Source organism: Anolis carolinensis, chromosome 2, assembly GCF_035594765.1.
Source record: "Anolis carolinensis isolate JA03-04 chromosome 2, rAnoCar3.1.pri, whole genome shotgun sequence".
Taxonomy (NCBI): domain Eukaryota; kingdom Metazoa; phylum Chordata; class Lepidosauria; order Squamata; family Dactyloidae; genus Anolis; species Anolis carolinensis.
This window is the reverse complement of record NC_085842.1, coordinates 147,811,660-147,883,748: the sequence shown is the minus strand read 5'-3', so window position 1 is coordinate 147,883,748 and position 72,089 is coordinate 147,811,660.

Genomic DNA, 72,089 nt, shown 5'->3' with positions numbered 1-72,089 from the left:
ATTCTGGAAAACACTTTCCACTAATCCTAATGAAAAAGAATTTTGCCCTCATGACAAGTAGGCCTCTCACAAAGTGCAGGAGATAACTAGAGTCTTGCCATGATGTGTCTGTCTGTGGTTGTTGTGTGTCCTCAAGCCATTTCTGTCTTATTGTAACCCAAAGGTGTACCTATTATGAATTTTCTTGCCAAGATTTGTTCACAAGGGGATTACTCTTTGCCTTCCTTTGAAATTGAGACAGTATGGCTTACCAAGGTCACTAGTGGGTTTCCATGCCTGAGTGCGGATTCAAGCCATGGCCCTAAGAGTTAAAGTCCAACATTCACACCATGCTGGTGCTCGTGTCTGTCTGACTGGAATGCAATTCCAGGGCAGTGTCACTACATTTTCAAAATGGTGCAGTCTTGGTAGCATAGAAAGAGTATTTATTATCTATTGCAGCCAAAGAAGTTGGAAACATTCTGCCATTGTGGGTTAAATCAAAGCTGGTTGTTCCCTCCTAGGATATGACTACACTTTTAATGGTGTGTCTTTGTGTCTTTCAGCTGCAAAGCAATATTTCCTCCATCATGCCTTTATCCAGCTTATTACCAGGCATGACCCCCCAAGCATCTTCTTTTTAGGGTGCAGGCAGGTAGCACAGCCTAATATCACAGCAGATACAAACTGTTATGATCTTCTTTAAAGACTTTCTTTTCTTTTGGTTATCTGACCCTGGTGTCTGATTAGATCATTCTTGTGTCTCAGTGGTAACATGAGCTTTGACTGCTTAAAAGCTGCAGTTCACTCTAATTACTATTGAGCTGACACACAGCTCCTTCCCTCCAGTTGAAAGGCAAAGAAAAAATGGGGTGGGGGAGGCAGAGGAAAGAATCGCTGGTGTAATCCTTTGGGGGTTCTTAAAGGTTTGCACCATCCAGGAACCTTACCTTAGGTTCCTGATCGTTGGTTAAGACTCTGGTGCTGGAGCTGAGGAAAGGGATTTGTCTGATCATTGATTAGCTTAACTTCCAGGGAGCCAATGTTGTATATTTAATAAATTATATAATAATTTCTGCAATAAAGGAGAAGGTGGACTACTATTGCATCGATTCATAGATTTAATTTTATCAGTGGGATCCAAGACAGCATATACACGTACAGAATGAGGAATGGATTTAAAGCCACCTCTGTATTATGAAAATAGTATGTTCTAGTCTATGTGGAATAAAAGCAGGCAGATTTAATAAGGGGTTACAACCATTAGCCTTTAACAGCCTATTCCATCCTATCTGGGTCTAAAGCAAGTGTCTTCTAGGAATGGGTTTCTAATTGTTTCCACATAGGAGTGTGGAGCTCCCGGTAGTGTAGCGGGTTAAACTGCTGAACTGCTGAACTTGCTGATGAAAAGGTTGGCGGTTCAAATCCAGGGAGTGGAGTGAGCTCCTGCTGTTAGCCCCAGCTTCTGCAAACCTAGCAGTTCGAAAACATGCAAATACGAGTAGATCAATAGGTACCGCTCCGGTCGGAAATTAATGGCACTACATGTAGTCATGCCAGCCACATGAGCTTGGAGGTGTCTACGGACAATGGCAGGTGTTAGAAATGAAGATGAGCACCACCCCGAGATTCGGACACAACTAGACTTAATGTTAGGGGATAATCTGTACCTTCACCAGGGGTGTGTAGTGCTAGCCATAAACACAGGCCTTGCTCTTAGCTTCTTGCTGTGACTTCATTTTTAACGAGGCACTAGAAATGACCTGATACGGCTGGTGAATTGAGGCTCAGAGCCAAGACTATACAATGAAAACCTGATGGATAATTTACCCTTGTCACATTTGCTGAGGTGATTCTGATTAAAACAGCTATAACTGCATTTTCATCTTGATTTTTGTAGTCTTCTTTTCCCCCGTCGACTTCTTTAGCTCATGACAGCTCCTTATTCCCTGCTTACCAGATTAGCAGAGTGGCAACACAACTTTCAACTTTAATGGAAGTACCTAGTTAGAACAAACACGGGTATCTTGATATGCACAGAAGTTTGGTTACAGGACCTTTTGTGGATATCAAAATCCATGAATTCCCAAATCCCATTATATACAAAGGTGAGCGTTAAAACTGTATCAGCTGTTACCAATGGTGCAACAACTTCTTTATAGAACTCCCAATATGTTGACGATAATGTAGTCTGTGTTCATTCAAAGTAAGACATAGAAGCCTACTTAAATTCTGAGTGTTTTAACTGGAGGTCAGCTGTTACCAACATTACGATGGATTTTGAAGATTCATGAAGATTCATGAATAGAGGGCGAAAGGAAGAAATGTGCCAAGAGGAACACATGTCAACCTTTGTTGTTGCCACCTTCCACCTGGAAATCAGTGTACTCATTGTGAAAGGCCATGTGGATCCAGAATAGGTTTCTACAGTTACTTATGGACCACTGCCAAGAATTTGCCTTTGGAAGAATTTGCCATAGACAAGAATGATTACCCATGATGAAGATTAGTAAAATGGTGTCTCTTATACAAAATGGCAAAATCAGGATTTCCTTTTGGATTTGTTTTTCCTTGATTGAATCAGAATTCATGGATATAGATGGTCGATTATTAAAAAGCTTGTACAAAAAAAAATATCGTTCCTGAGTTTTTTGTTCCTTGGCATGTTAGTCTATGTGCCAGAAGCATTAGTTTTATATATTTTTGAAAAATGGTTTGTGCATATGCAGGCCAAAATGGTATAGCCAACAAAAGTTTAAATTGTATGGCTTGGGCTCCTAGTCTTAGTTCTATATTCAGAAAAAGCTGGATGTGAAGTGTACAGAGCATTATTCTAAGTGTGAAGTACAATGCAGGTCCTTTGTAATCTTTACTCCCTGTTAAAACAACCGCTAGAGCTTAGGGATCACTTTAGGATGAGAATTTAAAATGTATATTTTTAGCATTTCAAAGTCTAGTGTGGTCCTCAATCAATCCCTGTTTTGAAAAATTGGCACTTGATCCATTTGACACTGCTGACCCCGATGCAAGCTACTTAAGCAGTTCTGTCTTCTCTTTACCAGCAACCATTATCAAAACAGTGAGGGCACCTGGTCTCCTGTAGCCAGTCGTTACTTGCCATAAGTGATCAGTCAAGTGCTAAATTACAATGCTGTTTTTATTTCTCCTGAGGCCATTTGGTAATTTTTCATCTTTAAACAGGAAGTTCCTTCAGGCTGTGGATCTTGCAACCTGGTTTGCAAAGTATATGCATCAGATTTGGATACATTTCTCTCTCTGGTAAAATGTATTCTTTCATCATATTTATCTTAAGGTAAAAAGAGGCAGAAGCAAACATCTGTTTAGTATCTTTGGTGCTGTCACACCATGACTTTTTGCAATTAAAGGGATAGAACATTATTCTTTCATTTCTCTCTCCTATCAACCTCCACCCACTCATCTACATTGAGCTCTAGATCTTTTTTTGGCTTTGCCAAAAAAAAAATTGGAGTGAAACCAACTGTTCTATTCATTCTTAGTTCAAACATAGGGAATTGCTTTTTGTATCCCTTTAACTTTGCACCAGTTGAAGTCTCTGCTGCAGAATTAGGGATCCTGAATCATTTTGAGTCTTGGTGAGTTATGCCAGGCTAGCTGTCAATACATCAAGACATCTGGCAAACTCACAACACTGCCTCTCTAGAATAGAATCTGTTGCAGGTGGGATATTAATTCACCTGTTGCAGAATTGGGGCCTGTGTACAGTGACACTATAATACAATTTGAAGTCAAATGAAAGCCACAGTGGTCACAAAATGCACACCTCCAATGCACACTGCAATGCCTATCGAGAGTGATATGGTGCTTTAAAAAAAACTCAAAGAAAGTCCAAGTTCTGTTCAAAAAAAGCACTGCAGCAGATGCCACTGTGAATAGATCCTGTGTGAAGTCGGTACCACAAAATGTGGAGTGTGTTGTAGGCACTCGCCTCTGCTGAAGCACAGTAAATGATCCAGAAGAAGGGCTACTATAAAGCATCCCAAGGGCATGACTAGGCAGCAGACGGCTAATCTAGGAGGGGTAATTGATTCCCTCTGCTCCTGCCTATCAATTTCCCTTTCCTCCCACCCCATATGTGCCTAGTGTACTGATATGCATCTCTCTGGAAATGGCCTGTGGAGAGCCCTGCAAAATGGTTTAAGGCCAAGTTCCATGGTAAATGTAATCACCTTCTTGACCTCAAATCGGTTCCATGTATGGTAATCTGATCAACTTGTAACAAAACTAGTTCATTTTGAACTGGTTCCAAGATGGATTATAGCAGGGGTCCCCAAACTAAGGCCCGGGGGCCGAATGTGGCCCTCCAAGGTCATTTACCTGCCCCCCACCCTCAGTTTTATACTTAGGCTTGCCCAAAGTCTGAAATGACTTAAAGGCACACAACAACAACAATCCTAATTAACCTGACTATCTCATTGGCTAGAAGCAGGCCCACACTTTCCATTGAAATCCTGATAGGTTTATGTTGGTTGAAATTGTTTTTATTTTTAAATGTTGTATTGTTCTTTCATTGTTGTTGTTTTGCACTACAAATAAGACATGTGCAGTATGCATAGGAATTTGCTCGTATTTATTTTCAAATGATAATTCAGCCCCTCAACAGTCTCAAGGACCATGAATCAACCCTCCCCTAAAAAAGTTTGAGGACCCCTGGATTATAGTGTTGGTGTAGAAGTGCCCTTAGTGTACAGTGTAGAAGTCCCCTAAGTGTACATTTGCCACAGCTATGCACAGGTTTTTTTTCTGGCATGAATGCAGCAGAGATAAGAAACTGGCTATTTGTGGCCAATGGGATATACAAACTATAGACAGTCTCTGGTTTACAAACAAGATAAATTCTGTAGGTTTGTTCTTAAGTCGAATTTATATGTAAGTCAGAACATGTACATTTTTATTTATGTAAGCACTGCTGGCTGATGTGCAAGGGGAGCTCTGCCACCCACCCACCCCCCAGGGTGTAGATAGACATTCAAGGTGAACAGTTTGAACAGTGAGCACCATTAAATTATCTAAACATAAATTTGTCATAAGGTATTTAATAGCTTTAAGATATCTATTCCATGTGTGGTTCAATGTTTCAATATTGTGTGTTTTGCTAGCTCAAGGATTTGGAATAGTATACATTTTCTCAATAGCAGGCTGCATGGTTCATGCTCTGACCCTTTTTATGCACCAAAATACCTTCTTCCATCACCACTCAGACAAATTTCCAGTGTTTCAGATAGGAAACAAGGCATGTAAGTAGCTCATACCTTATTTCTCCACAGACCTGTGGTCATAGAAGGCTGTCAGGGGCAGGTTTTCTTTGGGATGTAAGGTGTGTACATAAAAACAATCACCACAATTGTGGACTTTGTTTCCAAAAGATACCAAATCCATCCTTGATGTCTGAACAGATGTATGGCAGAAGATGATCAGTTTTTTGTTATTCACTCCCAGATTTCCTTGATTTTCTAACATTTTTTTTTAAACTGAAGTGGCATGCTTTGATTGCTTTGCTTAATAATGGAATACCTATATATACCTATATATATATCTCCCCAATGACTTCTGGACATCTCTCAGATAGCAAGTGAGTGACCTGCCTGGCATCTCTTCCTACCCTACTTGTGGAAAGAGCAACAATAACACTTTTTTGTCTGCAGAAATGGCACAACTGACTAGCAGCAATGCCAATCACTTGATGTACAGACTCTACCTGGCCATAGGGCTGGACAGGCAGAAAAAGGGATACAGCCTGGAAAGCACACAACACTCCAAAAGGGACAGCATTCACGATCTTCTATTTTCAGCAGGCTTAACACAACCCTGGAAGTAGTGGCAATAGCAATTCTTCTAAAATGTTTAACAGTAACAATAAATAGGGCCACATGGGGACAGGAAAATCAAAATCGCTGTTTGCCCTTCAAATAGCCTACCCAAGGTTAAGTCACTATTTTAATCCATGCTTGCAAGAGTAGGTTTGGATGTTCACGCAGGCATATACACAGCAATCACGGCAATTCAGAGAGCTTAGTAAGGTGAGGAGGCACGCTAAAGTATCAAACAAGGCAGAAGTGGCTGGGAAAAGTAACATGAAACAGCCAAACCGTGGTTTCAACTAGCAAGCGAATTGGATAATGGGAGGGTTGATTAAACAGCTTCTCTTAGAGGGAGGAATTAAGAATTTCCCTCAGGGGTTGGTGAAATTGGTTGGAAGGGAGAGGGAATAGGAGACAGCAAGCGAGGAGTCAGCCAGGCGGAAGAAAGGGAACTTTGATGTGTCAGTCAGGAGGGCCGGTGCCGTTTGATTCTGCTGACCTCCCTTGCTATGGTTTGTGACAGCTTAGTGGCTGCTATGCAGCAAATCCCTGTCACTGAACATAGCCCTGTAAGCATGGGCCATGAATTCCCACTGAGAGAAAGAGAGAAAGAAGGGGAGGGTGAGAAGGAGATGGCTCCAAAGAGGTTGTTTTGATTCACCTTCACTGTTTCTGTATGAACCCTTATAAAACTGTGGTACAGCCTGCTCCTTTTGATTAGTAGCAGTCCTGAAGATGTAGAATAGTCAGAAGTTTCCAACCAGGAATTAATCGTTATCCAAATTGTAAGGAGAAGTCCAATGATATGGAGTAGGAAAATCCTACATATTTAGAATACCAGACATGCAAGAATGTCTTGGTCCAGTTGTATGGACCTGACATACAAGAATGTTCTAGTCCAGTCCAACGACTGTGTGGCTTTGGAGATATTTTTGTGAGTAGATAACTGTTAATAATAGTAGACCACTCTATGATTGGTATCTAGGCAATCCCCAAGTTACAAACAAGATAGGTTCTCAGGGTTGTTGTGTGTTTTCCGGGCTGTATGGGCATGTTCCAAAAGTATTCTCTCCTGATGTTTTGCCCATATCTATGGCCAGGATGCCTACCATAGATTGGGTGAAATGTCAGGAGATAATACTTCTGGAACATGGCCATACAGCCCAGAAAACACACAACAACCCTGTGATCCCGGTCATGAAAGCCTTTGACAACAAAAGATAGGTTCTGTAGGTTTGTTCTTAACTTGAATTTGTTTGTAAGCCAGAATAGTGTATGAGTGGAGTTAAGTATAACTCCAGCCGTGTGTGTGTTTGTGTGTGTGTATATGGCTGAAGTTACACTTAGAAATGTACCTGTTATGGCTTACAAACAAATTCATGTTAAGAACAAATTTACAGAACCTATCTTGTTTGTAACTTGAGGGCTTTGGATAGCATAGGGAAGGGTGAACATCCCAGTGGTGTTTGTTTTGCTGTCTGTGCCCCTGTTCAGAAGATTTCAGCTCACTTTCTGTCCCTGTGATAATTGCATTTTGAAAAATTTGGCTTGTCGTGGAAACAAGGATTGGAGATAAAGCTTAAGTGGAGATACCTTTTCCCCATGATAACTGTTTCAGGAGTGAATTTCCCTTCCCGTGAATAGATTTCTCTCATTTCCTGTTGTCTCACCCTCATTCTTAACTATGAGTTGTTTGTAAGTTGAATGTTTGTAACTTGGGAATTATCTGTATTTTTATTTCATATAGGCTTTTAGCAAGGTCTTCTATCCTTTTTTTTTTTTTTTGCAGACAAGAGGGTGAACTGTGGCTAGCTAGTACATACTACAGTTAGGTGGATTAAAAATTGGGTGACTAGCCAAATCCAGAGAGTTCCCACCAATGGCTTCTGTACATCTAGAAGAGAAATGACTGGCTCTGTTGTTATCTTTGTAAAAGACTTACATGATGGAATAGAAGGTATCAAATCTGCAGATGGCACCATATGGGGATGGGGTAGTAAATACATAAGAAGAAGGCTCAAAATCCAAAAAGATCAAAGCTTAATGTCAATAGGGATAAATGTAAGATACTGCATTAAAGCAGGAAAAGTGAAATGCACAAATATAGGATGGCTGGCACTTGGCTTGAAAGAAATACATGTGAAAAAGATACAAGGCTATCGGTAGATCGTAAGCTAAACATGAGTCAACAATGTGCTGCAGTAGCCAAAAAAGCAAATGTAATTCTTTACTGCATCAAAAGGAGCATATTGGCCAGATGAAGTAGTAGTGCAACTCTTCTGTTTTGATCAGATTTCAATGAAATCTTTTCAGAAAATAATGACCAAGATCAGTGTGGTCCAACCTTTAGTTCTTGAGGGCCAATGAAACTTTAGTATAGGAATGTGAGGGCCAGAGACATTCCAAAAAGAAAACAAATTACATATTGTATTCAAAATCTTAAAGCAGTAAGAAGGGTAAACTATTTTTTCCCCAAATGTTAAATTAAAGTATTTTTCCAGTAAGAAGGGCAAGGGCCAACAAAAATGAATTGGCCCGCAGGTTGGACCAAACTGACCAAGATGATCAATGGTCTGAAAACCAAACCTTAGAAGAAGTCGGGAATGTTTAGCCTGGAGAAGAGAAGACTTGCAACATGGCATTAGAGCTATAAAGCACACACAGGCTGATCCACATCAACCCAGAGAAAACTGTGTAATGTGTCTATACCCCAGGTTAATATAGCTGAGGTTCTCCCCTGAGTTTTAGCAGTTCGGATGGCCACCGCTGATTCTTAAGCAGAACCAGCTGTGGCTGTCCTGGCAGCCATCCTGTGCTCTCTAGCCTCAGGAAGGGTATTTCATCACAGAATGAAATGATAGAATGAGAGAATTGTCTCAGACTGCATTTCTTTTTCTACGTAAAACAAAACAATCCCAACCCAAAACTTCAACTGAATATGAAAATTAGCACAATGGGATGGTTTGGTTCCTCTCTGAATATTCTGACTTGCTATAAGAAGTGACCATGAAGTATTAAATATGCCTTTCATCCGTTGGCAGTCTGCTATGGTGTTTTACACCTACTGTTGCACACTTGCACCTCTTCTGGAGAATCTGTAAAATAGCTCATAGTTCAGGACCAACGGGGTAGGGGGACTTGATTTTGAAGTAACACTGAGTGAGAGACAGAACAAGTAGACTTCTTCCAAAGACATCACATGAAATTGAGATGAATTCAGATGTGTGTATTTTAATATGTGCAAAAGAAGAAAGAGTTGTTTTTAGGATCAAAAAATAGTAGGAGACATTCATTCCAGTTGCAAGCAAGTCTTCCATTACATATCCTTCTGTTTCATTGAAACAGGAAAATTTGTAGAAATTTAGGTTGGGTTCCTCTCGACAGATGAATGAAAAATATAAATGTCTTTAAAAGAAAAAGGCAAATCATTTTGTGTAATTTCAAGCAGAGAGAATATTGTGTTCTTATTCTTCACTTTCACTGGGAAGCTATTTAATTTTAACTGGGCAGTGGCCAAAACTCACATTGTGCCCTTGAATTCAATCCCATCACTGAGCTGGCAAATTAATGGGCTTTGTACCTAAGACTCCAAAATTGGACAGTGTTCAAAGTAGTTAATCTTTGGTGATCTTTATTATCCTTGCTCTTTTTTCTCTCCCTTTTTAAAAAGACTGCTCTTAAGGAAAGGGTGAAAATTATTGAGCTGTTGGCGGAGGGTTCTCTTTGTGCCAGTGTTGGCACTGCTCTTCAGGACAACTTGTATGTTTCTGGAGTACTGAAAAGTAGCTGGCACACAGTATTTTAGCTTAGAAAGTTCCTATTAATAAAATAAGGCTTCAAATCCAGAAAAAAAACCCATCACAAATATATCCTAACTTTTCTCTCTACTCAACCTTAAAATGTTCTGTGACGTGTAAGCATGCACAGCATTATGTAGTCATACTCCAGCAGGGCCGGCCGGAGATATTTTTTGATGTAAAGCGGGGGCGCTGAAAAGCGCCCCCGCCACCGGCGCCCTGGCCCCGCCCAGCGTGCCCTGGCCCCGCCTCCCACGCTGCGTGGGAGGCGGGGCCAGGGCGAATAGTGAGGGGGCGGGGCCAGAGTTGGCCCCGCCCCCGTGCCCTGGCCCCGCCTCCCACGCAGCGTGGGAGGCGGGGCCAGGGCACGCTGGGCGGGGGGTGGCGTCAGAGCTGGCCCCGCCTCCCACGTTACCCCCGCTCGCCCGTCTGGCCTTGTGTAGCAGGCCAGACGGGCGAGCGGGGGTAACGTGGGAGGCGGGGCCAGCTCTGACGCCGCTCCCCCCCCCCGCCCAGCGTGCCTTGGCCCTGCCCCACGCAACGTGGGAGGCGGGGCCAGGGCACGCTGGGCGGGGGGGGCGGCGTCAGAGCTGGCCCCGCCTCCCACGTTACCCCCGCTCGCCCGTCTGGCCTTTTCTAGCAGGCCAGACGGGCCAGGGCGCACTGGGCGGGAGGCGGGGCACCGTCAGAGCGGTGCCCCGCCTCCCGCCCAGCCTGACGGCGCCCCCCCGGGCCTGCGCCCGAGGCGGCGGCGTCAGCTGCCGCATGAGTGGGGCCGGCCCTGTACTCCAGTGAAATACTATGTGCAGATATGTGAGGTGTAGGAGCTAGATTCATTATGCTTTGAAACTAATAGTAGTCCTTTCTAGATTCAATAAAATTACAAGCCAGCTGGTGGACGCTCAACATTTACCTGTTGTGGAGAATAAATTCCCAAAAGACTAGTGGTCTCTTTAAAAAAAAGTCCACTAAATAGACTGGCAAATAAACTGGAGGGAAAACCAAGATTAAAATTACTGGTATTATTACAATAATCTTTAGGGGGAGGTATTTTTTTTTGGGGGGGGGGAATAATTTTTATTAGAATTACATTTAAATTACATAAAACTATATTATGGGAATGCGAAAAGGGGGAAATGGTCATGAAAAAAACACGGCAAATACCACAATTAAAAATGCATAGATATAATATTCAGAAACTAACATACCTTCATTTTTAAAATGGCAATAGAAGCCATTTTAAATATTTGGTTGGATGGTTTTCTGAGCTGGCGGAGAATAAGGAGGTTGAAGGGATGTTGCTATATCAGGCCAGGTATGGTTTGCAAGCCATGTAGAATTGGAAGCTAAAAGGGATTGTGTACTGTCAACCCTTTTTCAGAGTTTTCACCCAATTGATTATTTCCAGGGATGCCCTTGCTTTTTCCTTCTGTTAGGGGTTTTTAGAGGCAGCAATTTTGTTATCAGCACTACTAGAAATGATATCCAGCTGCACTCTGTGATAGTGCAGTGGCACCATTCAAAAAGTCAAAGCCTTTAAGTGTCTCTCCCTTTGTGTACATATGCACGTGTGTGTATGTTTGTGTGTATAACCTCCCTCCCCCTGTTTTTGACATTGTTCCTTGGCCCCTATTTCCATGCCGCTTGTTAAGCTGTTAACTCACTCCATTTATTTAGTGTACGTGTTGCCGAGAGCTCAATTTTTATCTTGGTGAAAACCAGGCTTGCTCATGGGCACATAATGAAATTGCATAAATATACCCTTAGCCAGGGAATCTAATTTATTTTCCCTGTTCATTATGGGGGAGAAGGCCATTATGAAATGTATAACTTTTTCCCCTCCTCCTCCTTTCCCCAGTGCTGGAATTGAAAGGCAGGCGTGCGGGCTCTTTTTGTACTGATGATTTCGCCCTGATTCAATTTAAAGCTGGTTAGAGCTCAAATACTGTAGCGTAATTGACAAAGATCAGTGTGGGTTGTAATGCTAATGTCTTAGCTGTGGCTTCGGAGGCTCTACAAGAGAGCAGGTTAGAAAACGCTTTCCGGGGAGGATTGGATCTGTTGCAGTCTGGATGAGTGATGAGAATTTCGAAGGTAAGTTGTTGTGATTCGATCCTCTTAGGTTTGTGCACGCCTGTGTGTTTGTGCATGTGTATATGAATGCCAGGTTGCGCAAGACAAGGCAGTGTGTGTAGCAACATATATCCTCTGTGCTTAAATAATGTGCGATGAAAAGGGGAAAGGCTGAAGATAATCTGTGACAACCATGATCCAAATAGAAGGAGCTGACAGGCTATAGAAATATTTTGCCAGTGGTCTGCTCTGATGACAAACAGTAACAGAAGTACAATGTTGATTGTATAATGTGGTCAACACATTTAGAGTGTAACTAAATTATCTTGCTTAATCTCAGGTTCCAATTCGAAGTGTATTAAAATATGGGGCTGCCACCAGACTTAGAAACATCATGTTTCTTTTTCTCCTGTCTGTTTTGCTCCTGTGTATCATGATGTGGTGACAGAGTGCAGTGGGTTTTCCTACTTCTTCTTTACTTCCATGAGTTTCCACATCCTTCCCCAACCCCTTCACATCACTTCATTGGCTGCTGCCACAAGCGGGTAGGGAGCTTGCATCATGATGACATTACATCATTCTTTTTGTCTTGGTAGACATTATCAGAGAGCAAGGAAGGATGTGTGTGTTGCTTTCAGTGGCAACTAGTCATACATCTCCAGTAATATCAGAGTAGAGCTATGTACTGTATATATATTGCTAACAGTAGCCTGGTTTCTTTAAAATGTAGCATGTATTGCCTTAACTGTGTCTTATGCTTTTAACCCCATAAATACCTACAATGATGTAGTGGAATCTGGGCCATAGTGTCATTTCCTATTTCTATAGGCATGTAATTGAATGTAGCCGCAATCTCACAGTCAATTGTGGGAGGTAAGCCTAGTGGGAATACTGTTTTGAGCTATAAAAAGGTAAAGGTTTCCCCTGACGTTAAGTCCAGTCGTGGCCGATTCTGGGGGTTGGTGCTCATCTCCATTTCTAAGCCGAAGCCGTCCATAGACACCTCCAAGGTCAGGTGGCTGGCATGACTGCATGGAGCGCTGTTACCTTCCCGCCGGAGCGGTACCTATTGATCTACTCACATTTGCATGTTTTCGAACTGCTAGGTTGGCAGGAGCTGGGTCTAACAGTGGGCGCTCATTCCGCTCCCGGGATTTGAACCTGGGACCTTTTGGTCTGCAAGTTCAGCAGCTCAGCGCTTTAACACACTGTGCCACCAGGGGCCCCTGTTGTGAGCTATATTTGCAATCTAATACAAGGTTAATATTTTCATATAAAGCAGTGGTTCCCAACTTGTGGGTCCCCAGATGTTTTGGCCTTCAACTCCCAGAAATCCTAACAGCTGGTAAACTGGCTGGGATTTCTGGGAGTTGTAGGCCAAAACACCTGGGGACCCACAGGTTGAGAACCACTGCTATAAAGGAAGAAAAGAACTCCCTGTTTTCCATTTATCTCTCTTTTCTGATTGCCCACTGCTAGGCAATTGGTAGATCTCAGTGACATCATTAAACATGAAGCATTAACTATCAAGCACAATTGTTCACCGAGACAGCCTTGGTCGCCTTAGTCGATGATCTTCGCTGGGAACTGGACAGGGGGAGTGTGTCCCTGCTGGTTCTGCTGGACCTCTCAGCGGCCTTTGATACCGTCGATCACGGTATCCTTCTGGGACGCCTCGCGGGAATGGGACTTGGAGGTACTGTTTTGCAGTGGCTCCACTCATTCCTGGAGGGTCGGTCCCAGATGGTGTCATTGGGGGATGCCTGCTCGGCCCCACAACCGTTGACTTGTGGGGTCCCGCAGGGCTCTGTATTGTCCCCCATGTTGTTTAACACCTACATGAAGCCGCTGGGAGAGATCATCAGGAGTTTCGGGGTCCAGTGTCATCTGTACGCAGATGATGTACAGCTCTGTCACTCCTTCCCACCTGTCACTAAGGAGGCTGTTCAGGTCCTGAACCAGTGCTCGGCCACTGTGTCGGACTGGATGAGGGCCAACAAATTGAAATTGAATCCAGACAAGACAGAGGTCCTCCTGGTCAGTCGGAAGGCCAAACAGGGTATAGGGTTACAGCCTGTGCTGAACGGGGTGCAGGTGCAGGTTCGCAGTCTGGGGGTGAGATCCTGGATTCATCACTGAGCCTGGAGCCCCAGGTCTCAGCGGTGGCTAGGGGAGCCTTCGCACAATTAAAACTTGTGCGCCAGCTGCGACCATACCTTGGGAAGCCAGACTTGGCCATGATTACTGCAATGCACTCTACGTGGGGCTGCCTTTGAAGACTGTTCGGAAGCTCCAACTAGTCCAACGGGAGGCAGCCAGGCTGTTAACTGGAGCAACGTACAGGGAGCGTACTCCCCCTCTGTTATGTCAGCTCCACTGGCTGCTGATCAGCTACTGAGGACAATTCAAAGTGCTGGCTTTAGCCTATAAAGCGCTATACGGTTCCGGCCCAACTTACCTGTCCGAACATGTTTCCTGCTATGACCCATCATGGAATCTAAGATCTTCCGTGGAGGCCCTGCTCTCAGTCCCGCCAGCCTCACAGGTGCGGCTGGCGGGGATGAGGGATATGGCCTTCTCAGTGGTGGCCCCCCGCCTATGGAATGCCCTCCTAAAGAGAACATAAACATTGTTATGGTACCAGGCATTTGAGCATGAGTAGCAGCTGAAATGAGATATGAATATATGACCTACTGACAGACCCCACCTGGACATGAAAAGCGCCTTAAATGTGTATTTAAATGTATAGTTATGTATATTTAAATGTATATTCTTAATTTTTATTGCAATTTTTAATCTCAATGGATTTTTAAATCTGATTTAAACTATTTTTTGATGTGTATGTTTATATTGTAAGCTGCCCTGAGTCCCCTGATGGGTGAGAAGGGCGGGGTAGAAGTGATGTAATAAATAAATAAATAAATAAATAAATAAATAAATAAATAAATAAATAAAATAAAGTGCATTTAAAGTGGATTTAAAGTGGATCCAAGCTCTAGTGTGATGAGGTTCCATGTTCTAAAACTAAAATGGAGGAGAGATACATAAACCACTTTGGATTCATTAGTGGAATCCAGAACATAAACATGACATTTTTTTTAAAATTACTAAATCTGATATATTGTATAATTTCTGTAACTGGATGGATGATGACCCTAGTAATTCAATCTTGACTGTTTTACAGCAATTTTATAAATAACATACCAGCAGACATAAAGCAGTTCCTAAGCTGCATTTCATATATTGTACTTGGAACATTACATTTTAAAAATTAGTTCAATAATGTTAAATGTTTGACATTGAAAAAAAAATCACTAGGATAAACACAAACACAAAATATAATTGAATGTTTATTTTTCTAAATTATCCCTGATAAACGTAGAATCATAGAGTTAGAAGAGTTCTCAATGTTCATCCAGTTCAAGTCCATTCTTCTGTGCAGGAACACATAATCAAAGCACTCAAAATACATGGCTATTATTCAGCCTCTGTTTAAAAACCTCCAGAGAAGGAAACTCTTCAAGGCAGCATATTCCCCTGTCGGAGAGCTCTTACTGTCGGAAGTCTGTTTAGGTACATTATTGTTTGGGTCCTGCTTTTTCTTTTTTGAAGATGGGGAGCAATGCTTCCCTTCCTCCAGTCTGCTGGGACCACTCCTGTTCGCAGATTTTTTATTTTTATTTTAAATGGCAGTGGTTTTGTGATTATGTCTGCCAGTTTTTAAATACTCTCGGATGTAGTTAATCTGGCTCTTGAGACATGAGTTCATTTAGAGTAGCCAGGTATTCCTGTACTACCCCGTTAGCTATTCTGTACTGCATTTCCCCTACAGCATCATCTGTTTCATTTCCCTTGAGTTGATGAGCACTGTTTCACTTTTAAGAGAAGACTGAGACAAAGTTCTGGCTTTTCACTGTTTGTTGTTATCATTTCATTATTTTTTTCACTCAGTGGTCCTGCCATTTCTTGTCGTTCCTTTTGCTATGAACATAACAGAAAAGCCATTCTAGCAATCCCGAGTTCATTCATAAAATCATAGAATAACAGAGTTGGAAGAGACCTCATGGGCCATCCAGTCCAACCCCCTGCCAAGAAGCAGGAAATCGCATTCAAAGCACATTCTGTGCTTTGGCTTTTTTTCCCCTCCCGACATATTCTGCCTGTTTATTTGAATGCCTATTTAATGATTTCTCCCTTTTTCCATTTCTTGTATATATGGTATGTCTTCCAAATCTTAGTACAGTTGAAAGTTCTTTAGTGATTTAGTCAGTCTTGTTAATTAACATATTAGTGTCAAGCCAAGTTGTGGAATTTATAGAAAAGTCTTTGTTGTTGTTTTTAGTTTATTTTGTTGTTTTGTTTGGTCTTTTAAAAGGTACCTTTCCCCAACCTGGAAAGGCCATGATATGGTTATTAAGTGGAAATGCGAGGACTCTGGTACATCTGGAAACCATCAATATGGGAAAGTCTATTCCAAAGTATGGGATTTACTTTATTTATTTGTATCCAACCTTTCTTCTCAATATATGAGCCAAGGCGGATCTTATTTTACAGCATTTTTTATTTACTGGTAGTTACTGACTCATCTACAGTCCTCTTTTCTTTCTGCTCCCTCTGGCACATTCACTTTCCTCACTCTTGTCTTCAAATGTTTAACATTTTATAAGGAGTGATGTATTTCAGTGAGAGGGCACTCATCCAGCACAAATATAGTAATAAGTGGATAGCTAGCTACTAATATTGGACAGTGAATTAAAAATGGAGAAATTGTAATCTAAAATTTTTGAAAGTCTTGAATCATATAAAGAGTATTTTTCTGCACAACTTAGATCACTGCATTATTTCTGCTTCCCCACTCTCAATTAAGAAGTGTAGCTTGCAAAAAGCGGTAAAGGACGGAGGAGCAAGGGATCTCAAATTCTATCTGTGACATCTGCAATTTTAATGATCTTTGAACACATACTATCTTAGCAGTATAATTAAAAAGGGGTGGATAAAGAGGATCAGGAGGAAGGGTGGTGAAAATCAGAATGTTAAGGGTGAAGGAAGAGAAAAGGAAAAGCTAAGAGAAAGAGAAATGAGGGATGGGTTCAATGAAAACTTTTAAATTTATTATGTAAGAGCTTAGTGTTATGCAAATAATACACTAAGAATTGCAAAGAAATTGATCCACACAGTTCTGAGGATTGCTTTTGTCTATGTAGGCCTAAATACCCAAAGGCAGGAGATTCCATCTGATCTTGGAAGCTAAGCAAAGTCATCTCTCGTTAGTACTTGCATGGAAGACTGCCAACAAATATCAGCTTCTTTTGGCTACATTTTTGAGGTAGAAAGTTGCAAGATCACATTTGCAGTTTGTCAAGTCGTTCCTGACACAAAAAACACTTTTGAGTATTCCTTGCATAAGTAAACACTATGAAATTCATAGGGTTATTGTAAGTGGACAGGTGACTTGAAACCATGTACATACACAGAGGCTTCTAAATGGCATTGAGTAGGACTTTAAACAGGAACACACATATACACTAGAACTTAGAAAAGTTAAATTTTTTTGGTCAAGAACACCCAGACATCTTTAGTAGTCTACGCTGTACCACAGGAATTATAGTCTAATCCCTCTCCCTTTTCTGAACATTGGTATTTGCTGGTGAAGAAAATGCATTGTAGTGGTGCATAGTTGACAGGTTACACTGACCACTGGTCAGCTCTAAATTTTCTTTTTAATAAGGCCTGTGTCTTGATATGGACCAACACAGCTGTGGATTTTCCTTGTGGGTCTGGCTGTGGTGGTTGTTGTGATGAGTACTGGCATTTTAAGATTTACAGCTAAACCACTAGATAAGCATGTTGTAGAGATGTAATAATATATGTGGGTCATAGATGTAGATTTTTAGATATTCCAATTTAAAGTGAAAATATATGTATCATAGATCTTTCAAAATGCTGTATTTCTGATTCTAATCAATTTTTTTTCATGAAATTTGAATGCAATTATAGATTTTATTATGTAGTTTTATTTGTTTTTCTACCTCATGTAATTATCTTTAATAATTTTTGAAATATTATAGAAAAATCATGAGAAAGTAGTCACATCACTCTTGTTCTTCCCCCTTTCAGAGCTCTCTCTCTTACATCCACCTTCTTGCTCCTCCCACTGGGGTATAAAAGGAAGGCATAAAAGCAGGGGTGGATCATTCCAAACACAGCTATCCTAGGATGCTTCCAGACAGTAGTAAAGTATGCTTCGACCCGGGTTAAAAAAACTTGGGACGGGGCGGACTGTAGTCCATACACCGCCAAAAAAGTCCATGCTTTTTGTGGGCGCTGTCTACATGTCCCCCAGGTACCTACCAGGATAACAGGGAGACGGCCACCACCCCCAAACTTCCCAACCCTCCTTTTAAAAATAAAAGAACTGATTCAGCCCAGAAAACGCGAGATGGCTGTGTGGATGGCCCCTTCAGAAGTCCCAGGACTTTTGATTGGCCAGTCCAGACAGCAGCCATAGTGGGTTTGGCTTGCGCCTTCCAAGGAGGCATGGAACAAATCCACTAACAAACTAATTCACTACAAAGCAGGGTTTTCCTGCTATGTGGCAAAAGCAATTTTGTGGGGCGTCATCTGGACTCCCTCCACAAATATCTGGGAGGGCATGCATTTTGGACCTACCTTGCCAGGCCAGTGTGTAGGAAAAGTTCTAGGTCCTGGGAGAAAAGGCCCGATCCAAGCTAAAGGAAGAGGGAACAGCCCGCTCCTTATATGGTAGTGGTGCCTGATTGGTGGGGGAGTTAGACCGTGTTGTCTAGCTACAGAAGGTAGAGGGCGCCAGGAAGAGAGAGAGATTCAGGGAGAGGAGTCTGAGGAGAATGAAGGAAGTGTTTGGAGCTTGGAGAAAAAGAACCTCTGTGAGGGGGAAATTAAAAATAGCCTTCGGGGGAGACATGCTATATTTTTAGAAAGGGACAGAGGGCTGATTTTAGGAGCCTCTGGAAGGGAGGACTGAAGGGTTTTGAAAGGCCTGATTAGTTCTCCTTTGAGTGAACATAGTTCTGTGGAAGACAAGTTAAGGAACCATTTTCTTTTAAGGAAACAGCTTGAGACTGAAACCATTATGTGTCTGAACCTCTCAAACAACCTGTTGCCGCTTTGTGAAACCTATTGGGTTGAGTGACATGATGCAGTTTTTACACAGCAAGATCAATGGTGGAGTCTATGAATGGAGATGTTTGGATTTCTCGCATCTGTTCAAGGCAGACTTGTAATAGCAACATCCAGGCAACTTCACTAACACCAATGGAATATTATAGGCTAAATGTGTGCATCCAATTTCTGGATTATTTTTTTTGCAGCCAGCTTCAAGAAAGGTTTACAAGGCACAGGGAAGTAGTTCAGGAGCTGCATGTATTCCTATTAATTGTGGCCATTTAAAATCCAACTTGAACAAGTGCACAGAACTTTATGATGAATGCCTTCAAGATACTAACACACTGATAGAAGAGTTTGGCCTGTGGTGTAGAAAACTGAAAAAGATTATACCTTCAGAAAAACCATCAAATGCACTGGAAACATATCTTGTCTGTGATAGACAATTTTTTTCTGAATGGGAAGAAACTTCTTCAGATTTCTGCGACATTGCCATTATCAACAGCTACAAATGAAAGTCATTTTAACTCTTAAATATTTAAAAACATACATAAAAAACACAATGGGGCAAGAAAGGATGACTGAACTTGCACTCTTTTAAGTGTCTACTGAAGTTTATCGATGGAGTCTGATTTCTGTCAGAGTGAATTGACATAGTTTTCAAGTGTTTCCAACAGGTGTTGTGGTATTATTTTGTAACCACTAAATTACTAATTGAGAGTCATTTTCATGGGATTTTTTTGGAATTAAAATGTTGTAGCTAAAATAGAAATTTGATTTAATTAAGTCTATATAAAAATATAGAATAGATAGATAGATAGATAGATAGATAGATAGATAGATAGATAGATAAAGATATGAAAGTTGTTCACTTGGTTTTCAGTCCCTGCCACATATTGAGTTATGAGAATAAACAATGTGAATTGAGCCAAACATTAATACAGCCTATTCTGGCCACGACTCTGATGGTGAAAAATATGCCATTGTAATGGCTGACATGGTCTCTGGTTACTGCAGCCTAGTGCAAACTGAAGCTGCTTATTGTTTGAGTTTAGAAAAGCTGCCCATTTTGGATTACAACCCCCAAAATTCCCTACGCTGTCTAAGACGTTTTGGGGCTTGCAGTCCACAAAATAAGGCTGCTAAACTCTGCTGTGTGATGCCAGAAATAGGAAGGATAGCAGAGAGAAATGGTCTTGTTTGTAAGTATCAACATGCCGTAGGCTTTTCTCACCAGCCTTTTAGTGTGCAAAAGATATATGGTTGCTTTCGTTCACTGAGCTGAAAATAATGTAGCCACTATAAGAACTTCCCATAGAAGAGATGGAAAAGTTGTGGACATCAACTTGCCAGCCTTTTACAGCTATAAAATTCCTATTTACAGAGATACAATAAAATGGGAGCTATTTAGGTGACAATACTGAGTGGACTTATGGGTTGCATGTTCAGTTTTGTAGAAACCTATACTTCCAGCATTTTGTTATTGCATTTAGAGTATTTTCAACAATTGTATTTGTCTGACAGTCATTAGCAAAATGTAGGTTTCCAAGGTTCTGTTGCCAAGCTAAGGAAATTGCAATTTATGTTCCAGTCATTGAATCAACTTAATTGCTGCCTCTATGAGAACAACGGGGAAAGCTTGTACACAGCAAAGGTACTATGGAGAGGGGGGAGGAAACTTTTGGCAGTCTGGAGCAAATCCACCAATGTGATGAGTGACACAACCCAATCCTTCATGCTGGATTAGGTTAAATGAAGCTCTGTGCTCTAGAAATGGGTTCCTTGCAGAAATATTCTCTAGAAGTGGGTTTTTAAACTATGTGCTTATGCTATTAAACCTTGAGAAAGGAGTTGTTTCTCTCCTCCTTTCCCCCTACCACTTGCAGCCTTCAGAAGAGCTAGCACTAGCACTGGAAAGTGGAAAGCAATACTTGGGATCACACATGTGCTCTGCATGTCTGCTCCAACCAAACACACTCCATCCCACACCCACACTTTCACCTCACTTTGATACTTGGTGCTCAGGGAGATGAGGTTAATATTTGCTTCACTTAGCTGGCCTGGGTGTTTGTGGGGATTAATTATTGAATGCCCGCAAAGTGCTTTTTTGAATGTAAGTGCAAAGCTTTATGATTATTTTATCATGCCCCACACTTGAGAGGTAAAGCAGGCCTTCCTTGTACAATTAAGGTGCATGGAAGTTTCAATTGGATATATTCAGAGTAGAATGAAATCTTGATGTTAAAGGAAGCCCAAGCTCTTCTGTATCAATATGCAAGCAGGGCTTGCAGAGACAGCCACCTCCACTTTGACATTGGTTTTGGCTCATCTGAGCTGGGTCTCAAATGTAACGATATGGATTGTGTTGCTAGGTGTCCATGGTTTGGGAACAATGTAATGTTGCTAAGCCAGAGTAGGCATTGTGCCTTATTCTAGTAATGTTATGATTAGCTCTACATCATGCAAATGTGGGATGTTGATTCTGTTGACTAGAGTCCTAGAGACAGGAGGAGTCTTCTTTAGAAGCACATATGCAATGATGTAAGAATCACCTTCCCTGATACCAAACAAAAGAGCAATAAGAAAAAAAGCATGAACTTTGAATGGAAAACTCTCAGGACATATTAGCTAAATAGGAAGAGGGTCACTGCTACACATGTAGGGCTAGATCTTTATTTAGTTTTTATTTTTATTTTACCAAGACTCAAAAAGGGACCACTGCTAAACACTAGGATCATAAAGGGAGTGCAGAGAACAACTTATGGCACATCTACACTGACACCACCCTCTTCCAGTCTTTATGACAAGTACATTTGAAGGTGTGTAGGCAAAAACATTTCTAGTAGCCAGGGGCAAGATCTTGATTGCACTGTATTTCTTCTCTCATGATATTCTACTACGCGTTTGTGGTGACTATGGCCAAAATGGTAGTAATCATTGGGAATTTACTCCGCCCCCACATACAACATATCTTAGATGTTTGCTCCCAAGAGATATGATGTATAACCATTTGCCAGCTCCCTAACATGTCCCTGGCAGTTTTATTTCTGCAGCATTTAGAAGTGATGTGTTTCCATGTGTATATAAAATGTGCTGCCAAAACCATCCCTAATCTAGTTATCGTTTAAAATCTTGGCCTGGGGGAAAGGGCAGCCCCCAGCTGCTGCATTTTCTGTCTATCTTTTTCTTCATCCTCTTTGGGCCACAGAGGATCAGTATCTATGTATCTTGTAATGACATCTTTTCATTCCCTTGTATGAAAGCAAAAGTATCGCCTGTGAACTTTTCCCCACAGAGGGTGAGAGACAGATGTACAAACAACATAGGCAGTCCATGGAGAGATACCCATATGTTACACTATCTCTACTAATATACTTATTCCATGGATACTGAACTCACACAGTTATTAAAAGCTCAACTGTTTTCTGAGCCTTCTGTTCCCAGACTTTGCCATTTGCCACAATTGTTGTCTAAAACAGCAGAATTTATTTAGCCCCCTTCCTCCTCTGATACCTCTGTGCCCTGTATTTTATACCAGCAGGATTTATAGATCTAAAAGTTACGTTGCTTGTTGTTTTTCTTCTGTGAATCTGAAATACTCTCAACTGTAAATGGAATATTGGGTGTGGCATATTTTGTCTTTAAGAGCTGAAGGACTTTCTCTTGGGCAGGTTGCATTTTTAATGTGTTCTGCTTTTAAAACCAGAATCTAACATTAGTATACATGTTTCTGTGAAACCTTGGTCTGTATCTCTTTGGTGTTTTAGTGCATATGTATACTTATTTTGTTTACAGGATTTATATCCTATCTTTTACCAAAAACAGACTGAATCCAGCTCAGAATTATACATTGAATATTACAATAAAATACCATATTAAATGTTAATTAATCAGAAAGATAAATGTAACAGAAAAATAATAATGAAAGAACCTCGCATACCAATAGATGAGATGCTGGCATAGATTTGGGCACCTAAATAGTAGAAAAGAAGAAACCAAGCTAATACACCAAGAGAGGAAGTTTTATGTGCCATCATTGAGAAGGCACTTTCTCAAGTTTGCTACCAGTTTGCCTTATAAAGAAAAATGACTTTCATTTCATCTGACTTCTCTATCATATTTTTCATTTTTCAACCCCAAAAGGAAAGGATACTCCTAATGAAATAATTTAACAAATGTATACAAGGTCAGGTCAGGGCTTTATACAGGTCAGAAATCTATTTTGTGCATGGTTAATACCAGGTATTGTATAAAAGAAGTGTGAAAGGCATAGGAAATATATTCAGGAATAGTTGTGTTGGCCATACAACGTCTGCCTGCATGGAGATTCCTTCATCCAACTGGACACAACATCTGATACAAAACGTAGGCCTGTGATTCTAACACTCACTTTTCTTTTCTTTTCCTACTAGTTTGGGAAACATGGCTTTGCTCAAGTTATTTGAAAAAGTCAATTTTTAATTGTACAAAATTCATAAGGTTGTGAGTGAACTACAACTCACATCGTGCCAGGTTAACCCTGAGACACTTCACCAGTACTTAAAGTTTGTTATGTTGGGCAGGTTTGCTCTAGATGCATCATTGGTGGGATTCAGTGTGCTCTCTGGCTGTAGAATAAACTACAACTCCCACTATGGTGAACATGTTATTTACAATTTATGTCTTATATGTTTGTTACACATGGACATATTTACGTTTTCTAGCCACCTTTGTTTATTCCCTTTACGTCCACTTTATTTGTAATTTTATACTTTTCCACCTGAGGAAGACTTAATATAAGTCAAAACTGGTCTGGAAATTCTCTACGTAGAAATCCTCCACAAGGAAGCGGAACCTCCACATGAAGTATTATTAGAGGAATATCTTTTCACAGACATTTGGGTTTAAAACTTCTATTTACAAGAGAGTGAGGAATCTACTGTCGTTAAGCAGAAATTAGCTCCAAAGAATTTGGGCTTTATACCTTTATTCCAAGCAAGAAAGAATATCAATACAGTATGTTATAAACTTTTGATATAATTTGAAGATTTTTACAAGCTCCCCAGAAGAAAATTATTGTTATAAAATTCTTTGATAAAACTCTCTTGGCTACAATGATAAAACTCTCTTGGCTACAATCATTTACTGTGAACATAACAGACTTATGTTCCTTGTATACAATTCCCCTCAAAACCCACCAGTATTCAAATTTGGGCATATTAGATATACATGCCAAGTTTGGTCCAGATCCGTCATTGTTTGGGTTCATAGTGTACTCTGGATGTAGGTGAACTACAACTTCTATAAATCCCTCCAAAGACCTCCAGTATTTTTTGTTGGTCATGGGGGTTCTGTGTGCCAAGTTATTTCCAGGTCCATCATTGGTGGAGTTTGGAGTGCTCTTAGATTTCAGGTTCGCTATATATCCCAGTACCTACAACTCCTATAAATCATGGTGAATTCTCCCTAAACCTCTCTAGTATGTTTAGTTGCTGATGAATTCCTCTGTTTACTGTGTGCCATAGCAAAAAAAGGAAAAGGTTAAGGGAGAGGCAGTGGGCGGGATCATGCAAATTCCACACCAATGGAGAGAGTAAGAAACACTGAGATGTCTGTGGTGGAGGAAACACATACATTCTTGGATGAAATTGTCCCCATATGAAAGCCTTCATTTGGGTGGTGGGTAGTATGGTGCTGGTGGAGGACATTAGCAGGGCTTTTGTACATGTTCATGGTGCTCACTATAACCTGCAAGGTCATTGGAGGGAGGGCCATTGGTGTCTCCTGAGTAGTGGGAGTTATAGCTGGTTGTGGAGGTAAGAGCTTGTTTGTATAAGTGGACACCCCAGCCACACACACATTTTCACTTTTATTATGTGTATAAATATGATTTTTTGCATCTTTTGCCTGATGAAGTCACCAGTGAAACTTCAAAAGCTTGCGTGAGTGTTATGTGCACTTTAGTTTGCCAGTGAAGTATCACTCTTGTGGATTTCGTTTTGTTGTGCAATATTTAGATAAATATATAATGATCTAAGCATTTACTGTTGCCACCCCCAGCTTCTAGGACCTAAAATTTCTGCAAATGTAATGTTTCATAATGTTTCATATGCTTAGCTACTCCAGACTAGCTGAGCTGTATATGAACTAATTGACCTCACATCATTGAAGTCTGAGTCAATTAAAAAAAAAAGATTAGCCTCCTGTATCTATACTCTGTCCCAGACTATTTGTAAGTATCCAAGGACACTAGAGGACTTGAGGTTTTTATATTCTTTTTCATAGACATATTATTTCAAATCACAGGATTGTGTTTTGAGCACACAAAAATCACCTCAAGTGTAAAAATTTCATCTTGCTTATCCCACTGCTTGCTTGTTCATTTACGCTGGCAGGTTGGTTGGGTTGCTTATGCTTAAAACACGATTTTGCTTCTTTTCAGGCTCTGCTTTGCATTTGCATTTGCAAGGTCTGCGTATTCACATCCATTTATTCTTCTGCTTTGCATCTAGAAGCTATGTGTACTTTGCTTCTTTTCAACAAACTAGCTTCATTGAATTTTTCCTTGCTTGTACTGTTTTGGATATATTGAAATCTGATGGTAGAGACAGGTTTGATATGCATTTCATGAAGCAACAGCCACCATCTTGCTCACTGCTTCATGTTGCCACTAAAGACAAAACCAGCAAAATTTCACACAATTATCTTTTTAAATTCATACCTAAATTGTCCTTTTTTAAATTGGAAGAATCCAATGTATTTCAACCCACCTCTCTGCTTTTCTTCAGTGAATACCGAAATCTCCATAGTAAATTGAAATGTTCACTGTAATATGTGTGCTTCCTGACAAGGTTTTTACAGTTTAATAAACTTGCCTAATTCATGGAATTTTTTAGGGGTCCAGATATCTTTCTGTTGATTTATAACCTTCCTGTTCATTCCCACCATTTTCCCTGCCTTTTTCATCACTACAGAAAATCAGTGACGGTGAGAAAGATGGACTAGATCACAGATCTCTTAACATGGTAGCACTATCCTCTCCCCATGTCTGGAAGCCTTTTCTAACTCCAGGTTGTGCCACCCTGTGAACTTCAAATGAGGATTTTTTTCCTATAAAACAAATGGGACCATGATAATTGTGTATATGTGTGCGCGCATGCACATTCAAGCCACCTGTCTACTTATGGTGACTCCATTAATTTCATAGGGTTTTCTTAGGCAAAGAATACTACAAAATGGTTTTACCAGTTCCTTCCTCTCACATAAAGCATAGACTGGCCATCTGTCATGCTTGACCGTGCTTTTCCTCCATGGCAGGGAGTTGGACTTGATGGTCTGTGTGGTCTTTTCTAACTCTATGATTCTACTTAGCTTTAAATATCAGATAGGGTCTGGTGCCTTATGGTATTTAAGCCAGAATGCTCTGATTTTATGCTCACTAACCAGGAATTCTGTCATGTCTTTGCTGCAAATGTACACACTGAACTTTAAAACTTGAAGGAAATTTGCCCTCAGAATAGATTAAGTAATCTATAAGTATCATATCAAAATTTGCCCAGCTTCTTATCTAATGTCTGACTATTATTTGCTAGTATGCCTTGTATTTTATTTTTCATTTATACATGATATTTTTTATTTTTCCAAATCAGTAATTTCCTTGTTTTTAAGGTAGTTTCCCTCACAAGTAGAAAGCATTTATCAATTTCTACTGTTTCATTTTCAACTAATTGATTGTAGCCTTTATTAAGAATGTATGATGTAAGGGAGAAACTTCCTTAGTTCTGAAAAAAGCTTGAAAAGGTTATTTCTTTAACTGCAATCCACACAATCCTCTATGCAGCCTATTTGGTGGCTGTTCTGGACTCTGGAGTTGCTGCCTAAAAGTTTTTCTTCCAAGATCATTCTAGGCATGATCTGAATGGATATTGTAGCAGGCATGATCTGAATATATATTATTATATAAATCTGCCTGAGTTGACTCAGTACTTACATAGGAAACCACCTGAGAACAATACAGTCCATTACCCTGAATCCATAATACAATAAAAAGTGGCATGTAAATATCATAAAGGCGCAAAATCCCATCTGATATTGGAAGCTAAGCAGGTTCAATCCTGGTTAACCAGTGAATATCAGGTGTTATATTTCAGAGGTAGAAAGTGGGCAAACTACCTCTGAGTATGTTTTGCCTGTGAAATTTCTGACATTGCTGTAAGTCAACAGTTGATTTGAAAGCCACTTAACATGACCTTGCCTCATTTTATATAAAGTCGAGGGAAATCCAAATTTTGCCCAGGGATTTTCCCCTGACTTAAAGCTTGTGAGGACAGTTGGACTTGTTTCAAAGCCAAAATTGATGCAACTGTCCCCACTGCCACCCCACTTTGGCCCAGGACCATGGGATGGCAGTCCCCTTTTTCCTCCACTCCCCCAACCAGGTGTTGTGGTGATCTCTAACTGCAACGTGGGTCCTAACTATTCCCCAACACTTGCTGTGACATTAACTATGGTGACAGGGAGAACTCCTCCCACCCTCGCTGTGGTCAGATACCATCATGACATGAAGGGGTGAGGGGGGACATTTATGGTGGCTGTCCAGCAATGCCGAATCAAATTCAGTGTTTCTGGACAGTGGAGACTCACTTCCTCAGGGCTGATCTGGTATCCAACATGTTGGATATCTATCTCTCTCTCTCTCTCTCTCTCTCTCTCTCTCTCCCCCCCCCCCCCCCCCCAGCAGGGCAGTCTCCTGACTGGTACTTGTGTCTTATAATGTGACTTGCTGCTGAGCAAGGAAAATGTTGTCTGGCAATCTGGTTTACTTCTGAATAGGCATACATGACCTCATTTAATGTTGTTGAAGAGGAACAGTTTGTGATCAGCAAAACTGTACCTTGCCGAGGATGCCAAAGGAGGCAGATAGCCCATGTCAGGTAGAGAGCAAATGTGCCATTGGACAGGTGCAAAAAGATTTAATATTTAGGCTGTGTTTTGTGCTTGTATAATTCCCACATGTCTCATATTTTCATAGAAGGATACCTCACACTCTTTTAACTTGCAGTTCATATAGTCTTGTTTTAATACATCACTTGGATTTCAAATCTTGCTTACTCTCTCAGTGTTATAACATCAGCTTCAATACCAACATATTTGCACAGCTGTTCTCCATGATTCTTTTTAAATTCAATTAATGACGGAGCACTTTTCTTACAGCACGGCATTGCTGGTTTGCTCTAAACATCAGTGCCCTGTTGTGCCGAGCAGTGTCTTCTTCTTGGGGCTGGAGTGGGGAGGTGCTGCTAGCTTTGTGCCTGCAGTCTCATGTACTAAGAGGGGCATTTCCTCAATCAACTATACACAAGCAGAGCTGAGAATGAGGGAGAGGCAGGTGGTGTCCTAAACACAGCTGAAGCCTTTGATGTGGAAATATTTTGTTGTTTTTCCTTTCATGTCAGTCAGAGTTTCTGTCTCCTCACTTAAATGGTTCATCTTTGGGTGGCTGCTTGGGAATCAGTACAGCTGAAGCTGAGAATGGAGAAGACAAATGACAAGAGTTTTGGATAATCGAAGAGAAAACAGGCATTCAGCAGCAAGCGTCCTCACCAGGCTGACTAGAATTTTTACATCCTTGGAATAAATATATTTTCTGAAGCTACTAAATCTAATAAGGGAGGGGGCGGGATACAGTGAATGAAATCATTTGGTTAAATGTTGTCTTTTCAAACTATGCCTAACAAACCACACACTCTGCTTTATAGTGTGGGGGAATTCCATCTGTTGTCCTTTCTTTCCTGCCTCGAACTTCCAAGTATTGTGACTATAGCTCCTATCATTTCCATCAATTGATCCAATAGTAAGTGATATTGGGATTTATAGTTCAGCAACATTTAGGTTCTTTGGGTTGAGAAAAGGTTTCAGTGACAACCCCCCCCCCCCCAACATTTTAAAAAATCCCTCACACTTAAATGAAAAAAATGAAAAGAGGAATGATAAAACCAGTAGGAATTGATATTCACATTGTGGAAATAATGCCAGTGTGAAGAATCTTTGGGCCTTAGGCAATGCCTTTGGCAGTGGCCAGGACCAAAAGAGAATGACCCTCACACTGAAGGCATTTTTCTGCTCTATTGAAATAGTTAGCCAGGGGTATACAGGTACCCACTCCACACACAGTTAATACCATCCCAGCACACATTTTGGGGCCAGAGATCATGGCAAAAGTAGAAATCACTTTGCCAAGGTTCGCCAGTTAGTTTTCTATGTTAGAAAAAGACAGATTAGGAATATTACAGGGTTTGCAATTGTCTACCCTCTACTGCTGCTGTTATTTGTGATAAATATGCCAGTTACTGTTTTGCAACAGATTTACTTTATGACTGTGGCTGCAGCAATGACACCTTTTGCTTAATTAAGAAGCAAAAGAATGAAATACATGAGATACCTTTGTGTTCTTGCAATGACAGCACAGAACATACTATAAAATAATTAATTACAAATACTGTTACAAACTCATTCCATTCAATAAATATTTAGTTACCAATCCAGCTACAGACTTTTTCAAAATCAAACTCTTACTGCCTTACCTTTCAAAAGTAAGGAAAGTCAGCCCTCCACATTCACTATGGGTAGAAGCAAAGGATCCACATGCAAATGAAAAAACCATGAATAAAAAAACCTTACATGAAAGAACACCTCTCTACAAATCTCCAAGTCCTCCAGCATGGCTGTATGGTCAACTTCTACCACAGATAGACCATAGAACCATGCTAGAGGTCACAGATTCCTAGAGAGATAATTTAATCTAATTTGCAAATAATAAAATCTGCCAAAATTAAACCCACTCATGTGTAGGGAGACATTAATTATTTTTAGTTACTAAAAACTGATTTGAGTGCTCCTTTCTACCTCTTGGTAATTTCTGCATGCAGCAGCACTGCAATTGTGTCACATTCATCCTCCCTCATTTGGTGAGCCAACTTCATGTAAATTACTATTACAGTTCTAGGAATTAGATGGTATGGAAGTCATGTGGCCCTACTGGTGTTATATGGCTGCAACTCTCAGTATTCATCATCATTGAATATGTTCACTAAGGGTTCTGTGAATTGTAGTCCTACAAAATAGTGAGGTCTGCATGATTCCTGCCCCTGAATAACATGAGTCCATTACCAGCAACTAGTTATTTATGAACAGTTTCTTCCAAGCTTATTGTCATCTTTTCCCTTTTATAAGATGCTGAAGAGCCAAAGAATAGAAGTTTACATGCCTTCCCTGCACACACCAATTTTCTCACACCAGAAGTCCATAATCCGGGAACAGATTGAATATGACAATCCAAGATCCATGAGTTTAGACACCAGTCTATGTGCTGGTCATGGACCATAATAAAGTCTTAATAGATAGACACTAATCTATGTGGAAGGATTGTGTTGAATACGGAACTACAGTCTGCAACAAAACAACCTCACATAGTTCCCCCATTGTTCCAGGTGTGACAGAGCAGTGTGGAGCATGTTGGCTATATAGCATCCTCTGTCGATCTGTTGGCCCTATATGCAAACTGATGTTTATCCAGTGCATATGGAAGGCAAGAAATTATATACCTGCAGACCAGTTTTTCAAGGCACTTCATGATGATGAAAGTGAGTGCCACTGGACTGTAGTCTTGAAAATTCCAGGGAGGGAACTTCTTTGGTGCTGTAACAATGATGAAGGCCTTCAAACAAGATGGAGTAATAGACTGAGATAATGACCAGTTAAAGATTGCAGTAAAAACACCAGCCAATTGGTCGGCCATCCAGTCTTCCTAGGATTTGCAGCCCTTGGCCAGACCTTTCTATCCTGTGGGGGAATGAGAAATTATAGTTCCTGGTGTTAGGATAGAGTTGATAGGTGAGCCTCTACATGGAAGAATGCTAGAATTCTAAATAGTTTTTATCCCCCAATTGGCCCAAATGGTAAATAGAAAAAAGGCAAGAGCCCAGTCATAGTAGGAGAACCAACACTTTTCCCTATACAGCAGTTTTGCATTTTCCATGAATCTGTGTATCCTATCTAGCAAAACAAAAATAAACAAAGAACAATGCATAAAAGGCTGTCTGAGAAGAGGCAGTGTAAGTACTTTGCTCTGTAGTAACTATGCAAACTTAATGACCGATAACCATGAAAAGATAACATTTGCCAAAATCATATCTTTCTTTCCTGAGTTCATATAGTATAATGGTCTAGACTGTGTACCTAGAATTAAGCCTCATTTGCAACCTCATTGGCATTTATTTTATTTGATATATGCTCTGCCCTTCACAATTGCTAAGATTACAATAAAACTAATTGAAACAAACAAAAGCAGATAAACAAGAACATTAAAGCGCCACAATATAAAATGGTTACACAAGTATATAGCTAACATTAAAATAATCAACAAGCAGCATAAAATGTTTATAGTATTGGCAAATATATTTATTTTAATGTCCTTTGTGTGATGCTGAAATGACATACCGTATATACTCGAGTATAAGCCGACCCGAATATAAGCCGAGGCACCTAATTTTACCACAAAAAACTGGGAAAACTTATTGACTCAAGTATAAGCCGAGGGTGGGAAATGCAGCAGCTACTGATAAATTTCAAAATAAAAATAGATACCAATAAAATTACATTAATTGAGGCATAAGTGGGGTAAATGTTTTTTGAATATTTACCGTATTTCAAAGAAAAACAGTAAGCTAATTCTGTAAGTGCATAAGTAGGGTCAACAAAAACAATATGGTATCAACAATAACTTTATAATAATAATCATCATTATCATCATCATCAACAATAACAACAACAACTTCCTTTGTATCCTGCTCTATCTATCCATGGGGACTCAGGCCGGCTTCCAACATAGTAACAGGCAAATATTCAATACCTATATAATCAATGTAGAACTAGATATAGATCTATAATTATATATACTAATTTCACATTTGCATTTCCCCCCTGAAAAGTTTGCAAATCCTCTGTGCATTTCCCTCCTGCAATATTTGCAAGTCCCATTTATCTATGTTTACATCTATCTAGACATCTGTGTGTGTGTGTGTGCATATTTATGTGCATATTTAAAAGGCCTATATATTAATATCTATCTATCTAGACATTGCTCTATATATAGAGAATTATATCTTTATAGGACTTGCAGAGGCTTGCAAACATATGAGGGTAAAAATTATATATTAAATTAATGTATTTGTAGGGGGAAATCTATATATTATTTACAAGCTTTGGGGCATACATTTGCCCAAGGAAGAAATGCAAGCAAAGCCCTCCTAGAAACAACTTTGGCCTCTTTTCTCCTCCCCTTTCCCACCTCTTTTATTTCTCCCTCTTTCAAACTCTAAAAGTAGCCAGAAAAGGCTTTTTAAAACTTCCCTTCCTCTCCCAAAAAAACCACCCCATTTTTGTTTCCTTAGGAATAAAAAGAATAAAAAGAATAAAAAGAAATACACACCTTCTGTTGCTCTTCTTTCCCTCCTTCCCTCCCTATTGACTCAAATGTTCTTGCAATAATAGTAATAATAGTAATAATAATAAATAATAAATTAATAAATTTGCAAGAAGCTTTCTTTTTCTTCCCCTTACAGCCATGCAATATATTTTTTTCTTCCTGGCTTGCAAGAGGCTCTCACTCACTCTCCTTTTGCTTTTGAAAACATTCCCTTGTCTCTCTCTTAAAAAATAAGATAATTATTACAGCCTGGGAGGAGAAGCGGAGAAGGGAGGTTTTGGAAAAGAAAACATACTGTGGCCTCCAGGCTCCGCTGCCTGGCTTGACCTTGACCCGATTATAAGCCGGGCCATTGTTTCTCCCTTTGACTTTTTCCCATTGGGGAAGAGATGTTTGGATGTCACGCAGCACCCATCTCCCTGATCAGAAATTTTGGGAAAGGGTGTCTTTCTGTCATAGGCTACAATCTCACAAACATCATACTGTCTAGAGACATCTCTTCCTTATCAAAATACAGTAGAGTCTCACTTATCCAAGCCTCGCTTATCCAAGCTTCTGGATTATCCAAGCCCTTTTTGTCGTCAATGTTTTCAATATATCATGATATTTTGGTGCTAAATTCATAAATACAGTAATTACAACATAACATTACTGCGTATTGAACTACTTTTTCTGTCAAATTTGTTGTATAACATGATGTTTTGGTGCTTAATTTGTAAAATCATAACCTAATTTGATGTTTAATAGGTTTTTCCTTAATCTCTCCTTATTATCCAACATATTCGCTTATCCAAGCTTCTGCCGGCCCGTTTAGCTTGGATAAATGAGACTCTACTGTAGCAAGTTTGGATAGAGCTTTCTTTCAGCTAGCTGGTTTCCATCTCAGCATGTTCCATAACTGTTTTATAATGCTGATAAGATCAGAAACATCATTTTGCCATCAAATGTGACAGTTGGATGGATCACTTAGAGTGTTGATCTTTACAAAGACTTGGGTACTGAAAGTACAATTTTATCAAAGGACGAGCCATTAGATTATATGCAGCAGCATGCCATTTGTCTAAGAAGAAGATATCTTGAGGAACCATTCGATTGCATTTATGTGGAACTACACAGTGAAACACACAGGCTTGCAAATTTATAATATAAATGCCTGTTGTTAAGCTTCTCCCTGTGCTCTCATGGAAGATAAGCATGATTAGCTGGACGTTTTCCATATTTTATTTTTCTTATTCAGACAGTGGAAGCGAGTCACAAGAGTTAATAGATAAGTGCAGAAGTACATTGAGAACATAGGAAGCATCCAGTTAAGGAACCAAGTTTGGCTTTTAATAGCAAAGTAATGTATAGAAAGTAGATTCTATAAATACCTATAGAGCAGAGGAGCAGTTTCATTAATGAGGAGTGAATGTAGGAACAAGAGGAGAGGAAAGGAAGGGATAAGATTAAAGTGAAAACTTCACTTACAATCCAGATGCCTACAAATGTGAATCATCATATCTTAGGTCATTTTCTCTACTTTTCCATGTGATTGATGTCCGTGATGGTAGGGTGATAACTAAGGAGCTGCTTCCTCTTCTTTTAAAGGCTGAATGCAAGTTTTATGGACTTCTTGAATATTGGTTTTGACAGAAGGAGAGGGAGGAGGAAGATACATATTAACCTCTAACTATAGAAAGAGATGCAAGGTGCAGAAGCAATAGATATCCTTGCCTATTAGTGCCCATAATTTTGTGACCTCAGATTGTAGAATGACCTGCTGGAAGAGATTCATCGGCTGGATTTCCTGCCTGAGTTCAGTTTAATAGTAAAGGCCAGTCTCTTCCAGAAAGCCTATCCAGATGGTTTTTAAATTATGAATTTTAAAGTATTAATTTATTTTTTAAAATATGTATTCATTCTTTGTGCTCTTTTAAAATCAGTTATTTTTTAATCTGGTGTTACATGTTCATTCTCCTGTTATATTTTAGTCTGTTGATGTCCCCCAGCTAGATCCATAGGGAAAAGTGGGTAAGACGTTGTTTTCTCAGGGCATGGATAGTAAAACTACACTTGCCTTGGAATGTCTGAGATGTGAGCTTTGTTTTGTCATATGCGATTTATGATGGGACAAGTGAGGATTTGTGCCTCTCTTCCCACAACAGTCAGCATGCCTTAAAATCTCTTCACCAGGCAACATCTTTTCTGTGTGTCTTATCTAGATCTTTGTGCTTTGACCTGCTTACTGTGGTCCTATTATTCATTCTTAGTCTATTATTAATTAATACCTGCATCTATTATGCAAACAGTTGTTTTACTGCTTTTCTTTTAAATTCTTTCTGTTCTTATTTTGAAGCTGCCTTGATAGCTTTGTGAGAAGAAAAGTGGTCCAAAACATATTTCAGACAAGGTCTTACCTCTGGGAAACACAAAATCCAGAAGGCTCTCTAGTCCGGTTCATATCAAGCTATGCCACCACACACACACACATCCCATGTTGCCTTCATTACAAATAGATGGAAGGTGGGTTCTAAACCTCTGCACTGGAGGAATGGAAATGGCCTGGTTCTTTTTTCCTCATTATAGTAATAGTGGAGTGAAGGGGTTTGAACCCCTCACCTTCAGTTCTTGGCAATGGTAATGAATCATGAACCAGCATAGGAAGGAGAGACTGAAATGAATGTGAGAGAGACACACACAGAGAAAGAATAAGATGGATGTTGTCTAGGGTTGTGTGAATGAGAGGGAGTTTGGCCATATTCACTTTGTGGCCACTTCCACTGCTGGAATATGACAATCCAGACTTCAAGTTGTCCTTCTTCCATGAAATCAGTGTTACCCATTTATTACATATTTCATTTTTTAAATGGAAAGGCAACCAAGAAATCTGAGGAGGGACCAAACTTCATTCCGTAGATTCTGGGTTCTCTAACCTGACTGAGAACAGATATTTGACCCAGTTAAGACCCCCCCCCCCGCCCCAATTTGACCACCTTCCATAGTAGGGATATTTCATATCCATGTGCAATGTAGGATATAACTGGAGACAGGTGAGATGGATAAAAGTCCTAGTCCTTCTTCTAGATACTGGTGTCCCTAATGCAGGCATGGGCAAACATTTTTGCCTTGCAGCCCCGACCAAAAGAGACAGGCCGAGAGGGAGGGTGGCTGGGCAGAAGCTGGGTGAGATGGGCCCAGGAAGAAGAGGGCCTGTGAGAGGGTGGGGCCGGGAGGGGGCAGGGCAGAGCTTGAGTCATCCTCAGGTTTTCTCCTGGCATAAAGATAGGCTGTTCATCCCATCCTTATGCTGGGAGGAAAACGAGATACGTAGCGACCGCCCCGATCCTCCTCCCCTGATCTTTGAGCTGTCCTTTCAGCATTATACCAGGAGGAAGATTAGACAGGTGATGGCCAAAAGTGCTAAAGAAGGCTCTCAGCTGTTGCATGCCTTCCTTGGGCCGTCCTCTCAGCATAAGGATGGGGCTGCTCGCACCATCCTTATGCCAGGAGGAGAGCGAGACATGCGGTGGCTGAGAGTGCTCCAGAGGACTCTCAGCAGCTGCATGCCTTCCTCCCCCAACCTTTCTGCATAAGGATGCGGCTGACCACCCTGTACTTATGCTGGGGTACAGGGAAAATGAGGCTCCTGGGCCTTAGTTTGCCCATGCCTGCTCTAATGGCTCCTGTTACCACAATATATGGAAGAGTGCTGCCTCATCTCTTTGACTCCTGTTTCCTTCTAATTCTGACACAGATTCCCCTATTTAGAATCTGCTTCCATCTTATCCTACTGTCTTATTTTTACCTGCATTGGGGCATATGGTTGTGCAGCCTCCTTTGTTACATGTTGCTGAACATTGCTGCCCCTTGTGCAATGTTCGATTATTTCATTATATTTTTGTAGAACTGGAAGCTAAGTTCCTAGGGAATTAGGACATTTCTACATTTATTCAAGGACATCCGTTCTCAATTAAATCCTGGCGTGGGACTAAACAAAGGGGCTGCTGAGTTAAAAAAAGGATTTTTATTTCTATTTTTCTTTTTTTAAGCCTTTCTTAAAAAGCTGCCAGAAAGGGCTCTGTCTGAGTGAAAGTATGCCCTTTTCCTCTTTCTCCATCTAGGAGGAGGAGGAGGAGGAGGAGGAGGAGGAGGAGGAGGAGGAGGAGGAGGAGGAGGAGGAGGAGGAGGAGAAGAAAACTCCTATTAAATTCTGATAGTTTCTGATTCTGATTAAATTCTCATAATTCTGTTTAGGTTAACATGAAGACAGAATGTTCTAAAACAGTGGGTTGCATCTGGTGGAGTCAGTCCACCAATTCAGGGGAAGTGGAATGGATTAGTAATTCAGCAATCTCTGAAAAATCTTTCTTGTATATTTGGAGAGCTCACTGGAGCAGTTTTACAGGTGAGGTATTATGGTGGGGATAAAGGAAATGGGAAAATACATTGTATAAGAAGAGCACCCAATTACTGCAACACAAGGAATCACTCATTGTTTCTAGGATAATTCAGTGGATATTTTATAGATGTTAGAAAGCTCCTGGTTTCCATTGTCACGTTTGCATCCACTATACAAATGCTGGTTTCATTTTAGATTTTTCACAAACTTGGATTGGAAAGAATTTGCATGGCCTGCCTGCAGTTTTAATTGGCTTTTTGGATGGTCCATGGGGAAGAATTTACTAATTTCATGTATGTGGCAGTATCCACACTGAATTGTGATATCATGTTGAAAACGTCTTTCTATCTATTTGGGCATTATGTCTATATGGCATTAAGCCGGAATGGTATTCCACAGAGAACAAAAAGATTGAGTCCCGTTCATTCCCCAGGTGCTTATCATGTATAATTTGGTCCTATCACTTACCTGCCATGGCTGCATCCTTTGGAAACCTGGTGTGTGTAGTTTGGCCAGGCATTCAGTTCCTTTGGTTCCTTTGGATGTTATTTATATAAATAACATATTTTTAATTTAGTAAGAGATAATGTTTAGTTATTTTAACAGGCTCTCATAAATGCTGTACTTCCTGAAGGTAAAACAGAATGGAGGCTTTAAATGACTTGTTATTTATTTATTTACTTTATTTATATCACGCCTCTCTCTACCCTGAAGGGGACTCAATGCGGCTTTACATATAGCAACTGTTTGATGCCTTTAGACAACAGACAATTAAATACAATTAATTTAAAATTTAAAAAAATTAATTAATTAAATTAAAAATTAGAGTTCAAAAGCACATTAAAACATTAAAATATATCACTGTTAAAATCATGCCATCCATAATTGAAATCCGGGGCCATGCCAAGAATCATTGCTCATATTTTGTAGTTATTATTGTACTGTATTTGATCTACAAAGGCTTAACCCATAGCCAGGTTTTACTTCTAAAGGCCAGGAGGGAGGGAGCTGCTCTAATATCACTAGGGAGGAAGTTCCACAGCCTAGGGGCCACCACTGAGAAGGCCCTGTTTCTTGTTCCCACCAGATGCTCCTGTGAAGGTAGCGGGACTAAGAGCAGGTGGTTCATAGGAGGAGATATGTTCGGACAGGTAAGCTGGGCAGGAACCGTTTAGGGCTTTATAGGCCAAAACCAGCACTTTGAATTGTGCTCGGAGCTGGCACAACAGGGGGGGTTGCATGCTCCCTGTACGCCGTTCCAGTGTCACGCCCGAGGCTACAGAGCACCAAGAACCAGACGCAGAGGCCAATATCTATCTAATATCTTTATTAAGTAAATATATAAAAGTAATAAAAACAAGTGAAGAATATAGTTCAGAAGCTGACCTATCAAATGAGGTCAAATAAAGTCCAGAAATGTATTGTCCAATAATTGATATTAGAGTTCAAAGTTTTAAATCCAATAACCGAAACACACACTATTGCCAAGCAATAGTGTGGGGAAAACGGCCCGAGTCTTTGAAGTCCAAGGTAGCTTGAGAACAAGGCTGGAAACAAACTTGAATCATTAAACAAGGTCCGTGACTAGGAACAAGGCGAAACAGAGATTCTAAGAACAAGGTCCGTGGCTAAAAACAAGGCTAGACAAATCTTGAATACTTGATCCGTAAAGCAAGGAACTGGGGTTGCGGACTTTGCGAAGTCTACACAAGGCTGGAAACACGAAGTTGCTTCTGGAGCTGCTCAGTTGACTCCGCAACAATTCTAACGTGCCAGGCACCTATATTGGGGTCTCGTTTTCCCGCCAAACAGGTGTTCAGCGTCCTCTTTCCCTAGAGAACAGGGAACGAAACCTAACTTTGCAGATGTGAGACTCTCTGGATTTTCCCAGGGGAAACATGGCTAATCAGTGTCTTGTTTGGCAGCAATTCTTAAACTCCTGCGAACCCGCTCTTTAACTCCCCTGTCTGCAGTAAAGGAATGTCTCCTAGCGAAGGGAGGTGAGAGCTGTTCAAGGTCGGTTTTAATTGGCTTTTGGGCAAGAACATCAACATCAGGCATCTTGAAGGAGTCCGGCTGTTGTTGATCCGGAGAAAAACCCATGTTTTCATCCTCATCTGCCACAGTGACACTAGGAACGGGACTACAAGGCCCATGAGGTATCACATCCAGTGATCAACCTGGCTGCTCTCCATTGGACTATTTGAAGCTTCTGAACAGTTTTCAAAGGCTTCAAAGGCACGTAGAGCGCGTTGCCGTAATCTATTCGGGATGTAACCAGAGTGTGGACTACCATGGCCAAGTCTGACTTCCCAAGGTATGGGCGCAGCTGGCGCACAGGTTTTAATTGTGCGAATGCTCCCCTGGCCACTGCCAATACCTGGGGTTCCAGGCTCAGCGATGAGTCCAGGAGAACTCCCAAGCTGCAAACCTGAGTCTTCAGGGGGAGTGTAACCCTGTCCAACACAAGCTGTAACCCTATACCCTGTTCAGCCTTGAGTCTTAGGGCCCTTCTATACTGCAGAAAAGGCACAAGAAACCGGAATTTAAACTTCTGATTCCCTAAGCATTTGCTGTCCACACAGGGGGCCAAAATCTTGCCTTTTGGGAAAGGGGGTGGTGTAATTCCCACCCATTCCGATTTGCAATAGGTACGGGGGAGGGTATGGCTACCAGCCCCCTGCCTTTCCTCGCCCTTTTTCCCTTTGAAAGTGTAATACAGCTTCTTTCCAAGCCTGGAGGCTTTTCCTTGCTCCATGGAGCCTCTAAAAGGTAAGAGGAATTCCCCCTTCTCTCTCGAAGGCTCCACTGTGTGATTCTCAAGAGACAGAGAGGGAGGAGAAGTCTCCAAGCTCAGTAAGGAGCCTGTTTTTACACTTTTAAAAGCAAAAAGGGGGCAAGGGAGGAAAGGATGGCCTTGTGATGCCTCCTCAGTGGATTCCTTGGGCCCGCAGAGGTGGAATGGCTATGTGGATTGCCCCCAGGATCCTGGATAGCAATCCCAAGGGGGAGTTTCTAGACCTCCCACACCTGCAAAGATGAGGACCTTACTAAAAAGTCTGGATCTTTAGGTGCTTTTTTGACCCAGAATAAACCTAGATTTCCAGATTTATTCTTGGTTAATCTGCATTATTGTGAGTCATTGTTTGGGCGCCTCATGATAATGTGCCCCCTACACCACATTACACTGCAGTGTAGATGGGGCCTAAGAGTAGCTATTATAACTGGGATACGTGGAAGTCACTAGATACAGTTCAAGCATCCTTTATCTGGAATTCCAAGTTACTTCAAAACCCAAAATTGTCTACATGGACAACTGAGATAGTAATGCTTTAGCTTTCTAATGGTTCAATTTACTCAAACTTCATTTCATGCAAAAAAATTATTTTTAAAAATCTTCTTTATCAAATTACAGGTTATATGCATAAACATCATATATATGAAAGATCAGTGAATCGTGTGTTTATATTTTGGCCTCCGGTGGCTCAATGTGTTAAAGTGCTGAGCTGCTGAACTTGCAGACCGAAAGGTCCCAGGTTCAAACCCGGGGAGCGGAGTGAGCGACCGCTGTTAGCTCCAGCTTCTGCCAACCTAGCAGTTCAAAAACATGCCAGTGTGAATAGATCAATAGGTGCCACTCCGGCGGGAAGGTAACGGGGCTCCATACAGTCATGCCGGCCACATGACCTTGGAGGTGTCTATGGACAACGCCGGCTCTTCGGCTTAGAAATGGAAATGAGCACCAACCCCCTGAGTCAGACATGACTGGACTTTACTTCAGGGGAAACCTTTACCTTTTTATTTTGGTCCCATTTCCAAGATATTACATTATGTACAAATATACAAACACATCCCACAAAGAATCTGAAATTTATAACACTTTAGAAGATCCCAAGCATTTTGGATGAAGGGACACTTTCAAAATGTAACTATAAGAGTAACTAACTTTGGGGCAATAAAATTATACTATGATTCACTATATTTAAAAAGTATTTCCCAGTTTCTGGAACTTGTCAGTATACCATCAAGGGAGAAAGATTGGCATTTTACTTTTCAAAACGGAAGACGTTCAAATGGCTGAAGATTGTAGCAAGAGACTTGACGACAGCTTGTACATATACATTTCCTGTATGGGAGAAATTGCAACCTGGTGACTTACTTTCATCAGAGAAGAGTGCCACGGAACAGTTTAACAATCCCTGTCACCAGGGTGGCAGTCCCAGACCTCTGCAGTTATTACTTGCTCAAATGCAAAGAGATAAGCAATCTTCAATGTCTCAAATAGTTAGACCCTTTCATTGCTGTTTGTTAGGGTTTCCCCCCTGTGGCTATTATATTTCTGTCATAGCTGGGAGCAATGTGATCCCTTTTCTCCTTCCCTACTTCTCCTACCAATTCCACACAGGGCTGACCTACTTGTCAGACAGACTGAAGACACTGCCTCAGGCAATGGAAAGAGGGAGCAGGACCCCTGCTCTGATGACTGTTCTCCTGTCATAACCAGAGTCCCCATAGCACTTTCAGATGGGTTGCTGTGTTTTCATGTGTAGCTAATCTCTTTTCTGGTTGTTCCCTTGCTGCTACTGCTTTTATTCCACCTGCCAATTTGCAAGTCACGGCCTGCCACCAAGCTGTGCCACTTCTCTCCTCCTCCTCTTCATCTGCCACTGCTGCAAATAGCTGCCACCCACATGAGAGGGAATGCACTGCCTCTCTCAGTCAGATACTGCTGACCTACTGAAACACCCCTCACCCCATTTCCCCTGCCATGGCTGCAGTGTGGTATAAGGAGATCCTGAAGGGTTGGCAGCTCTTCTGCCCTATAGATGCTGGAGTCCATAGTGAGAACGCAGTAGTTGGAAATGACAATCATGTTGAGCAGTGCTAGGGCACCAAGAAAAGAAAGGATTTTCCTCCCTACATAATCTTTTATAGTGGCACTTTTTCAGCATTCTTGAGAGTATTTGACTCAACGAGTGTCTGGTTGCCTGGGAGAAAGAAAGCTAGTTTCACTGCCCATCCATTTGCCAATGAGACACTGCACTTACATGCTAAACACATGGAAACATGGCACCTGCTGGTAAGGGGAGGACAAATGAATATATCTCAGTTAGTAAGTGCTGGCAGGGTTGTGCAGCAGTATGATGGAAAAAGAAGTAGGCAAGAGTCACTGTGTCTGCAAAGCATAGCCCCCAACGAGAAAAATATATGATATTTAAAAGAGAGAAAAGGCTTTTTAAAAGCTGTATTTTGAATCTAAAAAGTACTGTATTTCAGTTTTTCATCTGGACAGTGTTTCTCCATTCCATATGTGTTTTTCTCCTTAATCTCTGTCCCACACAACCACACTACTCCCCCCTCTTTTCTGTGTTACTGTTAAAATGATGCAAAGAATAAAAACTCTTCTCATCAAATCAATGAGATGCATATTTTAAACATTACACAACCGTCTGAAATTTAATCTTTGAATCCTTATGGTCCTGCTTTATGTCATCATCTCTATTCACACTCAGGGCAGTTCCAGATAGCAGTAAAGTCCGCTTCAACCTGTGCTGAAAAACCCGGGTTAGAGACTGTAGTCTGCGCACCCTCAAAAAAGCTCACGCTTTATGCGGGCATTGTCTACAAACCCACTAACAAATTAATTCACTACAAAGCAGGGTTTTCCTGCTTTGTGGCAAAATCATTTGCGATTTTATGCAGCAGCATCTGGATGCCCCCCATGAATATTCGAGAGGGCGTGCATTTTGCACCCTGCCTGGATGTGCCCTGAGTTTTTTTTTCTGTTTCCCCATCCTTTTCCATGTACAGTTTATAGAAAGTTTTCAAAATATATGTTTATTCCAGAAATTATTATAGTGAAGAATAGTATAAGAAAATATAGTTCATTCTAATGAGAATAGTTGAGCAGAAGTAGTCTAGTATTTAGGAATCTCATAATTGCTATAAAAACACTCTTGTTTGTTGATTCTTTGTTCCATAAGGATAACATTTGGACATAGCTTTGTCACAAGGCAGTTCTCTCAACTCCTACAATTACTGCATACAGTGTCTAAAATGCACATGCATTTCAATGCACTCCTATTATCTCACGCCACCAAATGTTATGTTGACCCCAGAAAGTAAGGGTATGGAGATGTGATTAGTCAGTCTCGTGCCCTCCTCTCCTTCCTTCGTTGCTTTGAACTATTAAAAAACTAATAGTTTGTTCAGAAGTACCATAGTAGTTCCCTGGCTAAGAATTCTAAAAATCCCTCCCCAACATTGCTAATTCCTGCTATTTGCTGAACCATCCACATTTTAAAAAATCATTTGTTTTGCACTGAAAACAATACATAAATTAATATTTCTATATCAGAATATTATTTCCTGCATAGGAAATGCTGTTTCATGCACAGGAAATGTTGTTTTTAATATAAATCAACAGTGTAAAAAAAATTTATAGAATACACGCCAAACCAAAAATAGGTTTTGAAAACCATGAGGGTTTTGAATATTTTCTTACAGCGAGAAAAAAATTGATAAAATTGCTCACCGTTGCTTTAAAAAGAAAATTACCTCCTCAGCCCCTGGTCTTAAAACTTGTTCTTGGCAGTTCTTTCTTTCTTTCTTTCTTTCTTTCTTTCTTTCTTTCTTTCTTTCTTTCTTTCTTTCTTTCTTTCTTTCTTTACCATATTTATATCCTGCCTTTCTCAACCCCTGGGGGGACTCAAGGCGGCTTACAACTGGCACTAAATAGTGCCTACAGCATAAACGTAAGAAGTTAAAAGAAAATTACCTCCCCAGCCCCTGGTCTTAAAACTTGTTCTTGGCAGTTCTTTCTTTCTTTCTTTCTTTCTTTCTTTCTTTCTTTCTTTCTTTCTTTCTTTCTTTCTTTCTTTCTTTCTTTACCATATTTATATCCTGCCTTTCTCAACCCCTGGGGGGACTCAAGGCGGCTTACAACTGGCACTAAATAGTGCCTACAGCATAAACGTAAGAAGTTACATTAAAATTAAAATAAGCATACATAAAAACATGTTTAAATACAATCCAATATTAAGACACAGCATCCAAAAAGCAAGGTCTAAGGCTGATCCAGAGTCAATTGTACAATTTCAAGTAAACTTATTGCACACACTTCTCAAAGCCCTGCTCCCAAAGCCAGGTTTTGACTCTCTTTCTGAAATCCAGGAGAGAGGGGGCTGACCTAACATCACTTGGGAGGGAGTTCCACAACCAAGGGGACACCTCCGAGAAGGCCCTATCTCTCTTCCCCACCAACCGTGCTTGTGAAGGAGGTGGGACCAAGAGGAGGACCTCCCCAGACAATCTTAGACTCTGAGGTGGTTCATAGGGGGAGATATGTTCAGACAGGTAGGCTGGGCTGGAGCCGTTTAGGGCTTTATAGGCTAAAGCCAGCACTTTGAATTGAGCTCGAAATCAGATTGGCAGCCAGTGGAGCTGATGTACCAGGGGAGTGGTGTGCTCCCTGTACGCTGCTCCGGTGAGCAACCTGGCTGCCGCCTGTTGGACCAGCTGAAGCTTTCGAACTGTTTTCAAAGGTAGCCCCACATAGAGCGCATTGTAGTAATCTATGTGGGATGTGACCAGAGCGTGGACCACCATGGCGAAGTCAGACTTCCCAAAGTACAGGCGCAGCTTGCACACAGTTTTTAGTTGTGCAAAAGCTCCACTGGCCATCGCCGAGACCTGGGGTTCCAGACTCAATGATGAATCCAGGATCACTCCCAAGCTGCGAACCTCAGCGGTAGTGTAACCCCGTCCAACACAGGCTATAACCCTATGCCCTGTTCAGCCTTACGACTGACAACAAGGACCTCTGTCTTGTCTGGATTCAGTTTCCATTTGTTCGGCTTCATCTAGACCATTACAGCAGTCAAGCACCAGTTAACCATCTGGACAGCCACTTTAGAAACAGATGGAAAGGAGTGATAGAGTTGGACATCATCTGCATACAGATGACACCTTACTTCAAAACTCCGGATGATCTCTCCCAATGGTTTCATGTAGATGTTAAACAACATGAGAGATGATATCGAACACCTGTTCGGTCCCATAGGACAACGGCTGCGGTGCCGAGCAGGTGTCTCTCAACAACATCTTCTGGGAGCGGTCTTCCAGGAAGGACTGGAGCTACTGCAAAACAGTGCCTCCCAAGCCCATACCCACAAGATGTCCCAGAAAGATACCGTGGTCGACGGTATCGAAGGCTGCTGAGAGGTCCAGCAAAACCAACAGAGACACACTCCCCCTCTCCAGTTCCTGGCGTAGATCATTGACTAAGGCGACCAAGGCTGTTTTGGTAAAGCCAAACTACACTAGATCCAGATAATCCGTGTCTTCCAAGAATACCTGGAGCTGAAAGGCAACCACATGTTCCAGGACTTTGCCCAAAAAGGGGAGATTGGAAATAGGCCTGAAGTTGTTGAATTGAGTGGGATCCAGTGATGATTTTTTCAACAGCAGTTTTATTGCAGCCTGTTTTAGGCTGGCTGGAATCTTGCCTTCCTGAAGGGAGGCATTAACCAACACCTTCACCCACTCTGCCAAAACCCCTCTGGCTTGCTTTACAAGCCAGGGTGGGTAGGCGTCTAGGATGCATGTGGTTGCTCTCACCTCTCCAAGTATCTTTTCCACTTCCTTAGGCTGCACCAATTGAAATGAATCCATCAAAACTGGACAAGCCGGTGCTCGTGTTACATCCTCAGAGACTGCTGTTAATGTGTTGTCCAAGTCGGAACGGATCAGAGCGACTTTGTCTGCAAAGAACCGAGCAAATGTTTCACAGCGGGCTGCCAAGTTGTCAGGGACCCCATCACGGGAGACGGGGTTTAACAAAACTCTGACTACTCAGAACTGCTCCGCCGGACAGTTCTTCGCGGACACAATATTTCTTTGCAGTGTCTATTGCTGCAGCATATGCCTTTAAATAAAGACATAGCTGTGTTCAGTCTGGTTCACTGCACTTGGTACATCACATGCACTCTAGACCCTTCTTCTTTGGCTTCATCGCTGCCAGCTCCTTGATGAACCAAGGAACTGGTTTAACTCTGCTACTCAAGAGGAGACGTTCTGGAGCAATTATCTCCCCATTCCAGAGACCAGGGCATCAACAGGATCACTTACCGAGGAGGCGGGAAATTCCCCAAGAGCCATCAGGAATCCATATGGATCCATAAGACTCCTGGGGTGGGCCATTTTATTTGGTCCTTCACCCCTGCAGAGGTTGGTACATGCAGTAAGCCTAAACCTGATCAGGTGATGGTCGGTCCATGGCAAAGGGGTAATGGTTAACTCCTCCACACTGCCACCTTCCTCCTATCCCTGGCAGAAAATCAAATCTAACATGTGCCCAGCTCTGGCCAGATACTTGCTGGGACAGCCCCATGTTTGCCATGGTGGCCATGAAGTTCTGAGCCACCCCAGACATAGTGGTCTCCGCATGGACATTGAAGACCCCCAGCACAATGAGCTGTTGGGACTCCAACGCTAGGCCCGAGACCACTCCGGCTAGCTCAAGTAGGGAGACTGTAGTGCAGCAGAGTGGTCGGTACACTAATAGCATCCTTATTCTGCCCCAGTCACCTACCCTCAGATAGACACATTCAAAAGTGCTTGACTGCGGGATGGGGCACCTGGTCAGGGGATGGAATCCCTATAGACCACTGTGACTTCTCTAGACCTTTGGTCCTCAATTTGTACTCCCATCCTCACTCCAGATATTTTGAACTTCAAATGTTAGAATAGCTGATCCTTAGGTATGCTGGTTGGGGTTTCTGGGAGTTGAAGTCCCAATGTCATGAATACTTTTTAAACAAAGGTTAAAACATCCTGCTCAGACTGAACAGAATATCCCACTTCTGACACCAAAAATGTTATGAGTAACTTTTCAATAACTTTAAAACATAGGTTCTTTTTATTGCAATTTCAGTCTGAGAGGTATAGCAGAACATTTACAGAACAACAAAGAATGACATTAGACATGCAGACATACATATTCTATGCAACTACATTGGATTCACAAACAACCTACTACATTGGCTGACAAACAAGGGGAGGGGTTACATTTGCACTCAATATTCACACACATGTACATGCATCCATCTTCATGCACACAAATATTACCATATCCTGTCTCCCTCGTTGGAGAATCACCTGCTTAGGCCAGGCCCTGCTTCTACTGCAGCCTGCCAACACATAGTTCCAAAATGCCAAAACGCCAAAACTCCAAAAAGAACATCTCCAAAATGCACTCCTTCCTCTTCCCTTGAGAAAAGGAGCCCCAAAGTGACCAGAATCCTGCTTTCCCATAGCAGACCTGACACATACACTATCTCTCTCCTTTCCAATGGAACAGAGCATAGCAGGTGAACAGTGTCTCAGCCTGTCACACTTTCTGGATTGTCATAAAGTCACTTATTTATTTATTTATTTATTTATTTACATTACTTTCACCCCACCTTTCTCCCCAAGGGGACTCAAAGCGGCTTGCAATAAATAGGCAAAAATTCAATGCCTAAAAACAATATAAAAACAACAATTCATATAAAAAAATCTACAAAACAACAATTCATATAAAACAGATACCATTACAAAATAAAATCATATTATATAAAATTTTAAGCATGTCCAAGATTAGAATCCATTCATCCAGAATCCTCAATAAGTCTTCGTACAGGTCATGTAAAGTCCATGTTCTCATTCATTAAAAGCTTTTTGCTGATGTTGTCCCAAAGTTGTAAATGAATGATAGACGTCTTCCATCCTGGAACCATCTGTTTCCTGAACCAGATGTTGATTCTTCTTGATTGGTGTTAGCAAACACAAGCAGCTCGGTGTTGACTTCCTTCTTAACAGATGTAAACATTTCTTCTATCACTGTCACAGTTCTTATCACAGTTTACCAGGCAGGTCAACTATTTCAGGTCTTATTAGCAGGTTTTAATTACAATTCAGCAAGCAGGTAGTTAGTCATTGTAGACCTTAGTCTACAGACTGGTGTCTTCAAAATTATTCATTCATCTTCCATTCATACCCACATATATTATATTCATATTTCATTTTATCACACCAAAGCAGCCATAGGACTAAAGATTAAGAACCATTGTTTTAGGCTACATTCCAGAATACCAGGGTCACTAGGAAACCCCACTGTTCCAGAACATGGCAAGAGTCCGAGTCCCAGCAGGTTGCATTGCAATGACAAAATGTCTTGAACCTGCTTCCACAAATACCACTTCTCATCTAGTAGAAATGTCTTGCTAATTTTATCTTCTTGTTTCCTTTATGTGGCTTCTTCTTAATTCCATTCTCTGACTATATTATCACCCATTCTCCAGGATCATCCCTGTTCTTTTTATTCCCTGGCAAAACCATATGGTGTTTTATAAAAATAATGGTCATTGGGTGAACATTCAACTTTTAGTGAGATGAGGGAGAAGAAGTGAAGAATCTGACTCTGCAGTTTTGGAAGAATCAAAATACATGGGGAGATTTATTCTGGGGCAGTGAGGTTGGAAGTAAATAGATAGAAGTGATAGTCTTTCTGTGTCCCTCAAAAGAGAGTGAAATGGTTTGCAAAAGTGCAGAGCCAACTATTTGGGGACTGTCCAGCACACTCTGTTCTTTGAAGTTACGCTGTGCCCTTTTTAGCTCCCATGATAGGTGAGGGGCATCCAGTTTCTGCTAAGAAGCAGAGCGCTTGGCACCTTTTCCTCCTCCTTCGGAAAGTAGCATCTACCCTCCCCTTGAATCCTCCCTCCCCTTTTCCCCAGGCCCAAGTGCACTTGGGCTCCTCTGGAATTGATGATCTCGTTAAAGTGTCAAGCCAGCCCAGGGATGGTTCCATTGCGAATGAGGATTTATGGCAGAATCTGCTTTGGTGAAGGTTTTATCGTTGGCTTTAAATGGAGCTGGGTAAGTCCTCCAGGGTTTGGCTGTACCAGCTGCCTTGTTCTTTTTAAACAGCCAATCAGGAAAGCATGGAAAGGAATTTGGAGGGAGTCAGGACATTATCCAAGAGACAGGAGAAATGATGGTGATTAATTAAGGCTTTTATTCCATGACCCTGTGGAAGAAATAGACTTCTTCACTATAGGTGATGCACGCAGAGATCTGTCTCCATAGCAGCATAATCCTTTATTGTGGAGACTGTGTTTTTGAAATAATCCCTGCTGCCTTTTCCTATTCGTGAACATCAGAAACTACAGGACAATCACAGTCTTTCAAGCACTTCAGGTGACTTGGCTTGTAATGCACATTATCCCTCACATAGTCTGTACTGCCTGGAGCTTCTGGGAGTTGTAGTCAGAAACATCCAAAGGGCACTGTCTAAGGTTCAACGCCATGGAAAAACTATGCCTTCTTACATGGAAGTCTCCCCTATTTCTTTTCTAAAAGGACTGACCGGAGAGAGAATAAGGCTGTTTTGCTCCTTTCTCTTTCATGAGACATAATGTAGTTTTAAATGCCTGTGTTTTGGTGTATTGCTTTGCCAGTTGTAGAGACTTCTGTATTTGAACAGTCTGTACTAAGTTGATATGTCTATCCTTAACCCAGATACACAAGCAAATGGCACTTTTTAGGAAGAAGGAGTATAGGCTGTGAGGTATGGACAGTGTCTGCTTATATAAGGTTTGCCTGTTCTTATGAACACCTGTTTTACTTTCCTTCATGCTGTCATGAAGGTGTCCAAAGTGAAAGCAAATAGGCAAAGTTGAAACCAAGGTAGTCAAAATAGATAGCTGCTCTGTTCTCTGGTTTTTGCTGAGTGAGAAGATAGAAGTAATTCAGAAAGGATTAAATATTACACTTAATAAGATTTTGTCTAATCCCAGTCTAGCTAGCTCTGCAGCATATCTCCTCTCAAGCATGCAGAACTCAAATGCAGTACTGGGTTTCCTAGTTGTTGTGCCTTGGTGGCATTTATTGTTATTATTGTTATTATTATCCATTTCTAATGTTATTATTATCCATTTCTAATGCAGCTGTAGGTAAGCTAGAGACACAAAGTGGGCTTCCTGTACTCTCTCTTCATTTTTTATTTCCATACTTCACTGGAAAAAAAAAAGAACTGCTTCTCTTTGCGGTAAGATCACACATAACTGTGGTAGGAATCTTTCCCTGACTTTGGCCAGCTCTCACTAAGATCTAAAGCATTCCTGCTGCTCCTTTGTCATTCTGATACTGGGTTTCTGAATTACACAGCTGTGTGCTCTCCCCCTCCCCCAACCTTCCCACTGAGATGTGCTGCTTCTAAAATTCAATTCGTAGCTCCCCAGAATACAGGAGAAAAGACTGTAGTTATGGCTATTTTAGCTCTTATCCAAACTACTTTGTGGTATAAAGTCCTGCGCATATCGGATTTATAGCAATGATTCTATCTGTGAGCAAGGCCTTCTCTGGCTAATTCTTTTAATCATCCACCTATAAATCAGAACATTGCAGCTGTGGCTAGGAAATTGAAAATACTGGTAACTTGTGGTCTGTTCAACATGTGCATCCAATGTTATAGATCTCAGTCACAGAACAGGAGAGAGGGAACTGTATAGATGGAATTTGTCTGGGTTTGGTTTTCCAGGTATCCTCTCTACACTCCTCCTGTTTTTAGAGTAGGCCCTTCATACCATGTAATATGTAATATGACCCCAGTTGTGTCCATGGAGATCTAGCTATCTACCGCTAGTATACTGTATGTTAGTAAGTATCAGCATAAAACAAATACTTGACACAATTCAATTAGTCACATGGTTTTTCTCAGCAAATTGTGAACTGAAAATATTATATCACATTTTCAAAAAGATAATTAAGCTTTTCAGAATGTTTGCAAAAAGATTTTCTTATCCAGACCTTAATCAGAATTCCTGATTTCTGGACATGCTCTATATCCATTTCTAACCATATACATAATGATACCCTTCATTCTAGGTACCTTTTTAAGTCATACCACCCAGTTCCATTTCTCCTCTTCCCTCTCCACACTTTGAAGAAACGATAAAAAGGATTCTTGCCTGTATCTTAGACAGTTTACAGACTGCTTGCTAAGCCATTATTAATTTGATGTGTAATTCTATAATGTAATTTTACACTTTTAAACACAAACAATTTGGCTAATCAGCCTTGAATCTGAAGTTGCTATTAAGCTGTACGTTTAAGAAGCCAACCGGTGAAACCTGACACAGGATTAATTTCAAAGTGTATGGCATAATAATTGTAAGCATTCAGTGTTTTGCAGGTGTATCAATAGAGCCAGAAAGGGGAGGTAAATGACTTAGCAAATGGGCTGCTGTCGGAGAAGTTGCTACCAGAATCAGATCTTTTGTATTTAAATGGCAAAGTTCCATTGCTATTACACTGTTACATCGATACATTTGTTGGTGTGCTTATGTTTGCAAGTTTTGCTGAGGTGTAGCATACTGTGGGAGCAACTGCCAACTGAGGTATGGCTTTCTTGTAGGGTGACCTCCAGCTGATAAGCTGGGTTCACTAAAACTTTTCCTGAATTTGTTTAAAGAATTGATTCTCTCTCTCCTTTCCCATCTCATCCCCTCTGGCATCAAAGCCTAAGCCTGACTTTCTCTTTGAAAACAACATTGCTCTTAAATTTTCAGTCCCCTTAATAGATTTTTATATAATCGCTACAGTGCACTTTTAAAGAGCGATAGATCACGTTCATTGCCTTTCCCTGTGATTAATTTCCAATAATAGATCTAGGTAATGCCAAAGCGAGGAGAAGAGAGGAGGGGGGGGGGGAAGCACACCATCCACCCATTAGCCACTTTGTGCAGAGAGTATAAATGAATTAGATTTAATTTTTGTTTAATTGTTTGAGTAGCTCAGACTTGAAGATTGTGTGATAATTTATTTTGCAGCTTATTTGGGCAGTGAGACAGAAGAAGACGAAGAACCTTTCCAATCCCATGAGAGGTTTCTTAGAGTCATTCTTCATTGCCTTATGTGAGTGTGTGTGTTTGCATGTACAAACACACACACTCTTCTTCGTGGTCTCTGTGAATACACACAGATGGGTCTTAGTACACATGCACAGGTCCTAATTGAAAGCTGTAAGTTCTAGCTTTAAATTTTAGTGGTAATCCCACCCACTCCTCCCCAGAGCATAAAAGGCACCCTGGCCAGCAGCTTCTCCTCAGTTTCTAAGCTGCAAGCAGCTAGAAAGGAGGTTTGAATGAGTGAGAGAAGGAATGTGCAGGATAGTGTGAATTCACAAAGGACCACTCAAAGAAACCCAGTTATAGGTAAGCAACCTTGCTTCCTTCTTCGTGGTCTCAGTGAATACACACAGATGGATGCTGAGTGCAGTACCACCACGGTAATGCAAAAATAGAACTCAGTTTATTGCGCCAATAAACCAAACATTGACCAGGGAACAAACGGGTCAAAGGTGCATAGTAAATAACCTTACAGATCAACCTGCAGAGGTCGCAATAGCTTAATGAGGTAGTCTTATCGAGTAAGAACAAAAATGGACCCAGAGGGCCAGCCAAACAATAAATGTGTGAACCATTTGGTGCAAATAACAACAGAGGAGGTACCAAAGTAGCAAAGGAATGACTGAGCTCTGTGCTCATTAACAATAACAGAACACTGACATTTGTCCTCCTGTCTTCCAAGAGATTTTCAGGATTTTTCAGAGGGGCAGCACTGATAGAATCTTTCCAGAAGTTGAGAGTAACGTTTGTAGACGGTCAGGCATACAATAGTTGGAAAGACAATAGCTTTATAAACAAGCATCTTGGTATCTCTATGAATGTTATGATCCTCAAGCACTATCTGTTTGATTCAAAAAATGCTGCATGCACAGAGCTCAGACAGTGTTGTATTTTGACATCAATGTCAACTTTTGTGGTTAGGTGGCTGCTTAGGTAGAGGAAATTGTTAACTTTTCTAATGTTGCACCATTAATCTTTATTGCTTGCATTGCAGAGGAGTTGGTTGGTGCCAGCTGGTAGAGAACATTCATTTTCTCAATATTCAGTGATATTCAGAAGCTTTCCATGCTTCTTCAATGGAATTTAAAGTGGCTTGCATGGCATAAATTACATTATCATCAACATATTGGAGTTCTATAATGAAGTTGTTGTGACCTTATTTTGGCTTACAGCCTGCTGAGGTTAAAGAACTTGCCATCTGTCCAATAGGTGATTTCCACACCCATCAACAAGGTGTACAATCATAGCTATGAAGATGGTAAATAAGGTTGAGGCAATAACTCATTCCTGTTTGACACCTGATCCCATCTTAAATGGGTCACTTTGGGAGCCATTGCTGTCCAAGACTATTGCCGTCATACCATCATGGAGGAGCCACAGGGCATCTGATTTTCAAGAGAATGGTCCAGACAGCATTATGATTCATGGTGTCTAAGGCCTTTGCAAGGTTGATGAATGCCATGTACAAAGGTTGATTTTGGCCTCTGCATTTTTCTTGGAACTATCGTTCAATGAAAATCATATCTACTGTTCCTCTGGAGGGGCAGAAGCTATTTTGGGATTCAGGGAGGATGTCTTCTGAAATAGTTAGAAGGCAGTTTGTGAGGATTCTTGAGAGGATTTTTCTGGCTGAGGTTAAAAGGGAGATACCTCGGTAATTTCCACAGTTTGTTCTTTCTCTCTTTTTGAAAAGGGTAATGATGGTGGCAGCTTTGATGCCTGCTGGGATCTTCTTGGTTATCGACACTTTTTCAGTGAACTTGTGGAGTTGTTGTGTCAGCTCTTTAAAGATTCAACAGGGATCCATCTAGTCTGCTGGCCTTGTAATTTTTTCATTGGTTGATGGCTTTTCTGACTTCCTCCAAGCTAGGCAGTGCTGCAAGCTCATCCCTGGTTTGTTGTTGAGGGATTTGCAAGAGAACCTCTTTGGCCTCGTTGGAACTGCGGTTAAGGGGGTTGGGGTAGTACTCTTTCCAACGTAGTACAATTGATTTTTTGTCCTTTAAAAGTTTTGTTCCATCTGATGAATATAGAGAGTGTATGCCATTGGTTTGTTGGGCCTTAAATGATCTTTGTGGCTTTAACGAACCCCCAAGTGTTATGAAAATCTATGAAGTCTTGAACCTTTTTGTCCATGAGGTTCTTTTGCACTAGCATAGATCTTTTTCTTAGCAGCATAGTTGATATCTCTTAGCCATATTTGGAAAGCTTTCCTTTTCTTGAAAATCAAATGATCTTGTTATCATTTTCATCAAACCAGTCTTAATGTTTTTAGCTTGATGTCAAAGGTTTGTTCACAGGCTTTAATGATAGAGGTCTTCAGTTTATTTCAATGTTCCTCAACATTTTAAGGGTATTCTATGGATAGATTATTCTTAAGTGTTATTTGGAGAAAGGCTCATTTAGAGAGCTCTTAAAGGGTTTGGGTGTTCGTTTTATGCCTTATCTTTCTTCCTTGGAGTCTGCATTTGGGAACAATCTTGATGGCCATTGTGGATCAAATTAATCATTGGTCTGTTCAGTCACTAGTGCTTGTTATGGCTCTTGTGAGAAGAACATCACTGTAGTCTCTGGCATGTATAATTATATAGTTTAAGAGGTGCCAGTGCTTTGACCGGGGTGCTTCCATGATATCTTAAACTTCTTTTTCTGTTGGAAGTGTGTGTTGGTGATGACAAGGTTATGTTTCACATGTTTGGTCAGACGTAGGATGCCAGTCAAGTAGGTTGTAATAGATATAAGATCACAAGGACTAGTGACAGACATCATAGGTGGTGGGTTCATGAATGTAGAGATGGAGGGCATAGGTGTGGTAAGATGCTCAAAGATGTAAGTTATTGTATTATTTGTTCTCTTTTTTGTGTGCTAATTGTATGCAATAAAAACATTTTTTAAAAAGAGGAGTAGGATGCCAGTCAGGTTGCTGTTTCCAACCCCTTCTTTCCCTATAGTTCCTGGCCACAGGTCAAAATCTCGCCCAACGATTACATTTAAATAACTTCTCAGATGCATAGATGGAGTTTGCATATTGTGGGATACAGAGGTTAATGCCAAACAACTGTAATGGCTTGTGGGGGCACTGGTGGCAGGGGAAGCGATGGGAGTAGCAGCCTAAAGTCCATTGTTGGGCCACAAGCAGCCCATGGGCCATAGATTGTGTAGGTCTGTATATACATACATGTACTGGCCACATACTAAAAAGCTGCAGAAACTCCCTCCTTTGCCCAGTGAAGTATCTGGATGGCATCATATGTATTCATTATATATAAATAATCTTATTCTTTGTGGTCATGATGGTGTTGTTGCTGATGTTGCTTATTGTGGTGGTGGTGTTACAAAAAGTGTTTTCATACTGTTATTTTCCATCAGGCCAAATGTAACAAATGCCAACCCTATGAATGAGAGATGTCCGAGATCTCTGGTCATTAACTGCCCTACTTAGGCCATGTAAATTCAAGACTGTGAAAACTTGATTAAATAAATTAATCTGTGGTACAGCCTTCCTCTTCCTACTGTCATCCACTTTAGCAAGCGTTATTGTCATTCAGTGATTCATGCTCAAAGTACAGCAGTGTCAGTTTAGTCACTTTGACTTCTAGAGAGAATTCAGCCCTGTTTTGCTCTGAGATCTTTTCATTTGTCTTTGTTGTTGTTCTGATTAGTACTTGAATGAGAGACTGCCAACAAATGTCAAGTGCTATAGGCTATATATCAGAGGAAGAAACTGGCAAAACCATCTCTGAGTATTCCTTGCCAAAGAAAATCCTATGAACTTCAACAGGTGACATGAAGGTACACTCTCTTAATCTAAAAACATGGAGTATGGGAGCTCAGAAGAGTAAGCTATAAACAGTGCTGTGGTAAGTCTTGCATCTGTCAGTTCAGCATGGAGTCCAGGCAATTGCCTGGGGTGTGCCTTTTCCACCTCTGGATTATTTTGAATATGTTCTGTATTAACCATGGCTAGGAATCCTGCCATATATCTCAGGGCAACAAAGTGCTTATACTAAGCTTATGTGAAGGCGATATCTCTACTGCAAAGCAGTCCAAGTTGCATTTTTGTATGATGTAGCATTGTTTGAAATATATTTACCCTATATCAGCTACTGTTCCCATGCTTGGAATAAGTTGAGTTATGTCACTTCTCAGAAGCATAGATGGAGTTTGTTTCTCATTCTTCTGTTACCTATTAAACATCTTTCAGTGTGCAGACAATGTTTAAACAGTGGGGACTGGGGCGAGGGCAGAGAGTAACTTTTACAAATCAAGCAAGGTAGGCCTCAAGGACAGTTGTACTTTAGGTTATGGGCGACAGTCATGCTGATTGGATATATGGGATTTCTGATCACACTCATGCTTAGTTACTTATGTAGGAGGTTAAAGCTTTGTATAGACTGGTAGCAAGAGAAGAGATGAGGGCTAAAGCAATGCTGAGCTTTTATTATAATACTCAATTTCAGAATAATAATATAATAATATTTCTACCTAAGTTCTAGTGCATGCATTACCCCACATGGTTTCATTTCATGCCTTTCTGTACGAGTTGGCCTGTTTTGTTTTGATTTGATTTTTTCAAATAAGGACTTCACTCTCTGTGTATCCACACAAAGGTAGACGGAGAACCCAATGGATCCCTCCCTCCCTTTTGTACCAGCTTATCCATTAGTGCCAGGCCACTATTAGCCACCATAGTGCCAGGACACTATTTAGAATGCATAGTGGTGCTAGAGTGAGGCTGATGGCTGGGAGACAGGGAAGTCTAGCTTTTCCTATGCTATTCTGTTCCTAAAGAATCATGCTACTCTTCAGGCATGGGGAACAAACCTTGTTTTGTTGAGTTGTTTGGAGTAGAGATGGGAATCATGTGGCCCTTCAAAAATTGTCAGACTGCAACTCCCAGTAGCCCTAATCAGTATAGTCAATGGGGAGAGATATTGAGAATGCTGAAACTACTGTTGTTGTTTGTTTGTTCAGTCACTTCCGACTCTTCGTGACCTCATGGGCCAGCCCACGCCAGAGCTTCCTGTTGGGCGTCGCTACCCGCAGCTCCTTCAAGATCAAGCCAGTCATTTCAAGGATACCATCCATCCTTTGGTCGGCCCCTCTTCCTTCTTCCTTCCAATTTCCCCAGCATCATTATCTCCAAGCTTTCCTGTCTTCTCATTATGTGGCCAAAGTATTTCATCTTTCCCTCTACTATCCTTCCCTCCAGTGAGCAGTCAAGCATCTTTTGAGATGTTTTGGGGAGGCCCTGCTCTATGTTCCCTCACCCTCACAGGTACATTTGGTGCAAATCTTGGTAGAAAGTCTCCTCAGTGATTGCCTCCAAACTCTAGAACTCCCTTCCCAGAGAGGTTAGACTGGCACCCTCATTACAATCTTTCCACAAGCAATTGAAACATTTTTTTCTTATTCTAGTAGAAATTGATTTTTCTTGGGAAACAGGTGCTGAACCTTTATCTGTTGTTATTGTATTACTTCATTTTAAATAGATTTAGTTTACTTGCTTTATAACTTTAATATGCTGTTAATTTTTAATTGTGTTTGTTTAATGGTTTAATGCCTTGAGTTCCTAACTGTGAAAAAAATAGGATCTTGTGTGTGTGTGTATTTCTATCTATCTCTATCTATATATATAAAATCATGATCATCATCACTACCACCTAAAGATGTTTTTAGGGCCACATGACTCCCTCTTGCTGTTTTAGGGGTTGTAGAGAAAGTGGGGCAAACAAGCAAAGAAAGCAAATCAAATGAATTACCTTGCCTGTCATCCTTCTATGCAAGGCTGGGCAATATGTGACTTCAGTCCTAAGGCTGTCTTTGTGCCCTTTGAGGCCCTCTTCTCTAACCCTACTTCCCATTCCCATGAATTGCTACTTTTCCCCAGCATGTGACCCAAAGCAGACTAGAGGCCTTTGGTTTCATTGTTGGCATCATGGTGCTATAACGGACCAGTAAGATTTATGTTATCTTTCTAGGGTAAAACTTTGCTAAAAGTGATTTGTAGTGTTGTGTTGCATTGTGAGAAACCAAAAGCAGCATTCTCAGTTCAATTTTGTTCATGTCAGGAGCGACTTGGGAAACTGCAAGTCACTTCTGGTGTGAGAGAATTGGCCATCTGCAAAGATGTTGCCCAGGGGTGTTTTTGATGTTTTTACCATCCTTGTGGGAGGCTTCTCTGATGTCCCTGCATGGAGCTGGAGTTGATAGAGGGAGCTCATCTATGCTCTCCTCAGATTGGATTCAAACCGCCAACTTCAGGTCAGCAACGCAACCTTCAAGTCATCAATCCTGCCAGCACAAGGGTTTAACCCACTGCGCCACTGTTATTCAGTTCGGTGAATAACAATGATAACACTGATTGAGGCATTGCATGCTGGTGATGAGAAGCTAGTGGCAGCCCTTGGCACATTGGTCGTCTCAGAATAGGGTTGCTTGAGAATGCAGCACTGAGCAGGTGGTGTATATCTATCTAAGGCTAAATACCAGTGAAATTACCCCTCACCAAACTAAAGATGAACATTAGATTTATGTAATATGGTAATCTTAATGCTGAGCCAAAACAAAAGGGGGAGCTGCTTCAGTATCTCTTTGAGAGACATCACCTCTAATTTAATGGCCACAGTTCAGTGCTTTGCAATATTCGGATTTGTAATTTGGTGAGGCATCAGCATTCTTTGGTAGAGAAGGCTCAAGACCTTGTAAAACAACCCCCCCCCCCCCCCCGGCCCCATGATTTCATAGCATTGAACTGAGGCAATTAAAGTGGATTCATTCTACAGGTTTCTTTTCTAAGATTTCTATTCAATTGCTGGAAGCTTTGGTGTTCTAAATTAAAAATAATGCATTTTTGCCACTGTGCAGTACATTCAGCAGCAAATACTTTTTTTGATTCCAGGGTTTCGAAAATTGAGGGGCGTGTTAGATTCGCTGAGGTGCGATGGCACATTAGACTTGAGTAAATACAGTAATCATATGATGGACTAAAAATCTCACAGTAAGAAATATAAGATGTCTAATCCTAGGCAAAATATTTAGGGCCCCAACAGGCCCGTAGCCAGGATTTTGATTCGGGGGGGGGGGGGGGGGGGCTGAGTCTGAGTGAGAGAGTATCCAGCCTAGCAAACCTTTTGTATCGTTATCACAATACCCCTATGCATATGGGATATATTGAGCATGGTGATGAAATCATGATACGAATAAACAACAGTTTAAATAATAAATGTAAGGCCTTCTCGCGGACCATCCTGAGAATTTCAAGGGGTGTGTGTGTGAAGTTCCTTGAGCCCCCCCCCCCTCAGCTACATGCCTGGGCCCCACGATCTTCCTAATTTGCTCCAAAAAGCACAAATCTCAATGGTCTTGTAGTTCCGAATGCAATCTTGGTCTATATGTACTTGCTTAAGCACCCCGCATTTACTTGGCTGAGTGACTGATTGATGCCGCTGTGTGACTTGAGAGCTCACTCCAGGAAGCAAGGAGAAAAGTAAAGAAACATGAATTATATCAGTTAGTTATATCTAAAAACTACTGATCAGAAGGATTTCACGGCTTTTCTTGGGATAGAGATGAGGGTGACAGGTGGTTTCATGTGAAATATATTTGGAATGTGTCAGATTGTGAAGAGCTCAAGCAATCATATACACAAAATAAAGACTTGGACATTTCTTAATCCCCTCCCACCTACTTGTTTCAGCAGGAGAGATGGGGATAACTATCTGGGCTAATTGCTGAAGAATTATTAATGGGAGCACATTTTAAGACTTGGTGCCACCTGGGTGCCAAAATGCCTCATTCCAGCCATCTTTAGAACAAGCCCCTGCTGGCTAGGATTATTATATTTCTTTGTTTACAATGGCAAGATTACTTCTCTGAGAGGAAGCAATCACCTTTAGGACCTAAAGTTACTGAGGATTTTGTTAGGTAATAGCCTCCCATTCGAGATTGGGAACATTACTTTTTGGACCACAAATTCCAACTAGTGTAGGAACTATAATCCAAAAAAGTAACTTTCCCCAGCTCTGTCTCTGAAGCTGAACTGAATGGAAGGAAACAACCCAAGTATCACCCCATAGATGAGGTAGAACACTAGAATGCTAATTGTATTTTATTGTGTGTATAGTAGTGATAGAGGTGGAGGAGGAGATAGTTGCAACTGTGCAACTCATGCCAAATTTACTGGTTGTAGGTGACCAGTGCAATCTTTGTGTTGCCTGCATGAAACTTCTGTCACTTTTAGTGAGCAAAAGCAGCACTCTCCTCTTTCTTGTTCATATTATAAACCCTCTCTGTGAGTGTTTGTGTTAAAGATGAATCTTGGGGCAGGGAAAGGAGAAGGCAGTTTGACCCTACAATTGCAAACCAACTCTTGAGTAAGAAAAACCATAGTTTATTAGTTTAAGCTATTGGGGGTACAGCTCTGGAGACCAGGGTACAAATCCCCACTTGGCCATGGAAACTCACTGGGTGACCTTAGTCATCACATTCTCTCAGTCCCAGAGGAAGGTAGAAGTAAGGCCCCTTCCATACTGCCCTATATCCCAGGATCTGATCCCAAATTATCTGCTTATCTCAGATTATCTGGCAGTGGAGACTAATGTAATCTAGTTCAAAGAAGGTAATCTGGGATAGGACAGTGCGGAAGTGGCCTTAGTTTCCTCTAAACAAATCTACTGGAAAAATCCCATAGGTCAGAAATTACTTGAAGGCATGCAGCAATAGCAGGAAATTCTATGAAATTTATGAACTCACTGTAAGATGCCAGGTAACACACACACATAAACACAAGCTGAAGGAGCTTCTCCCTAGAAGATATTTCCAAGTGATGTGTGGAATCGATATATGATTTTATTACTGAACACTGCATGAGAAAGAGAAGTGTGGATAAGAGGACAAAAGAGTTACAAGAAACTCCAAAAAGAATGGACCAGGGTGTAGGCTCTGCTTTACTTTCAAAATACACCCTTTCTCCCAGGCCTGTAGCGAGGGGTTTAGGGGTTTAACCCCCCCCTCCGAAATTTTTCAGGTTATAAAAAAATCTGGTTTACTCATGAATTTTAACTGGTTAACCAAATCCTCATGCTTAGTCTATGAGACGCAAAACATTAAGAGTCCCTCCAGGCACTATTTCAAGCAGATATTGACAGGTTTGTAGCAGGGGGGGGGGTGCTAGGGGTTCAACCCCCCCCTCGAAATTTTCAAAACCCCTCCCGAAATTTTTTTCTGGCTACGGCCCTTCTCCAGTTGGCACTACCCAGCATGCAGTCCCTTTCTCCTGCTGACTAATACTATTAAACACTTTCCAGTGTTATACTCTCTGCCAAAACTATTACTGCTCCTTCTCACCTCCACTTACTGCTCTGTCACCTTCCTCCACTTCTCTGCAAATCATGTATTTGCATTGTGGATCTGATTTACAGCTTACTCCTCTTGGGCAAAGCTTCATGGGCATATTAAATGGCATCAGATCCTTTTAAAAAATTCTGGATGTCCTCTTCATTTCTGCCCAAACCAGCTGTTTCATTGCTCATTCCTCAAGTCCTTTCAAAGTGGCATTGCCCATTCACTCTCCAATCCATCAGTCTGCACCTTCCTCCTCAATGAGTTTTTAAATGGATTTTAGCAGAAGTTCTCCTTCTCTTTTTTCTTGTGTAGGTTATAAATCTGCAGCTCAACCTTTCTTGTCTCAGGGGACTTGCCAAGTATTTAAGTAATCTGACCCTTGATTTGAGGAAACCTCCTTGTTTTGTTCACCTCAGCAAGGGCAAAAGAACCTCTATAAGTTTGCTATTTGCTGTTAATTGCAATTAAGTCAACTGCTGTATATGGAGACCCTATGAATGAGAGACTTCCAAGTCACCCTGTCAATAACAGCACCTGCAGATTCAAGACCATGGCTTTCTTGATTGAATCTATCTGTCTGAAATGTAGTCTTCCTCTTTTCGTTCTGCCTATTACTTTACCATATATTATTGTATTTTCTTGTGAATCACATTTTCTCTTGAGATTGGTTCAAAGTACAACAATCTCAGTTGAGTAATCTTGGTTTATGGGGGGAGTTCAGACTTGATTTGCTGTATGACCAATTTATTGGTCTTTTCAGCAGTCCTTGGTATCTGTAGAATCTCCCTGCCAGCACCATATCTATCAACTTTTCTCACTGATCGTTTTTCACAACTATGCATAGTTATGAGAAATACAGTGGGATGGACAATCCTAATTTCAATATTCATTGGTGTCTAGTTCCTGTCTAGTTCCTTTATAGCTCCCCTCCAAGTCCTAGTTTTCTTTTGCTTTCTTGAATGCAGTCTCCATTCTGATTAATGACTGCAACGAGGTTTGGAAGATCTTCAACTAATTCAATGTATGCTTTGAAGTTATGCAAATATGTGATTTTCTTCATGTTCAACTGTAAATCTGCCTTTGCACTTCCTACCTTGACTTTTCTCAGTAATTGAGCTGTATGACCATGTTCCAGAATCATTCCCTCCTGACCTTTCACCCACATCTATGGCAGGTGTCCTCACAGGTTGTGAGGATGCCTGCCATAGATGAGGATGTGAGGATGGCTGCCTCTGAGGATGCCTGCCATAGATGTTGGTGAAATATCAGGAGAGAATGCTTCTGGCCATACAGCCCAGAAAACTCACAGCAATTGTCTTCCTCGCTTTCGCTGTATTTACTACTGTATAACATAATAAAAAAATTTTTTTTAAAAAAACTCACAGCAACCTAGTGATTCCATCCATGAAAACCTTCGACAACAAATTGTCCCAAGTCTTTGCTGTTTTTGCTATTAGAATGGTGCCATCTACCATTCTAATTGTTCATGTTCCTTCCTTTTCATACTTGCTTCTTCTGGGTGCAATACTGTTTATGTATGATATGTTCAGAATATGAGTTGAATTGACAGGCATGGCATTCTTTAAAAAAAGCAGCACACACTATTTCAGTATGCGTTTAAAATGCCTGTTGGAGAAAATGCTGTGGACGTAGGTGCAGCCCCTGAGTTAAGTGCCGTAAATGTAGAAATTAACCAAAATGTAATGGTATATTCTAATTACTTATTGATATGTATGTAAATTTGGGTCAAACACATGTATATACATGCAGATGTGGAAGAAAATGTGCCATTCTCCATTGGCTCAGAAACTGAATAGGTTGTCTAAGGGCCAGGGAATGCAGTCTGTCTGTATCTTGTCTCTCTGTCTTTATGCATGCTGTATAGAACTTTCCAGTGCCACATCAGCCTTTACTATTCTGCTATAACCACATTGAAGTAGGGGGTAGTAAGAAGTGTGAATATATCATTGCAAACCTCTGTAAAGTTCCCCATCTGTTTCTGTTGGAAATATAGTTTTCATTGGTTATGGCATCTGTGTGTTATTTTTCACTTTGACTAAAAAAACTTAGGAATTACCATGCTTTGTTTTAGTTCAGTGCGCTAAACTAAAAGAAAAGCAACACTGAGAACCGTGGGAGCCATGCTTTCCCCCTCCCCTGCCTTAAACTGAGCCCTCAGATGCCATAAGGGGGACCACCCAATTCTCATTACTGATGAGTGATAAAACCAGTCTCCATCTGTTTTCACTCTGGATCATCTTGTAATCTAGTACTTTACTTAGGCGATCCCTTATTGTCCAAGTATGATTGCAATCTAGTACATAATGCTTGAATATGATGTGAGCTATCATGATTGGCAGCCGAAACTGAAATAAATATTCCTGATGTCTGTTAATAATAGCCATGTATCAATATTGCCCTTTTGTATTAAGCTAACGCCTATTCAAAGTCATTTTATGATGCTAGCAATTGTTTAAATCCTGTGGCAATGAGTTTCATAGTGAATTTATGTCTTGTTTGATGTGAACATCTCTATCGAGTCATTACAATATGACCTCATTAATTCTAGATCGAGCACAAACAGTGTTACTATTTATTCTTAATCAGCTTAATCATACTTTTTTGTTTACTCTTCATGATGCACAGACCAGCATTGGGACATTCAAATGTTTGCAGACTTCCAATGTTTACACGCAACACTGACTATCTTGAAATTTCTGACTATCTTATTAAACACTGGGGATCGCTTTGATTCAAACTTCTGTAGTTAATAGTACTACAGACAGTTCTCTGAGTGTGTGGTGACCTCCAAAAGGTGCAGTATGGCAAAATGCAAACTTCTGTGCCTGGTTGTTATGCTGGAGTCAATAGTTCAAGCTAAACCAGCAAAATGAACTTGCTGGAAATGTGGCTTTCTCCTGGAGAGGTTAAGAAGCTTAACTCTCAAGAGTGAGTGGCAGGGATAGGGATAGGGCCTGATTCTATACCACCTTCATCCTTTGGTCCTTGGTTTTAATCATTATCCTCCCCTCTCCCTGTCTGCTTGTTCACTTGTCTTTGCCTATAGAATGTAAATAATAATATAAATCCCCTATACTACTTTATTGGTTTGTGTCAGGGAAGACTGCAGTGATAGACACATTTGTGCCTATGAGTTTAGCAAGAAGTGCACCGGTTGCCTGCAGCAGGGAAGAGTATCATTTCTCCCTGTACATCTTGAAATCTTGGTGGTCAGCAGTGCCAGGGAAGAAAGTAATACACAAAAGGGTCTCGCTGGCTCCCTGGTATGTAAGGTCGAAGATAATTTAATACACGTTCCCCAGTGGACACTAGGTCTGCCTTTAAATAATTTTAAAAAACCCAGATCCAGCTGGAAAAAGGGGACAGAGCATGAGTTGGCTTCAGTAGCCAGATCTAAGCACAGGGACAATCCCTTAGGGAGCATCGGAGGTCAGGGGCCACCCCGAGTCAGAATTAAGAATTCCCCTCGTTTCCCAGTGCTTGACACCGATGGGGCTTCTGCAGGGCTGATCAAAGAGAAGCTGTCACTTCCCTCTTTAAAATATGACTGGTGACTGGCAGATGGCGAGGAGAAGAGTTTAAGATCTAATAATAAAAGGAGGAGTGGGAAGGGGCTAATGAATACATCTCTGCATTTCTGAGATGTCACCTTGAGAGACAGGTGGATATGCATGTGTGTGTGTTGGAGACTGAGGGCTCTGTGTGTGTGTACATGCAGGAGAAGCATAGAATGTATGAGCAAGCTAGCTTTCTGATGTCTGAATATGGAATAAAGTGGGGAATCAGATTGGCTCAATCTCTTGGGAGTAGCAGCACATTGTTACTTAATACCAGCAATCCTCCAGTTCTGCTACAGCTCTATAGAGAGTTTGTGTCAAAAAAAAAAAAAAAATGAGACAAGAAATGTTTCACTGTACAGGGTTGGTTTTCCACAAGGAAGGCCCGGTTTGTTTAGAAATATATTTGAAGTCCATATTCTAGATCAGTGTGGTCCAACCTTTAGTTACCCGAGGGCCAATCAAACTTTAGTATAGGAATGTGAGGGCCAGAGACATTCCAGAAAGAAAACAAATTACATAATTAATATTGAATTACATAATTAAAATATTAATATGTAATTACATAAGATAAAGGTTTTCCCCTGACGTTAAGTCCAGTCATGTCTGACTCTGGGGGTTGGTGCTCATCTCCATTTCTAAGCCGAAGAGCCGACGTTGTCCGTAGACACCTCCAAGGTCATGTGGCCGGCATGACTGCATGGAGCGCTGTTACCTTCCCGCCGGAGCGGTACCTATTAATCTATTCACATTGGCATGTTTTCGAACTGCTAGGTTGGCAGGAGCTGGAGCTAACAGCGGCTGCTCACGCCGCTCCCGGGGCTTGAACCTGGGACCTTTTGGTCTGCAGCTCAGTGCTTTAACCCACTTTGCCACCGGGGCTCCTATTTAATTACATAATTAAAATATTTTTCCAGTAAGAAGGGCAAGGGCCAACAAAAATGAATTGGCAGACTGCATGCAACCCACGGGCCACAGGTTGGACCACACTGTTCTAGATGGTTGTTCGAGATGGCTGCCATTCTTTTTTTCACAGTGTTAGACTGGGAATATGGGAAAACATATTTGTTTCTTGATACTTCCTTGATGACTTTTTCCTTTTCTAAGTTTTATTTAAGAAATTGTTCCAGGATGCACCTGTCTGTCTATGTCTGGTTCTAGCCCTGCATCTGTTCATTTCCTCATCCTCATGCTGGATGGAACCATCTTCTCAAGATCTTCTTAATCCTTTGAAATAACCAAGGCCAATAAAAGCCTGCCTTTTCATGGGCTTGGGTTTCTTTTCCAGTTTTGCATATTGATTGAATTTACGTGTATTTGTGTTAGATATTAGATTGAGGGCCAGAGATGATATGACACTATTTATGCAATTAGCTATTAATTAAGACTAATGTCTTCAAAACTATTAATACAACATCTGGGTCTAGATTCTGGGAAGGCACAGGAACTTTAATCCTTTCTCTCTTCTATGCTGTGAGTCTGAATCAGGTTCTGGTGCCCTGCTAGTTACTTTGTAGTGTTGGGGTTTGGAGTGGATGAACATTTTTATCCCAATTAAAAAAGCAGATGTGGGAGCCTGATCAAGAAACAGTGGAGGTGGTGAGCAAGCATTAACTCCTCCCCATATAAAGGTCCTGATTGTGTGAAACTTCTTGTAACTACACACTACTTTCTGGAGAAACATTCACACAGTTGTTAATTGTTAACATGCTGTTTTCAGTCTAGTTGGTTCTAACAACAGTTCACATTGGTCCTGAAGCATGTATTCCAGTCTATGAAAATCAACCTTTCTCTAGACATTGAATTCTGGTTTAGCTTTAGATTGTTCTGAGGAGACAGTGCTGGTTAACCTTCTGTACTGGATGATCTCTGTCCTTAGAGCAGTTCCAGCCAAAGCTGGGAATAGGCACTCCACAAGGAGACCAAAAACGGAATTATTATTGTTCTCTTCCTGTATATTCTCTCCCAGGCTACTTCCTCATTCCCACCTTGCTGTTTCAGTTTTGAGATAGTTCTCTTTGAAAGAGAAAATTTCTCACTCATAACTAAGGTCATATCTACACTGCCATATAATGCAGTATGAAACTCCATTATATGCTCACTGTAGGCTCGTATAATACAATTCAGTGCAGTTAAACTGCTTTATATGAGTCTACATTGACCATATAATGCAGTTTCAAATGGTGTTATGTGGCAGTGTAGCTAGGACCTAAGGAATGAGCACAGTGTCACTGACAGACACTGTGTATAAAGACTGGTTGAAGTAGCTGTAGAGAGTTCCTTACCACCAGGAAAGAGCATCACTGCTCCAGATCTCAGTCTCCATTAAGAGGGTCTATGCCCACCATTTCATCAGTAGTGTTACATACATATCTAAAGATTATTAAGGAATTAAGGAAATTCCTCTTCCCCTTCATCTTCCAGCATAACTGCTCCTCTTCTACTCATAGCATTAGTGAAAAATGAAGCTGACTTTTGTGTTTAAAATTGCTGGCACTTTCCCATTCAGTTACTTTCTGCATGGCACTTATCCAGCAGTATCACCAAGAGGGAAAGAGCCAGAATTATCTGCATGACTCTGTATCATGTGTGACTGCTTGGTATTCCTGTGGGCTCCTTGACGTACCTAAAGGGATGCTGGAGGATGCATCTTTTAAAGTTTTATAGCTGAACTTTGGGTTGCCATCATTTTTTTCCTTGTGCAGTTCTATGTCACAGTGATGGATGGGGACCTAAAACTACCAATCTAACTACTTTGCTTTCAACTCAGATCTGCCCTCAAATTCAGGCAGGGAGACAAAGGAAAAGCTGCATTGATGCTCAAGAGGCCTAAATATTTCCTCTTGCTTTAGTTATATCCACTCTCTCTCAGTATCTGTCTTTCTCTCCCTTCCCCTCTTTCCTCTTTCCCTCCCCATTTCACTCTGAATTGATGTGATATAACTAAAGCCAATAGTTAGGAAAGACTTCTAAGAGCAGGGCAGGAAACGTGAATACAAGATCTAGAATAACTCAACAATAGCTTTTAATTAGTCAACAAAAAATTGATATAAGAGCAATTACAGAAAACAAAGAAAACCAAAGTGGTAATACGCTATTCCTCCATGTTCCTTCAAGTTTACAGTTTATTTAAAAATAAACACTTGCCAAGGAAAGGTATAATAGTTCTGTACAAATATGCAAGCAAGAATACCAGAGACATGGCCGTAGTTTCGCTTTTTTGCAAAGTTCACAATGAACTTCTCCTGACCTGAGCTAGTGCAGAAAGGGTCTGCATTGTTTTCCCAGGCCTCAATTGCATGTCTTTATCATTATACTCCAAAGCTATTCTTCTTCCACACATAACCTTAGCTGTATAAAGGAGGATAACAGTTGACTGTATTTTGACTGCCTCCGTCATTTCCCTGAGTGTCACTAAATGTTTGAAAACCTTGTGATTTACCTGCTTCCTTCTGAATGTGTCTCTGTTTTTAAAGGAAACAAGCATGACAATGAATACATGAGACTGTAGTCCCTGAAATCCTTGTAACTTCTGTCTAAATATGTCATAGTCCCAAGACCTATTTGAGATGTGAGGTCCAGTTTCCTATATTAGCCAAATTAAAACATTTCAAGAAACAGCTAAGGATGCCCATTGTTATAGCCTAGAATAGGGCTGGACAAATATAGTCTGCCAGATATTGCTAGATGGAAACTCTCATCAAAATAGCCAATATAGGCAGTGATGAAGGATAATAGGGCTGAAGTTCAGCAATAAGTTGCCCATTCCTGGTCAATTTAAACAAGTTGAACTATGTGTGAAAATCCTCCCAGACAGACACATTCACCTTTGTTAGGAAGCACACTTTTAGTAACAGGTATTATTTATTTATTTATTTATTCATTTATTTATTGGCTGACAAGTAAAGACTTTTCTATTTTGATAGGCATTTGATGAGTGACTGTATAAGGTCTTTCTCACAATGTGTTGGATCTTCTAATTGTTGTAACTAACCGGCTATGCATGCATCTGTCTAATGATACATGTTTCGATCTATTTTTTAAAAAAATTGTTTTAACTTTGTATCCTGTGAATTGTTAACAATATGTTTTAACTTGGAGAAGATGAGGAATAAGGAAGAGGAAGAGGAGGAGGAAGAATCATAGACCATAAGAAATGTCTGAAAGCCAGATGCTACTAAGGAATAAATGTATTAACAGGGGATAGCCTGGACCTTCCACAGCCCAACAACCTCCAAATGTATAACTGCAACATCCATCATCCTTAGTAGCAAGGCTGGTTCACATTCTGTCTAGGGCACGATGGGATAACATACCTGGAGGGTACCAGTTTGGGAGAAGCTGTTGTTTCTGTAGAATGATATTTATGTTGTCTATGTCATCTGTTTAGATGAACTTTCATGTCTGTGTGAGGCACTTTCCTCTGAAGATCATGTATATTTGGGTCCATTTGTGCAACTGATGAAATGTCAATCTGGTGTATTATAATTATTAAGAGAGAACTTCGTGCCTGTCCTTCTACTAAACCTTTCCAGCTCATACATGTGTCTAGTAAATAGCAGGTTTAGTTACTCAAAATGTTTTATCCAAACCGTCAATTGATTATGAGCTCCTGAGAATAATATAATCAACCTTCAATTAGATAAGAGGAAGATAATCTGATGAGGGTGGACAAAATGTAATTTTATACTGGTACTCTAGTGACACATTCTTGTTAAAAGCATTTTCCAATTCCTTTTGTTTTGCTGTAATCCTGCTTGTAATACTTGCTTTAGGAATATCTGGCTTTGGGACTTCTTCAAATAGCTGAAGAGAGACTGAAGTCCTATGTATGACCAATTTAGGGATGCCTAGAACAAAGTTTTAATTGTTTCCAAGTAAACATGCAGAGGATTATGGGGACACTGCATCAGTGAAGGCAGGATCAATGGTGAGGGCATCCAGTCAAGACTAGCCCCATATCTGCTACCAGCTTTAAGCCAAAGACCCTTCTCATGTTACAGCTGAACTCTAAAGAATATGGAGAACTATCAAGACTTTTTTTTTGAAGGGACCCTTCACCAACAGTGTGAATTGCTGATTGCAAATGAAATTGAGAGAAAAATTATGTATAACAGGTATAACTTCCTTAAAAATGGAATAAACCCTATGGCTAAGGCCATTAGAAGGAATACTGAGACCAACCTCAAGGGAAGAAATCAAAACGTACAGAGAGTATCTAACTAAGGAAAAAGGCCAATGGAAATTAAGAGGAAGGGAGGACTTAGGCATTAATTATTGATTCCATTATCATCAACTACATGGGGTTTGGTTTTGCAATAAGAAAATCAGAATTAGAAAGTATACTGGAAAAAGGAAGCAAAGGATTAATCTCCAGACTTTACAAATATTTACTAGGCTACAACCTAGAAAACAGTAGAGTAAAATCAACAATGATCATATAGGATAGGGACCTATGGAGAGTTATAGATCTAAAACCTGGGAACTACTTTGGAAGAAATGATGATGATGATGATGATGATGATGATGATGATGATGATGATGATACTTTATTTATATCCCATCCTATCTCCCTGAGGGGACTCAGGGTGGTTAACAACAAATATTGAAAGAATTCGAATTTACAATAGCAGGGTCAATTAGGGAAAAATTATACAAAATGTTTTATAGATGTTATAAAACACCAGTCCTACTTGCAAAAATAGATAAATAAAAACAATATAGGCGCTAGACATGTAAACCGCAGAGTGGAACTTTCTGCGGGATGTCTTACATGTTGTGTAAATGTCGTGTTTGTTATGTGTACTGTGTGTATTTATCATGTTTTTAAATTTTAATACAAATTAAAATTTAAAAATTATTAAAAAATACTTTTTTGAAGGGGAAGGGGAGAAGTCCTGATAATAATAATAATAATAATAATAATAATAATAATAATAATGTGTGATGCAAGTATAGTGATCTTGTTTGCTGTGTACTTGTCTTGTTGTGCATCAAATAATAATAATAATAATAATAATAATAATAATAATAATAATAATAATAATCCCCCCCGCAGGATTATAATAATCCCCCACGCAAAGATACTGTGGGAATTCCGAATCCAGACTGACAAAGTTCTGGAACACAACACACCAGACATCACAGTTATGGAAAAGAAAAAGGTTTGGATCATTGATATCGCCATCCCATGTGACAGTCGCATTGACGAAAAACAACAGGAAAAACTCAGCCTCTATCAGGACCTCAAGATTGAACTTCAAACACTCTGGCAGAAACCAGTGCAGGTTGTCCTGGTGGTGATGGGCACATTGGGTGCCGTGCCAAAAGATCTCAGCCGGCATTTGGAAACAATAGACATTGACAAAATTACGATCTGCCAACTGCAAAAGGCCACCCTGCTGGGATCTGCACGCATCATCTGAAAATACATCACACAGTCCTAGACACTTGGGAAGTGTTCGACTTGTGATTTTGTGATATGAAATCCAGCATATCTAACTTGTTTGCTGTGTCATAATAAAATAATCATAATAATTAAAAAAAATCTTTATTTGTAAAGTTGCTTTTCTTGCTAAACGGGACCCAAAGTGGCTCACATCATTACGTAAAAACAATAAAAAGACAACATACACGTTTAACAATAACTTATAAAAACAATTTACAATAAAAATAAGTAAACATATTTAAAAACATTTATCAAATACAGTTATTACAGGCAACTCAACAGACAGATGGTTTAAAAAGATGTCAGGGAGGGGATTGTTTTAACCTCCTTGGGGTTAAATAGATTTTATTCTATGAAGGCATATTTACATATAGAAGTTCCAAAGAGTTGGAGCAGCCATTGAGAAGTCCCTCGCCGCCGCCAACCGCATTCCTGGCACAAATGTGGAACGTGAAAATGCTTCAGTTTCCTTGAGACCTACCTACATACACATATTTTCTTTCTACACTGAAATTAGTTCATGTTTTTATGTATTTTTCTAATCAGTGCTTTTATTTTTGCATTTATCTAATTACTCCAAGGCATCAGATCCTCTCCATTCTAGGAAGCCAAGCAGAGCCAGTCCTCTTGGTACTTGGATAGGGTACCACCAGTGAATACATAGCATACCAAGAACCTTTAAGACTATCTGGTTTCTATTTTCATGTGAACATTCATGGATATGTTATATGGATAAAAGCACATGGAAACATAAAAACCAGTTAGTCATAAAGGTGCTGCTGTTTTTGAAACTTTGTACTTTTTATTCTTTCCCCCCTTGCTCCTTCCTTTTTACTTTTTTGAGAGATGAAGCCTGGCTCCACATTACATGATTAATGCAATGTTTATTTATTAACCAAAGCTAGTTTCTGCCACTATTTCATTTTTTATTTAATCCAATCACATTTTAAAATATGCACATTGTTTAATGCTTACTTTCCCCCTCAGAAATGTACTGTAAACCTTGCAAATATGTGAATGCTTGAGACGAGGCATCTATTTTCACACAAATAGATGTGGGAGATATGAAAAATCTACTTTCCTCATGAAACT